Source organism: Genypterus blacodes, unplaced genomic scaffold (genome assembly GCF_046128005.1).
Source record: "Genypterus blacodes isolate CSIRO-AG114 ecotype Tasmania unplaced genomic scaffold, CSIRO-AGI_Gbla_v1 ptg000017l_1, whole genome shotgun sequence".
Taxonomy (NCBI): Eukaryota; Metazoa; Chordata; class Actinopteri; order Ophidiiformes; family Ophidiidae; genus Genypterus; species Genypterus blacodes.
Window position 1 is genome coordinate 3,649,169 of NW_027466831.1, and position 60,948 is coordinate 3,710,116.

The 60,948-nt window shown below is 46.4% G+C and overlaps 2 protein-coding genes across 4 annotated transcripts; one reads left to right on the forward strand and one right to left on the reverse strand.

Moving 5' to 3' along the window:
• Nucleotides 1–2,669: 2,669 nt before the first annotated feature.
• On the reverse strand, nt 2,670–21,358 carry snta1 (syntrophin, alpha 1). Its single transcript, XM_076141375.1, has 8 exons — nt 20,936–21,358; nt 16,307–16,492; nt 6,506–6,701; nt 6,103–6,292; nt 5,840–5,970; nt 5,275–5,471; nt 4,339–4,526; nt 2,670–4,047 (listed from the first exon to the last, which is right to left on the reverse strand). Exons 1-8 carry the CDS (start codon nt 21,216–21,218, stop codon nt 3,955–3,957), a joined length of 1,464 nt encoding a protein of 487 aa, XP_075997490.1. The 5' UTR covers nt 21,219–21,358; the 3' UTR covers nt 2,670–3,954.
• A 7,440-nt stretch (nt 21,359–28,798) lies between these two features.
• cbfa2t2 (CBFA2/RUNX1 partner transcriptional co-repressor 2) lies at nt 28,799–59,912 on the forward strand. 3 transcript variants are annotated; one of them, XM_076141433.1, is made up of 11 exons: nt 28,799–28,970; nt 50,829–50,987; nt 51,078–51,319; nt 51,419–51,508; nt 53,578–53,762; nt 53,884–54,137; nt 55,872–55,957; nt 56,215–56,407; nt 57,401–57,469; nt 57,625–57,812; nt 58,200–59,912. In XM_076141433.1, the coding sequence occupies exons 1-11, from the start codon at nt 28,943–28,945 to the stop codon at nt 58,542–58,544; spliced, it is 1,839 nt and encodes a 612-aa protein (XP_075997548.1). In that variant the 5' UTR covers nt 28,799–28,942; the 3' UTR covers nt 58,545–59,912. The 3 variants fall into 3 exon arrangements, with proteins under 3 accessions (XP_075997548.1, XP_075997546.1, XP_075997549.1); XM_076141431.1 differs by having other exon boundaries at nt 28,804–28,970; nt 57,622–57,812; XM_076141434.1 differs by lacking the exon at nt 28,799–28,970 and adding an exon at nt 40,783–41,266 and having other exon boundaries at nt 57,622–57,812.
• The last annotated feature ends 1,036 nt before the right edge of the window (nt 59,913–60,948 follow it).

The window sequence follows — 60,948 nt, forward strand, 5'->3', positions numbered from 1 at the left end:
GTATTAATCTCTTGCCCTCTTTTTTCCTCTCACTAGTCCTTTTGTGTAAAGATGGAGCGAGACAGAGAGAGAGAAAGAGAGAGAGAGAGAGAGAGAGAGAGAGAGAGAGAGAGAGAGAGAGAGAGAAAGAGAAAGAGAGAGAGAATAAGTACAAGAAATAGAGAGCAGCTTTTTGTCTCTGTTTTGTTTGGGATTTTCATGTCACTCTTGTTATTAATATTGTGGGGTGTCCTGTTCTGAATTGGGTCAGTCCCAATCAAAGCGCTCTCTCTCTCTCTCTCTCTCCCTCCTTCCCTCTCTCTCTCTCTCTCTCTCTCTCTCTGTAGAGGGACAGAGACCCCTGCTGTCTCTCACAGTACATCAGGTCCTGTGAGGCCTGAGGTTCTGGCTCTTCCTTCTGTGCTCTACTGCCATCTGTCTGCTGAGGGACGCAACGCAGCGTCTAACAGGAAGCAGGAGGCTTTTGTGAAGTTGTGTGCACCATGTGGGCCAACTACAACTTTAACGCCTACAACACACACTCACTGCACAAGTATACACGCAGACACAATGTTGCAGCCTGGATGTTTGGATGGTTTTGGTGTATTTTGAAATGTTTTTAATATTAAGCAGTGATGCTGTTTAGGCCACACAGTATTTGTGACATCAACCTTTACTCCTATATTCTGCATTTTTGGTTTATATTATGTTATAGTTTGAGGCTGGTCAATAGGAACAGGAAGTCTGCAGTCTGCTACAACAAAGAAAACACATTTTGCCAAAACACTTCATATAAAAGCAGACATGTTGTTCATACTTACATAAAGAATGTTTCACATCACTGCAAGGTCACTCACTTAACTCATGAAACACAATGGAAACAAATGGCTGCGAGGACGATGAAGGCAAAACACTGTGGTATCAAAAGAATAAAAGAATATAAATGATGAAGTAATTTGGCAAAAATAAATAAATGTGGATATTTTGGAGTGAACACTCTTGTCATCTGGTCACATCTACATTGACACAACATTTCCCCTCCTATGCAGAATGTTTTGGTGCCTCCCAGTCTTATCCAGAGTCAATATTGCTTCTTTTTTCCCCCCATCAAATAATGTTTGCTTTTCCAGGCTGCGACAAAATGAGTTGTGCAACATTCCCTCTCAGCCCCTTCCCTCACTAACATGGCGTTGGTTTTGTGACTCTTCCCCTCCTCTTCCCCTCCTCTGCCCCTCCTGCCTAAGTGCCCTTCCATTTCTGTTAATCAAAATATATTCATACAATCGCCTCCCTCTCCTCCAGCGGACTGGAGTGGCTGATTGGCAATTTCGGCGGCAACACCACAGTTTTTTTTTTTTGTGGGGGGAGGATGGACATGGACCAATCTGTGCGCTCCCTGCTGTTACCATGGAAACATCTCAACAAGGGCTATGGAGAGGTGAAGGGGAGGATGAAGAAGACGGAGAGGCAAAGTGAGAGGGAGAAAGACGACTTGAACAAATGGGAACGCTCCTCTCTGATTTGACAGTCTGATATCCATTTCCCAGCTTTCCATTCCGGGCACTTTCTCCATTTGTTGTTCAGCATGCACACACACACACACACACACACACACACACACACACACACACACACACATTCACACACATTCACATTCACATTCACACACGCACACAAAAACGCACACACACACACACAAACGCAGTGTATAAAACATTTCACACGCGCGCACACACACTCGCACACATTTTATACTGTAACAAGCAGCATCTGCGCCTTGCTGATAACAGACTCTCTCCTTGCGCAATGTGGACAGCAGGCTTTAAACGCCGCCGTCGTGCACCCCGCCGACATAAGCATCTCATCACCATCATCATCTTCGCTGCATCCATTCAGGAGCTCTGTCTGGACTTAACAAAGCTGTCAGACCACCAGCTGGGCCTGTTAAATAAGGGCAGCATGGGGCTGGAGCTGCTGTCTGGAGCGGCTCGGTGTGTGAAACAGATAGTCACGAGACAGCGGGATGTGATGCTAAACGTTTACACTCACTCAACAACTCAACTCAACTTTATTCATATAGCGCCAAATCACAACAAACGCTAACTCCGGGCACTTTACATGCATTTTTAAGTTTGATGCATCTGTTTAAGAGGGAACCATTCGCCTTTAGGCCTCTTTTAGTAACGCTCACTGGATCCCCTGCTGGCCCAGATTGCACTATTTTTGTGTTCATGTTCATTTCTTCAAAGTAAAATCTGTATGAACATGAATTGACTGATAAGAACACGTTTTTTATGGAAAAAACATGAAAACATAAACAACCACCTAGCAGCTAATCATTCCCTGTCCCTGTATGTGGCTAGGTAGCTTAGCTTAGGTTTCCTAGCTAATGTTAGCTAACAAATGTTAGGTTTTCTATTGTTAGGTTCTTTTTTCATGTAATATAACCACATAATATAGGTTTTTCTTCCTTAGACACGTTCACAAACCTCACCTACTCATTTCACTATTAAATTTATGCGATGAATTTGAAGAAGGAAACGGTCTGTGTTGGTTTCAGAGTTTCAGGTCTGGTTGTAGATCGTTGGGAGTCAAACTTACTGTAGGACATCAGTGAAACAAACTACAGTGACAATACCACAATAACAAACACACATTAAAGTATAACAATAAAAGTTAACAAAGTTTATTACATGTTTATATACAAACAACCCTGCAAGGCACACCTTTGTTTAAATAAGAATATACAATACATTTTATTCTTGAAAGCAAACAAGTTTTATGTTCGAAATATATATTAATATAAGTCTGTTTAAAGTTGGACAAAGAGAAGGCCTCGCTTTAGTTACATGAACGACTCAACAACGTTTTGTGGCGTTAAAAGTGACATATTTAACATAGAGCCAATGAACTACAGACAAAAACCATAAAGTAATTCATTAAAGAGCTTATTTTATTGAAACTGTGGCGTAGAAACAGCTTAGCAGGATCAGTAGTGATCTCAGTGGATATCTCTCACTAAATTATTATAAGGGCTCTACTGTACGCCCGAGGCCAACGTAGGTCTCGTTCATTTGTTAGAAAACATTCTTCTCTAATTCTGTGGTTAAGGTAAAACACAATTGAAAACATTTATAATAAACTTTTAGTCTGTTTTACTTTGTTAGGTCATAGATCGAAGTACAATGAAGAAGCGACAGAAGAATGAAAATCTGTTGATGCTGCATTGAATTCGGATTAAATGTGTATTTTTGGAGGTTATGTGAAACCAAAAGGATGAAGCTTCTTATGTGACCGCTGAGGGTGAAAGCAGACGGGGAACAGCCGAATAAAACACCAAACGGTCTGCGGTACATTGTGCAGCACAGACCATTACTCATGTAGTGATTGGTGCGTGTCATTTTGTCACTCCACTGAAAGCTGCCTTAGTAACAAATGTTTGTCCAACATCAATCAGAACATTTGTGAGAAAGAAAATAAAAACCCTTTTGTTACGCCTGCTCGGAACACATAAAGAAAAGATTGAAAGATGAAAGGACACTCATGACAAAGGCCTGCCACGAGTCATGAAACACAACGGAACCAAACAATGGGACAAAAACAGCCACTGGGCGGGGATCTGAAGCTTACACACATTAAGTTACGGGGCTGTAATCATAAAGCGTTGTGACCTACCATGACAGTTTTGACACTACGTCAAATCCCTTATGTGACCGCCGGCTTACGCCCCCCTGTAAACCTCCCTTAACCCTACAACTACAAGTTCAACAAAGGTCCGTCATTATCGCAGCGTGTTCCTCCAGAGAAACCAGGAGGCGCCTCGGCACAGATCATGGTTTCTACAGTCATACAGAGACTGTGAAGAAGGGACGAGTCGGCATCTTGTCGCGGCCTCGGTCCTCCGGTGTCTCTCCTGGGCCGTGTGGTTCTAGTAAAAACTCCTGCTGTTGGCGCTCTGGGGACGAGTCGCCGTCATCACGCGAGGAGGCCGAGCCGCTTGACCTTGGCGGACAGAAAAGAGTGGATGATGAAGACCATGGTCTTCGGGCAACAATGGAGGTCCAGTTGCTGTGAGAAAATGAGAGAGAGAGAGAGAGAGAGAGCGTTGTGTAAATCAGAAATAGAAGAATGGCAACCATTCATGAAGTGTAAATCTTGACATTTCTGTGTTTGGCTGAGTGTGTGTGAAAAATAGATCTTGTGACAGTCCAGTGTGGAATTCTCTGTAGGTGTGGAGGTGTGGAAGAATTTTCTAGAGCCACGGGTGTTTGCTTTTTTTTAAGAGCTGTGCAATCAAACTAACCATTAGGTGTTGGTTGATATACGTATATTAAATCACCATCGCTATAACAAACTTACAATCTCCGCCTCTGGGCCTCCAAAGTCGAGGAACATCATGCGTACTCCATCGTCAGAGGACATTCTTAGACGCTCAAAGGGCTGCTGGAGCAGGATGCTTTTCCTGACGCCCATCTCGTCTGTGAATAGCGTGAAGCCCTCGTCGATGTGCACTCCCAGGGTGCACTCCTTACCGTTCCAACTGCAGGCTGCAAGGGTAGAGAAAAGCATCACAGAGGCTTAGACAGTGCCAAGATGGAGTTGCCAAACAAATGGATCTGGATTAGGGTTACGTCTCTTTTGTGTCATTGTGTTAGGAGCTCAGTGTTACACAGCCAGAGTGTTTCTTTGGCAGCATGGTGTGAATGTGATAGCTCAGGTTATTGTTGATGTGATGAGGATGTGTCTAAAGGTTCACACAATCTCATTCTTTACTAACTAATACTTGATTTTCGCAGCTCCTCCACTTGCAGAAAATCATTGCAGCACCACATGCTACCATTAGGGGGCAATGTTGCTAAGTTACGTGGGGACTAAATGTATCTGTATGACAGGGACAGAAATGCAAAGAGGTTCGTCTGGTTGCAGGTTTGAACATTTAGTTTTTGCATTTATAAGCTCACTTCAATAAGATGTATTTGAAGAACAAAAACTGGGACAACCAATGATTTGGTCCATAACATTCTGACAGTTTGACTCATTATTTTTGCACGCTGGTAAAGGTTTGCATGTTTGCTTAGACATAGCAGTGAAATGTGTTCCTAATTTCATCTCTGATCAGTTTGGTACTTGTTCTCGCTGCAACTGTCAGCACTATGAATCTTGACTTGCAGCCATTTGTTTGTGCTGCCTGAATGTTAAGAACAGAATTAGAATCGTCTCCTCGTAGGTGGAGGAGCGATGCAGCAGGCATCAGAGGAAAGTCGTGGGAGTGTTTCACAAAGGCTGAATCTGTACCCGTGGTGACCTCCTTGATGAGCTCGGCGGCGTTGTGGCAGCCTTCCACCAGCAGGTGAGTCCACGTGGACAGGTCCTTGGCGGAATCCACCCGGAACACCTGAGTCTCCACACCTTGCTTGGTTCCCGAGCGCAGGCCAAAGGAGAGCTCAGAGTCCAGGAGGGGAGAGGTTTTCCCTGGGCCGGAGTGGACCAGTCTGAAAGAGGAGGAGGAGGAGGAGGAGGAGGGGGTTGGGGGAGAATGGAATGATGAAAAAGGTGAAGGATGGACACCAAGAAAACCAATAAAGGTGTGTGTGCGTGTGTAACAGATAGAAAGCATTGTAGAAATGGAGAGAAAGCTGGAAAGGTGAAAGCAGTGAGTGAGACACGGAGCGCAGGGAAGGAAAGAAAAACACATGACTCATAGCTTCTGAACCAACTAATAATTTCCAAATGAAAAAATAATGTTGCTTCCACTTATGGAAAGAGTGAGCGCCTGTTCTTCTACCGGGCCAAAAACAACATAGAAAGAGCTATTGATTCAAAACTGTGTGTGTGTGTGTGTGTGTGTGTGTGTGTGAACCTTGTAGTAATGAGCGGGTGACTCTTAGTGGGCGTGCTCAGGCTGTCTTTGCTTTCGGGCAGGGATTGATACAGCAGCAGGTCTTTATCAGTCAGCACAGCCAGGACTGGCCTCTCTGGTCCCTGAGCAACCTGCACAAACACACACACGCACACACACACACACGTGCACATTTAGAAGTCACTCAAACTCTCTGCATCTGCACTCTTTACCTTTAAGTGCATGTAATTGTATCCTTTCGTATCGGTGTGACCCATGCATACCTGCTCTATAATCCAGCCCAGGTGTTTGACCTCCATGCCAGGCTGCATGCACTTCATCTCCTCCTTCACCCGTGGTGCGAGGTTGATGACTCCAGCTTGGATGGCGTTATACCAAGACTGGGCCATGGCGGGGTCCTTCGCTCGCAGGAACACTGAGTTCTTTCTGCTGGATGAAATCACCTCGAAATACCTGCCAAAGGACGGGAGAGAGGGGAGGAGAGGAGAGGAGAGGAGAAGAGAGGAGGGGAGAGGAGAGGAGTTAGAGAGGTAATAGATAAATGGTAGAAGAAGAACAGCTTGAGGTGAAGAGGTGATAACAGACAGTTAACAAAGAGAATATGTGAATGAGGGGTTTTAAATATTCTATCTGTGCCATTTTCTTTCAGTTTTCAGTATGCAGTACCTGTTTTCTGTGTCCGGGGGGCACTGTCTCCGTGATACCTGGCACATCTTGAGCGGGATGGTGCGGGGCTCCTTCACGTCGCCGAGGGAAAGCTCAGCTCCTCTTTGAGGTGTTGAGGGGGGGGACTCCCAGGGAGGAGTGGCCCCCGGGGACCCCACGCTTTTAAAGAAGGCCGACATCTCCTTGATGTACTTCACTGAGCGGGAGCGAGCGAGACAGAGAGAGAGAGAGGGAGGGGGGGCACAGAATGAGATAAAATAGAAGAGAGAATAAATTACCAAAGAATGAATGAATATGAAGCCTCTAGCTAAGAGGGACTGAATCTGAGAGGAGTCGGAGATGGATGATCGCTAAACTCCTGGTTGTCATTGACGATCCTTACAACTCCACTACATCCTGACACAGCAGAAAAGCACCTGGAGAAACAATACATTCACCATGATCAGGCAAAGCCCTCAAGAAATTGTTCTTGTTTGGTTTCCCTACAATACAGAAATCCAAATTTTGCTAATATTTCCCCATGTCACCCTTTTCCCCTACACACACAAACACATACGCAGACACACACATGGCCTCAGCCCCACTACAGGAGGCTGTGGTATGGGTCTGGCACGACTGGTCACCGCGGGGGTAAAAATAGCCCAAAGGACATGGCAAGGCATGAGGCAGAGGGCTGAAGGCAGAGCTCTGGTTTCACTGGGGAAGTGTGAGGCACCGGCAAGTCACGGTGCAGGACGGACGGGAGGGAGCGAGGGGACGGGGGGGACGGGGGGAGGACTACAAATGGTGCACCGGCAAAAGTAGAAGTTTATTCCTTCAATTCTCTTATCCGGCTGATTACACAAAATCCATCTGCTCACACAACGTTGCCAAGGACATGGGAATGACCTGAATTCCTAAAAATAAAAAGATCTCCGCCTCATTCCTAAATATGAGAGCTCAACATTTGTTGCCACTCAAGCTTCTTGTATCCACTAACTATTGAGAGATCAAACACACACACACACACACACACACACACACACACACACACACACACACACAAACTCAAATATTCACACAAGCTTGATCAAACAGGAACTGACTGCTGTGTGGTTTGACATGTGGGTGAAAAATGTGTGAAACAACGCCCTCTAGTGACTGCTTTGATTATAATGTCCAGTTTTAACAATTTCTTAAATGAGTCATACACACACGTACACACGCACACTCGTGATACATTTACAGACTTCCTGATAAATGATACATTGACTGATAAATATTCCAGTGTTACAAAGGTTATAACCATCAAAACCAATGAAATCCAGTTAAATGATATATCCTGACACATTAGCCGACAAGAGTGTGAATAATAATCCCTAAAAATGTGTCTGCGGACAAAACTAAAAGGATTGGGTGTGTGCAGACTAGGATCTGACCCGTAAGCAGGACTACAGGACTACAGAACTACAGGACTACAGAACTACAGAACTACAGAACTACAGGACTACAGGACTACAGGACTACAGGACTACAGAACTACAGGACTACAGGACTACAGGACTACAGGACTACAGGACTACAGAACTACAGGACTACAGGACTACAGGACTACAGGACTACAGAACTACAGGACTACAGGACTGCAGGACTACAGGCCTACTGTACCAGCTACATCGCTGTAGTAGCTGTCAGCCTGCATACATAGTGTTTTATGCAAATGAGCTTCTGTCCATTTGTTTGCGTGCCAACCAATTGATGTGTGCACCGCGGGGTGGCCAACTGCTCCCTTGTTGCTGGACCCAGGCCATTTTAAATTGATGTGGTCAATCTTAATATGGCAGCCGGGGGGGCCGCAGGTCTGGGAATGGAAATCTCCTCTCCTACATTGCTGCCTGTGGAGAAGTGGAGAGCACCGCAGAAAGAACTCCTGCAACTGTCCCGGATTAGCCATGAGGAATGTTTCAGGAAACCCCTCTTGTGGTCGGTGGCACAGTGGCGGCAAGGGAGTGCGAGGCAGTGAAGTCATCGTGATTCATTCAACCACTGCACCACAGCTTCACAGTTTCCCCTTGGTGCAGCTTGAGGGTGAGAAGGAGGAATCACAGCTGTGTGCGTGCTCGGGTCGTCCCTCGATTACTGAACTAATTATTTGAATCTTAACCAAATAATCGCTATATGTACGTGTATACTGTATGTGTATACTCTGAGAATATGTGTGTCCATCAGAGTCTGTTTCTTACTGTAAGAGAGATGAGAGGGAGATGTTTCAATACTACTGTCAATAATAAATCATTATAATTTGGCCAATTTGATAAGGATGAGTTAAAATGATCAATTACGATAAAGAAAGTGTGAGCTGTGATGTTCGGAGCGAGACCCTTGACCTTCATCCTATTCTTCTTTGTTGTTTAATGTCTGGCAAGCAAACTTTATGGCACATTAGTGTGGGTTAGTAATGCTGAATAATCGATTCCATGCATTTTTAATCGATTAGTCAATTCTCTATGGTACAAACTGTGACAAGTGTTCAAACCCCTTTAGATTAGATTAGAACTGTCATACGGACACAACAGAGACAGCTTTCACACGGAGAAGTAAATGAAAAGGAACAGAGAGAAGCAAGAGAGAGAGAAAGGGGAAGAAAATGAAGGCCGGGGACAAGAAGGAGAAGCAGAAAGGATGAGTAAGGCAATCCACAGAGACGGAACATACAGCTAAGCTCAATTCAGCCAGAAATGTTGCCATGAATACCAGTGGCGGCACATTCAATACAGAGCTAAAATTAGCTGAGATGGCACTGTTATTACTTTAGCTTATCTGGCAGCCAGTGAAACTACTTTTGTACTGTGTGTGTGTGTGAGGGAGAGAGGGAGAGAGGGAGAGAGAGAGGGAGAGAGAGGGAGAGTTTCTTTGCCTCTGCTGCAGATTCCACCACTAAGCTCACAAATCCTGCCTGGACATTTCCAGCCAGCTCAGTTTTGATACAATTCACTTAACTGTGATTTGTAAAGCTTCTCCAGTCTGGTATCCGGGACATGACGCCATGTTGCAAAAGCACAACTTGGACTCTACAGTGCATCGTACCTCTTGCAATCAACTAGGAGCCATTCTGGGCCATAAACTCTAATTTATGAACCATTTTCGCCCAGAATGACTCAGGACAAAAGACAGTGCAGAGAAAAACAAATCTGACAAAATTCAACATTCAGCACCCGTGTGCGCGCGTGTGTGTGTGCGTGTGTGTGTGTTTAATGGATGCTATTCTGCGACACTGACCAGGAAAGACTCAGCAGTGACTTAAATGGAAGGGCAGCAGTGGGCCCTCAGGTAGATGAAGTGACACAGCAGTTCTGACCTCACTCGCTCTAATATCCATAAACTCTGCACAGTTAAAGTTACAAAGCGTATGATTTCATCCAGAGGCACCTTAGATTACTTCACATTCTTATGCAGCAGCACTGCACTAAAGCACACACACACACAAACACACATGCAGAGAGAGTTAAGGTTTCCCAGAGTGCCACTCTCGCAATCTTCAGGCACTCAGGGCCTCATATAAAAACAGCATGGCCATGTGGATTGCAGTCATTAACTATGTTTAGTGTCAAAAAGTGGCATTGCCTGATTAAAGACAAAACAACACTCTAAAGTCACCCCCCCGCCCCCCGCCCCCCCGTGACCGGTTGCCGTGGGAGCAGCAGGAATTTCACAGGCCAGTCAGTGACCTCAGAAACATGCTGTTGGCTCTGTAAAACATGTCAGGCCAAGAATGCCCCAGCGTCACACCAGCAACCCAGGAAAAATGTCTTGGGCCAAAACAGCGTCATAAACAATCGTGCCAAACAAGGAACACAAGCCGGCTTCACTCGGAGGTCAACCAAGGTAAAGAGAAAAATCCATTATTGCTCAATTCCCCCTTATTAAATATGTTAGCTATGAATACGATTGTGCGGGAAAAGAAAAGAGAACTAGAGTGTGTAAAAAGGGAATTTCACTTCCAGAAAGTACAGTAAAGACACCAGCAGGCCTCTCCTTCTGCTCTCACACACACACACGGAGTGAAGGTTACCTAACCTATCATTGAATATGTGTGTGTGTGCTTGTGTGTGTGTGTGTGTGTGTCTTCCTGGCAGCGGGGCTCGTCCCGTGAAGTCTTTCCCTGTTTCGCGAGCGATTTAAATTAGGAGTCCGTCGTTCCCAGAGTCCATCTCATTACAATCCTGGATCGATGCCATGGGTGTGTAAGGGTGTGAGGATGAATATGAGAGAGAGAGAGAGAGAGAGAGGAGGCAGAGGAGGCAGAGGGGGAGAGGGAGAGGGGAGGTAATACCAATAAAACTGTCAGAGCAAAGATTTGATAATAGAGCTTCAGAAGGGTTAATTATGCAAATTCAGCAAAGGCCGGAAACGCAAGAACCTCCATCTATAATAACGATAAATCAAAACTTGTCAAAATTACAATCTAAATTTAGTTTTTAGCTGAATTGAGGCCGTGGTTGATGAGATTTAAAATGATATGAACTGATATAAACTGCTGCTTCTCCATTTGAAGTAGCTGTCAGCTGTGAAGGGGAGTAAGGTTTGAAGGTCACTGGGAAGAAGTTACACTGCGTAACCCAGAATGGATGTATTGTTGAGCCCTCGCCGTGCAAGTACGGAAGCCAAAGAGCGGCACAGTGACTGAACCCACACTTTAGCTGGGGCCCTCTGATCAGGGCGGCGGGGTTCAGAGAAGGGGGAGGAGGGGCCTGTTCGGCAAACGTGACGCCACGGCAACAGAGCGCAACCCAGGCGCGGTGTGATTTAATAAAGCCATGTTATTTTGGTGGGTTAATCCGCTCCATGCTGAGTCTGAGCGTGATGTCCTCACGGGCCAGAGAGTCTGAAGGAGAGGGAACCCGGCTTTGTGTCCGCAGGGTCAGAGGTTACACAGCAGGGACGTATACGGGGGAGAGACGTGGAAAAGTTTGATCTCTGCATGAAGTAATAGTAAAAGTATAACTCAACAACAAGCTACCAGAACTGGACAAAGCCCTCCCTATAGCTGGATCACTGCCCTGAGAGTCTGATCTTTCTGTCTCTCTTCCCTCCTTATCTGTTCACGCTTAAAATAAGTCAGCGGAGAAGAATTAATCTTACATCCAGACTATCTGAGTAGAACAGAGGGGGAGAAGAAAAGGGAAAGGACGGAAGTGTGGAGCAGAAAGTGCAGGAGGAAGCAGGAGAAGTGTGGGATGGAGTTGGGCTACGGGGGAAAGGTTTATTTTCAAAGTGATAATTACGCTGTCACGAGAGCGTTTTAATGAGGTGATCAAGCACACACACAAACACACACACACACGGCTTTGGCAACACTACACACAAGAGCAGGCAGTTTGGACATAGAAAGAGCAACGCTACAAACCAAACACACCTGGATCCATCCTGCAAACACAGTTGCGACATCCACATCAGCCGTGTTTGGGTCCGTGTGATGAACAGTCAGACATATTTGAAGACCAGGAGGAGGAGGAGGGGATGGAATTTTCCAAACACGACCACACACAAGAGACGGTGGCTGAGGAGGCGACAGAGTTTGAGATAAAGACTCTTTGAGACAGACTGAGCAGACTTGCAGATTAGCGGGGAGGGACACTCGAACCGCTGGACCGCAGTGCTGCCGCCCACCACAAGGGAAGATTAGAACACACTGAAACAGCAACCACGACGACAACAACAACAACAACGCTCAGGGGTCGGCCAAAGGACACACAGCTGCAAATTAGCAGAAAGAAATTGTAAATGAAGAAAATCTCACTTTCCTCCAAAACGAAAAACTCCCAGGGGCTCATGTGTGTTACTGTGTGTGTGTGTGTGTGTGTGTGTGTCACGGTATTACTTGGCTTTGTTCATGAAAATATCCATTTTGTGGCATAGAACTCATTTCGTAAACAATATTCAGCGTTACACCTGGCACCTCACATTGTGTGTGTGTGTGTGTGTGTGTGTGTGTGTGTGTGTGTGTGTGTGTGTGTGTGTGTGTGTGTGTGTGTGTGTGTGTGTGAGTGTGTGTGTGTCAGTTCCAAGTGACAGACCGAGATTGCGCAGCTGCAAATTGATTTACTGGAGCGTGTAATTGATGCGTGCTCTTATAGGAGCGAGCCTCCTCTGCGTATATCCCCCTCACAAGCTCCGCCTCTACGCCCACGATGCCCAAAGTCCTAGGTGAAAACCTCTCCAGAGTCCTGCGTGCTGCTTCAGTTACAGGCTCCGGCACTAAGAATGCAGAATGAACTTTAGAGGCTGACAGGGGGGGAATGAAAAGTGGGAGGCAGGCTTGGCCGGAGTTTGGCAGTGTGTCTGAAGGAGAAGCTTTATAAACGCTACGGCCCAAAGTCGTGACGGTACATTCCGTTAATCACGGATTGGATTGAGTTCGTCCAGGAGGACAGGGCGGGCGTTATTCTCTGACTAAGCCTGGCTTGAAGACGCTGTAAAGAATGCTTCTGCCTCTCTCCACTTGTGTCCTTGAAGCACTCTAGACTCTAAACGCTTGTCCCTTACAGGTATTTGTCCTCGTATGAACAGCTCAGAGAATACCTTCATTAGGTCAGGATCTTCAGAGAGCACACAGGAATCCCTTACATGGCATTCACCTCTTTGTTTTGCTCCAATTTGGTCGAGTGACATAACTTCCCCTGACTGACTGAAGCCACTCCTAGACAACAGAAAGTCTGCAACCGTGCGGCTCCTGCAAACTAAGCCAACCTAATTCCTGTGTGTGTGTTTGTGTGTGTGTGTGTGACACTGAATGCCACAACCTTCCGGAAAAGGACACAGGGCATAGAAAAACAACCTAGACTCTCTCTCTTTCAAACGTGATATCCTAGGAGTTCCTTTAGAAATTCAGCTCTGATGTTAAGTGGATGAGTTAAGAAAATGGATGTAAACACGTAGGAACACGGGTCAAACCTTCAGTCGGGCCAGAACAGCAGAAGCAAATCTTTCTAACGGCTTTTAGTACGTCAAAACTGATTAAATCGTAACGTGTCCAAGTTCTTGAGCTATGTGATCCGATGGTGTTTGAACATAATGGAACATAATGTCTGCGAGCAAATCTGCATTTCATAAACTGGAGGACAAATGAGTCTGAAATTGCCTGAGCGTGCGTCTGTGTCATGTGCGGCCCGTTAGCTGGACGCTTTCTCTGATTAAGAGTGGAAGGGGCGGCGGTAGGAGAGCACGTTAGCTCGCCGTGTGATTACTGAGTTGTTCTGCGGCCAAATCGCAACCTTTTCTTTGTTAGTCGCTGTCACCACGAGACTCAGTCACATTCTTTCCCGGTGCACGCGGCGTACCGGCACTCTTAATCCTAGGATACACAGAGAACCAGCACACACACACAATATGCATATTGACATACACCTGCCCTTTCTACACAACAAACAAAGACTTGATCTGTCCTTCCACAGCCACACACACACGCCCAAATGTGAGTTCATGCGAGTGTGCATTCGGTTGCATATTTGCTCTGTTAGTTTGTGTGTGTCCCTCTCTCTCTCTCTCTCTCTCTCTCTCTCTCTCTCTCTCTTTCTGTGTTTGTGCGTGTGTGTTCCTGTCAGGCCTCGGTTGCCCAGGGAACAGCTTTACCATTCAGCCTCACACACTTTGTCAGTCCCATGGTTTCTTCATGCTATAGTAGCCCATACTGTGTCTAAGCCGGCCCGTTAGCAGGCGGGTCAGGATGATAGATTCTGTTTTCCACTGAGAGTAGAATACAAATTAAAACCGTCCCACACTATCTTTCTCATCCTCCCGAAATTTTCCAATCTCCACCCCCCGACTCACACAACCCCGAAATAACAAATTATTTGCCAAAGCTCCACTTTTGCGGTGATGGCGACCCCGTATATCAGCCCCTGACTCCATTATAAGTGTGCATCCAGGTGTGATAATAAGATGTGGGCAGTGCTGGGAAAACGCCGCGCTGACCCCTCGCACCTCTCCATCCTCCCCGCCTGCCTGCCGACGCACACACACTCACACACACGAACGCGCGGTCTGGCTGTAAATGTCGCTCAGAGGAAATGAAGGCAGCTGGGGTTTTATGGTTTCATCTGGCCTGTTATATTTATCCCAACCCTCTCAGGTGTTTACTGTTCTTCCCTCACACACACACACACATTGATTACTCTCAGTAACACAGAGGGAGGCACACTCTCTGTAAAACACACACACACACCTCCTCATTACGATTACGCTGCAATTAAGGCGACTCTAACAAACCTGGATTATAAGAATAATTCCGGCACGTAAACGTCTTAACGGGTGCATCCTCCTGCGTTCCCTCAATGGAAGGACTCTCGCTACGACTATGCCAAACCTCCCGCACACTCAGAGAACAGGCCATCGTATCGTATTGATTCCGTGCATGTATACGTATAGCTTAATCACATTTTCGCCTCAAATTGCAGTAATACTCGTGTTTCTTTGTCCAGGAAGACTGATTAACGGTGGAAAGCTTCAGGGGTTTGTTGTGGAGGTAATACACACACACACACACACACACACACACACACACACACACAGACACACACACGCTCACACCTAGGACTGGGCCTCGCCTTGTGATGTCGGCCCCTGGCGCGCCCCTCTGGGATATTAATACAACATCATTTATTAAAGGTTATATATATATATTTTCTTAATCAGCCGCAATGAAATTCCACCTGATCAATACTGCAACTGCTACAAAAGCACTGATTGAAATCTCTGCGGAACAAAAATCATTAATTAATTAGGTTGAGTTGGGGGGTCTGAGGCGCAGCTCGACATGACTTCATCACGTGTGTTGCTGCGGTAACGGCACACTGCGCTAATATACGTGAGCAGATGTCTCTTCTTCTTCAAAATAATTTTCACTTGACATCCAAAAGGAATCAAAAAGAGCTGAAAACACACTTGACGGTCCAGCTTCCGGTCGTTCCTCCTCCTGTATGGAAACAACTGAACTTTCTCACTGCACACACGCTGTCACACGCTTCTGAGATATCGGAAAAAACTCTCACACACTCACTCAAACCTTCCCCCCCCCCGCGGCGAGCCTTCAAGCTTCCTCCGTCTGTTCACTCCTCTATCGGTTTCCTCGAGAGGGAGGCGGAGGCCGTCACTCTGACATGACGGATCACAGTGCGCCGCTGGTTGAGCTGTCTGGGGGCTGAGCTGCTGGTGAGGCTGGTAAAGAATCGCCCGCTGACTGACTGTAGGTAAGAGTCTCCAGCTCGGGGAAAATGTCAGTGAGCAGCCTGTAGTTTGACCCTATGAGTGTGTTCTCTCTCTCTCTCTCTCTCTCTCTCTCTCTCTCTCTCTAACATGGACTTTGGTGCTTTGACACACAGATCATTTGTGGATCAATAAGGAAAAGAGAAACCGCAGCGAGGGTGTGGAGATCCCAAGGACTCGGCCTTCCTTCTTTACCGTTCGCAGCTCAACAAGTATTTCTGTTTGGAGAAGCTCAATTTTCATGATGCAACCGGTTGGCAAGACGACAATTTGCTTTTAATCCCCTCGTCGTCCTCGCGGCTCAAAATCTCATTGCATCACAGCTGAACTCCTGCTGGGATTGATTGATGCTTTTAGACAAACACGCAGAAACACACACACGGGTACGCACAAGCACACAAAAGGCAGAGATGAGAGAGCAAGGAACACCTGCTGACTGCACTTCACCCTGTGCTCATCATATATCACCCTTGAGGAAAACAAAGAAGATGAAAGCAGACCTACCCAGGTGCATAACAAACATACAGAGTGTGTGAGTGTGTGTCTCTGTCCTCTTACCTTCCAGGATGACCTCCTTGCCCGTCTTCTTCAGCGCTTGCACCGCCTCGTCGTGCGTGGCCTCACGCAGGTCGTAGCCGTTGACGGACAGGATGGCGTCGCCGACGTACAGCGCCTCCGTCTGGTCGGCGGCCAGGCCCTTGAAGATCTTGGAGATGAGGATGGGCATCTTGTTCTCCCTCCCGCCTGCGCGACAAGAAGGCAACGGTAACGTTACTGACAGCGAATAGAGACGAAGAAGCTGCTTCTTCTATTCCATTACTACACACGTTCACACTTCGCTCAGTGTCGCCTTCAGCCCATTGGCTCCTGTCCAGCTCCTTCTCCGCAGCAGATAGGAGTTAAGTTCTCTACTAAAGCCGGCTGCATACTTCATGCCGGTGCCTGCATGTGCTAATGCATGCGCCACATACAGTATAAGTTCTCTTTTTACATAACAAATGCCTGTACATCAGCTTCCTCTGGCCTAATCTGAGCTCGTAAACCTCTAAAGGGGGAAGCAGGGCTAATGTGACCATGGTGATTAAAAAGCAGTGATGGTGAAGGAGTGTGTGTGCTCTATACACAGCTTTAAAAATAACACACCAGGGGATAAATATACCCTTTAACAGGACTTTAAATAAAGACAGAGGGTATCATTTTGTTATTTTACCAGTGCGCCAGTTCTTTGAGAAGCAACGTCTCCTTCAGTAGCTTTTTTTAATTGGATTTCTTCATGTAGCAGGCATGACTGCATTACAGCAGGAGACACTGGTGATGAAACCAAACTTTAGGACTCCACATGGCTTTGCAGAGAGGCGAGGAGCAGCCTTTAGCGTGGTCCATTGTATTCCTGTTCCAGGAGTAGCCTGGGTGGTATAAAAGAGAATCCCCAGGGAGGTTGCTGAGGTTTGAGGATGTTGTCCACATTTTCCATTCTTAAACTAAACCTGGCAGGGAAGTGAAACCTTTTCTCCATCTCGGAGAGGAGAAAGGAGAGAGGAATAACACCCGGCAGTGCTGGATATATAAATCCTACATGTAAGGAGACAATGACGCAAAAAATACACGACACTCACGCAACTTCATCCACCTTTTGAAGCACACACAGCAGTGATTACACTCCTCTGTCTCCTTTCTTCTTCTCTGAACGTTCGCCTGCGTGCTGATGCTTCTGCCTCTTGCCCCCAGCTTCCATTTTTCATAGGAATTATTAGCATTCATATCTACTGACAGATGGCCCAGGGTCTCCATGCCACTGAGAATTTATCTGAAAGAGGATTTGATTAATTTTAAATACATCTACAGGTTGGCTCCTCTGGGTGATTCTTTGAAGTTTAATTTGTGTATCCATCTTTAAAGGCCAGAACCTCCTGATGCCCTTAATAAAGCGGCAGGGTTTGCCCGGCACGCTGCTCCATCATTACAGCGTCTTGATTATGCCCTTTGAATGTTAGAAAACCCGGGTTGACGCCGTTAACTGTACTTGTTGACTCTTTTATTCCTGATAGTGTATCTCTCCTCATCACATCATATGGTAAATAGTGTGAGTCATTTAGTTTACTATGTCTTTTGACCATCACAGCTCTAATTCCACGAAATGCCATCTCTGTCTTAGTGAGGACATCAACTGAGTGAAGCAGGAACATCTTCTACTGTTGAGCAGTTGCGCTATGGTCAAGCTCCAATGTATTGTTTATTAAAAGAAGAGCTCAAAGGTGCCACTTTTTTGCAGCTATTTTTGGAGATAATAAGTCTAAAATTCATAAACAGGTGAACCACTGGGGCTTGCAAATATTTAGATGACTTTAACTATTCAATTATTCATGAGGGGCCATGTGAGTGTGAACGTGTGTGAGGAACTATTGTGTGGAAAACAAAGGTGTGTTGAATCTGCCACACGCTCACCTGAAGCAACCTCGAGCAGGGTAAGAGGTAAGAGCAGAGCGTACACAGGGATGTGTACGTTGATTATAATGCGGAAACTATTACACAGCCAGATGTATAATTACGCTAGAACATACTCCGCTGCAAACAAAGAGATGGAACTCGCAAAAGCAGAGTCTGGGGGTTGAACGCACGTGAACTGCAAGTCAATGTGCTCTGCGGTAATGACAGTTTATAACAACCACCATACGGAACTTTGGGAAAGTGGAAAAAGTGAGTGTGGAGCCTTGTGCGCTCTGTGTGTGTGTGTGTGTGTGTGTGTCGCTCTCTTCCTCCAAACCTCCTGGATCTTCTGCAGGTTAAGCTGGTTATCAGACACCCAGCAATTACAACTATTGGCTCTCACAGCATCTCCAGTTGCCTTGCAGAGAAAGAGATGGAGGCGCTACAAAATGCCAGTTTATAAATTGGTGCCCCAAACTCGCTGTAATAGAGTGATTTCTTACCAACCGCACTCGTATCCCCCTTTACTTGATCATTTCTATCCAAGGATCTATTTAAAGTGAATGGTTGGACAAGCTGGAAAAAGCTACCCTGGTTTATTTTGGTTTATTTGAAGGAGCCAGAGGAGGAGGAGGATGATGATGACACGGTGTCAGTGATAGTGCCGATGACATTTGCGTGGTAAGGAAATCAAAATGATCCTCTTGTTACACATAGATACAGGGTGTTTGAATCTATAAGGTGGAGTTCGCGGGTGCCAAGGATGTTTCTGACCTTCACCACAAATCCTACATAATGTGTATGGGAGTGTATGCAGCCCTACACACACCCCTGGGTCATCTTTTGGAACGACATGTAAATGAATGGTGGTGGTTTGTACCTAATGAGGTCATTTTGTGCCCGCAGGGGGTTTGTTTGGATTCTGCTGTGTTCACATAATTCAGCACAGTCAGCACTTATCTTCATCAAACTTCTTCACATGCTGATGAATACTGCATCACACACTTTTGAGGCTTTTAAAAAATAATATTAGTTTTTTCTTGAAACACCGTGCCCAGCAGACCTGTCTGTAGACCCAGAGCCTCAATTCCTAGTCTCCCCCTCTTAAATTTAGCCCCTGCATGAGTAAAGGGTGTCTGCCTCCATGCTTCCCTGCACGCTGGGGTGGGCTCCCTAAAATTAACACCGGTGGAGTTCTCCACTCCCAGGCACATAGCTTTCATCTTTGGCCAATGACAACTGCCTGCTGCAGGCTCCTCGTCTCAGCTGTTCACATTGTGGTGTCAGCTAGCCCACAACTTGTGCCGTGTTCTCACAGTGATTCACCCTGTTTCCCTCTGACACGTAGAATCCTTCTCTCTCACTTTTCTTCTACCTTTTCCTGTCTTGTTAGTTGACTTGTACTCGCTCTACCTCTTCTTCTTCTTCTTCCTCTTCCCGTCCCTTTTTCTCGTCTGCTGCTCGCTCTTTGTGCCTCTTTGTGACTTTCCCTTTCGCTCTGCTACACCTTTCTTTCCTCCCTCTCCTCATCACTGCTTTTGTACAAGCAGCGTCACAACAATGTCAAGCCAGCAGGGTGCCGCTCATGGTTCTGATGTAATTGCATGCTGTCTGATTCTCATTGCCAATCATTTTATCATAAATGGACATCAAATGTATGTCATTAGGGAGCATTTATGTTGTTCTTTGGTGGTAGTAGAGGCAAATTATTATGTCACCACCATGATGGCGATCTTTGCAAAATGGTAACGGTGCAGGTCAACAAGTGTCCAACTCAAATCAACTCATTGAACTCACCACCCGATGTTACCAGCTGTCTTGATCTATGCTGACATCACAATACACCATCATAGATTCAAGAAACATAAAGAAATACTCATCAATCACCAATACAAAGATTGTGGCTCAAACTACACCATCCCTGTGTGTGTGTACGAAACATTACAGTAGTACGAATCCTTACACGTGCGTCTCACCACTCAGCCTTTATAGATGTGCAGTGAGATCGCAGCCTGTTGCTGCAGGTCGAGGAAACAGGAGAGGGAGACGTTCCTTCTCCTATCAGCCTGTACAGTGCAGACGAAGGTATGTAAACGTGGAAGACATGGAGAGGAGGTCACCACATGTTCAATGGAGCTGTGCCAGTGTATTAAACTTCACGTTAAGGTATGAATATGGGCAGAAATCAAACATTTGAAGCCCAATTGTACCTAAGTAATAGCTGGTATGAAGCGTAAACTATTATGTGTGGACATGGCTGGATAAAGCTGAATCAGAGGTAAAATTTCCAATATTAGAGTAGAATAGAATAGAATAGAATAGAGAGTCATTTACGTTCACTAAGTTACTGAAACCTTTCTATCTTAGCATTGCAGCTGTTTTATGATAAAGAATAATGGAGCCACATTGTCCAAACATACCAAACAGTAATTACCATCTCCGGTGTCTGTCTGTTGGACTCTGTGCTGCAATGGTTTCCAGTTTTGGTGAAGCAGAGTTATAATCACTGCTGCCAAACACGTAACAAGCACTAAACTTTATTTTGTTGTAAACTACAGCAAGTTTTCTCGGTAAACTCGCTTAAACACGTAGTTATTTAAAGTTTAAAGTTGAGGCGCGGCGCTCGTCGAGGGTTTGTCCGTTTTTGGGGGCAGAGAGTGAAGTCAAAGTCTCGTTGTGAAACTCACGCTGACAGACAGATAATAACTCTCACTTTATAAGTTAATAAGTTATAGTTTGGCGCCGTTTTAGTCGTCTTACCTTTAATACTAATCCCAAGTCCTCCAACATCTTGCTTGGTCACTCTCACGGTGCGTTTCACGTTGGTGATGGTTTCCGGGACCGGGGACGAGCTCAGGTTCGGGGGATCTCCGTTGACGGCACCGGCGGGGCTCGGGCTGCTTTTGACCGCTTCCTCGGCGCCCTCCCCGGGGTTTACCGTCAGGGTGTCCTCGGTCAGTGTGGCCAACACCCGGATCCAGCGGTCCACGGTCACTCGGAGTTCCAGCAGTCCCGTTTTCTGCGCCTTCATCGCGGCAGCCATGTTCAATGCATTCCTGGAATAACTCTAGACGGGCTGGCAGTCCTGTAAAGAGATAGGGGGGCGGGAGTAGGGGGCACACACACACACACACACACTCACACACTCTCTCTCGCTCACACACACACACACACACACTCACACACCCTCTCTCTCTCCCTGAGTGTGTGTATGTGTGACTCCACAGTGTTCTTAGGAATATTCGTATTTTTTGTCAGCAGGCTGCAGTAACACAAAGCACACGAGCATTATTAAAGAACTTATTTAGCCTGGTTGTATACTTTTTATATTAATAGATATTCTATTTACTGATACAAACATTATATAAACGACAGTATTATAATACAACTAAAATAGTCTAATCATATATATATATATATATATATATATATATATATATATATATATATACATTTGTTAAAGTTTCTATCATATGTACTGACATAAAGACTTTATAAAGAACATTAATGTCTGTTTCCTCTCTCTCTCTCTCTCTCTCTCTCTCTCTCTCTCTCTCTCTCCTTCTCTCCTTCTCTCCTTCTCTCCTCCCAGAAGAACTGAAGTTAATTGAGGGTGATGCGATTAGTAATGGTGTTGACACACAGACTCAAAGTTCAAAGAGTTTCCCCTGGAATCCTCTCATTAACAAACTGTGTGCGGGTGACTTTTGTGCGTGTCACACATGTGTAATTACATTTTTTTTTAGGAGAGAACTGAACCCGGATTCGCATCACAGTCCTCATTTGTAATGTGCCCAACACGCATGCAATAACTGCATTCATACATGTGGATGACATCATGAAAGCAAATGAAATCAATAGTGCTTCAATAGCCCGAGATGTTTCCACTGGATGCAACTCATACAAGGAATGCATTTTAAGCTCTGCTGACAGAAAATGTTCACAAAAAAGGCATGTGAGGCTTTAACACTGCAGCAAAACTGTTCCGAAAACTGATGAGCACCAATATTATGAAAGAAGCTTTAATTTTACCCTGTATTTCAGGACATAACAATTAAACACATTATTATTTCAGTTAATTTAGTTTAGTTCTCCAGCATTATGAGCTGGTTTTGCCTTAGGAAAAAATAACCATGAGATCAGAACAGTGAGCACACCTTGCACAAAGAATGAAAATGCTACAATGTGGGAACTGGGGACCCTACATGTAGGAAATATCAATTCCCTTGAGTAAATTACCAGCAAGAACATAATAAAAGGCAGACACAGGATGAGCAAGTATGCTATTCTCTGAAGGGTGTTGAGTCTCAATCATCTCAGTCTAAATGAGTTGGCAGAACAGAATTAGAGTGTTCACAAAGCTGAATCAATACTGGTCACTGATCAATATGGTACTGGACAGGGAATTCCATAAGGATGATAATAGAAGCCTCTAGAAACAGTCCAAGGTAAAAACGGTAAAAACTTGAATCAAAACACAACCAAATAACCTAGAAAATACCATATTTATGAATGGTGCTTAAAATAAGTGATTTATTTATGATCTGCATTGAACTGAGGCTTGAGTTCTCCCCCATTGGTCCAGCAACTGATTTGGTGACTCATTAGATGTGGTCTTACTTGCATGGACTCAATATAAAAAAACTTGCAGGAATCACTTAATCAAGCTGGTGAAACAGCAGGCTTATATTGTATCTTCAAGTAGTCTACCAGGACTTCAGCTGTGAGTGAGTGTGCATGTGTGTGTGGTTGTTTGGGGGGGGTTGCAACATCTGCTCCACAGCAGGTGAAATAGCAAAATTGCAGTATCCACTTTTAGAAAACATGGGTCTTCTGGGTGGGCTGGTGAAAGGCATTTGCTCCCTCCATGGAAGCAAGTTTAGAGCCTTGATTGCAGAGTGCAGAATGCCATATAAAAGATCTGAGGATGGTGATTTACCAACTAAAAGTCTGAAAAGTCTACAACAGTGCAGTACATTTCACTGAATATCTTACAGATTTACACTGTTCTACAGAGAGACTCCCAAATGGTTTGTTCCCAGGGCTCTGTCTCCCCCTAGTGTTTTAACTAGTTTATTACAAGACAGACATCCAGATCTAAGCATAATTATGTATTGCTGTTATTGTTGTGCTTCTTGACACATTCAGGACATCTTTCATTAATATGTACTTACTAGATAGATAGATAGATAGATAGATAGATAGATAGATAGATAGATAGATAGATAGATAGATAGATAGATAATGACAGCACAAAGAACAAGTATATGTAGTTTTTGGTAAACAAAGACCTCAGCTATAAATGATGGTGCTTGATAATATGAGGAGTGTGTCTACATAATGATGGGTACTATTATGAAAAGTGTTTGACCATCTGACCTCCAGCCTATACATCTGTCAGTCTGTGCCTTTGTGATGTGAGTGGCAGGTGGCCAGCCCAACCCCTTTCTATCCTTCAGAGTACCAAGCCTTAATATACATTCTAAGCTTCCATAAATGGAACAACAGGATTTGTAAGGATCCCTCACACACAAAGGATTGGATGTCGTCTCATAGGAAACACGTTTCTATTCTAAAGTTGATGCAGTCGTACATTATAATGCCGAGTTGCTTGTCACTTAGGAAGCTGTGTGCCGTTAGAGGACGTTACACAAATATGCTTCAGACGTTTGTATTAAATGTTTTAGTAGTGTAGGATTATGAAAAGTTATGAGCAGATCTTATACAAGTTGGGTTTGAGACAACTCTCCAAAAACACTATCATGTTGCCATAGTGATCATATCTTCTACTTTAGGTGATTTAGGTTATTGTTTATACTGATGACCCCAACATTACTGTCTGCGATAAACAGACGGTAATGTTTTTCATTCAATCTTATGTCTGACCCACCCACACACACACACACACACACACACACACACACACACACACACACGCTTACACTCATCCCCCTCACACACACGCCCATGACAACACACCCCCACTCATCCCTACACCCCCACTTCAATCAGCCACATATATGCATGTCTCAACTCCCCAAAGACAGTGGACAGTTGGGATGGCCTGCTGATTAATTTCATCTTGCCCCCACTTCTGTTTCCCCTCCTCCTCCCGTCATACTCCAGCCATCTCTGCATCCCTCCATCCCATCCCTCCCCTACTTCACTAAGGGCAACACCTCCAGAGCTCTACCATATGGGCCACTGTCTGAGCGGCTGACTGCCTGCCTCCCTGCAGCTTGCGTTTGTGTGTGAGTGTGTGTGAGTGTGTGTGTGCGTGTGTGTGCGCCAGTGCTGACTGTTAGCCTGCCCCACCTGTTCCTCTGTAACAACAGACCAGACCTCTCCTCTACAGGCTGCCCAGGACAGGCTGGCGGATGGATGGATGGATGAACAGATCACAGATAAAAAAGAAATACAGATTGATATGGAGATGTGGATAGATATGCAGATGTGACAGTAGGGCTTTGGAGAGATTTTCAATCAAAAATGACAGTTGTGAATGAATGATTGGGGAGTTTTCACTCACTTCATTTTGTTGGTAAATGACACACCTGCCATGCCATTATTATAATTACACGAAGGGAAGAAAGGTGAAAGAGATCAGCGAAGTAAAACCCGAAGAAAACGAGACAGACCAACAGATGGACGGGCATAATTTTAAAAAATATGGAATAATCCTCTCCTTTAAAGATAAGGCTGCAGTGAACAGACTGTTCTATAGCGAAACCATGCTGCTTCATAAACACCCAAGGACATGGGGTAATAATTAATGAGAATTTGGGGGTGATAATGAGAGGTCAAACCAAAGAATAGGACTCAGGCTTGTACACCTGTGGCCCACCTTCTGCCATCTAACCGCCCGGCGACCATATATTGCCTGTTCATGTTCAGTTGCTCTCATTAAAAATCTACTGAATAATGTAAAGGTATATATGCATGAGGTTTCCAAGCGGAGGAGACAGAGCGGAGGGATGGAAAGATCTACATAATAAGGCTATCTCTCACTCCATCTGGTCATGTGTGTATAATCTTCCCCTCCTCCCTACCTAATGCCAGTCTACATATCTGTTTGTCTGACCACATATGCCCCTCACCCTCTGCAATCCCCCCTCCAAACGATACACCCCCCCATTCTAATAATAGCACGCCGCCGTCTCTGCACTCGTGTGGTTCTTTGCAGTGAATGCAATCCGTGTTTCTATGCATGTGTCTCTATCTGTACGTTTCAGTGTCCATTTGTGTGAGTTGGCAGGAGCACTTTGAGGCCTCAGGAGAATTAACCAGGCGTCTGCCACCTGACCCCGTTGACTCCGACCATCCTGGGCTCAGCTGATACGCGTGCCGTGTGGCCCTGACATGAGCGAGACAAAAAAAGCAAGCATGAGGGGGGAGGAGGCAGAGGACAGAAGGACCAGCAGGCGATGAATGATTATGATGACTAGGGCCATCTTGCTGGCCTCAGCTCGCACACCCCCCACTCCAGCAGAAACACTGGCCTTGGCCCTGGCTCTGACTCCCACATGGACTCGTGATCTGGCTCAGGTCGGCGTGGGTGAAGTGTCACCACCAGGCAGGGTCTGGCCTGTCAGCTGTTGGGAGATCAAATGAGGAGAGGAGAGGAGATGAGAGAGGGAGGCACGGGAGAGAGAAAGGGATAATGTTGGACAGGGTGGCCTGAAACAATGGATAAAGGGAGCAGGTTTTGTGGAGGTGTGGTGTCTGCTGGGCCGTATGCAGCCTGCAGAGCTCATGCAGATGGCATGGCTGCTAGGGAAAGTAGGCTAAACACTCCCTCCTCACAACTCGCCCCTGTGGACTTAATACAGTGAAGCTCAGGAGCAAATCACTGGAGAAACATTTGCACACAGGGATTAAGTGTGTGTCAGGTCAGTGTGTGTACAGTTGAGAGAGTGAGTGAGCAGGGCTAGCAGAGGGGAAATGTGTGGGCTCAGCACAGTGTTGGGACGCACTGTTGGTGCTGTCAGGTTACTCCAGTGATTACTTAACTCAGCAAGCTGAACAGAGACGTGCAAGAGTGTAAAGAGTGAAATAAATGTCAAATAAAGAGGGGAAGTCAGGAAAGGTTCATGCATATTATATACTTTCCCCTAAATCTGCACAAAATATTTATCTCTAGGATGGAGAGACTGTCTTTCTCCATTGCATCGTCCTCATGAATTCTCACATTGCATTACATATGTCACCTTAACCCCATCTTGTGTCTTGGCTGGCAGAAACTTATTTGAGCTATAACTGGCAACATTCTCATTCATTAAATTCATTGGGGGGGGGGGGGTACATTCAGTCGGTCAATCAGTCAGTGCAGCAGATTTGCTAAGTAACAGTCCTTCTGGTATGATTAAAAGGGACTGTGACAAAGACGCTGAAAGGCGAGGAATGGGGGGTAGAGGGGCAGGGGGGAGGGGGGAGGGGGGGTGGCCAGCTGTCACAGAGAGAGGTCATAATGGCCACAGCAAATCCTACCACCACTGTCTGATTCCCTTTGCCTGATCTCCTTTCTGACTTTAACCTCCTGCTACTTCTACTCCTAGTCTCCACCTCCTTACAACTAGTCATCTCTTTGTTAACCTGTCACAGAGCTGGTTGACCACATAAGTTAGATACATTGGCATTAGCATTGTTTGTCGTCACGATCAACGGTTTTGTTTGGACTGATTGATTGTGCGGGTAATAGATTTAGATTAAACTGAGCGGAACGTTGGTCTGAAATGCAAACGTGTTGACTTCATGACTTGAGAGAAAGTCTGGCCTGCTTTCCCAGAGTTAATTAAATAGTTAGCGTTTAGTGACAGTATCTGACTGGTGTGTATTTGGAGTCATTCCTCTAAAACAGTTTTCTAACACTAAGCAGCCATTACAGTTTATTATTATGTTAAGGTATCACAAGCATCAATACCTTACATTCTCTCCAGCTGGTCTCTATCTCTCTGTTGTGTCTTTCGTTCTTCCGTTTACTACACACACCTGCCAAAGACTATGTGGGTGGCTGATATACGGAATGACACACAGACACACACATCCTGTCTCTCTCAGAGACAGTAAGCCTGTAATGTTATTACAGAGCAGGTTGCACATGACAGACGTTAACCGTACATTTTCTTCATATTTCAGTTTACTGTGTGGGATTTCTAAAATCTTCCTCCCACCGTTTCTCCAGGTCTAAATCATGTCTCGAGCAAATAACCATGCTCCAACCATGTAATACAAATATTAAATTAAACTAACGAAGAAATGTCAGTCAAGGTGAACAGAGAAAATCCAGCTATGTGTTCAGTCACTTCTAATCAATCCCATCATAAAGATCTTTCATTCATGACAAGGTAGTACAGTCAACTACATTGAAAACAATGAAATCAGTAGAAGACAGACATTTGGAATTGGAGTTCATTACAGTTGATCTATTCATTGCTGAAACAATGACATGTGGGTGTGCACATGCAAACGTGTTTTGGAGGGCGTTGAGTCGTAATTATAGTCAATTGTAATGTTGATGACAGACAGACAGAAAGTAAGGATCTGGTCCTCTGCACCTGGAAACATCGACTCTTCCCTGTCGTCACTTTGTCTCCCTTGATCCTCTGACTGTCTGCTCCCCACAGGAACAATCAGTGGCCCCTGGCCCCTGGATCAACACTGGGGTAAATGATACTGCCCAAGCACAGGCAGCACTGCTGATGGTGTCTTGGGCTCTTCCGTACCAGGAGCAGTAGGTAATGACTCCTGCCTGCCACAGTGGACCTTAATTTGTTATTGTAGCAGAGCAGCTGTGCAGCATGCTGCAGAGAGCAGGTGGCAGCCTGGCAGGAGTGGAGGATGGGGGGTGGAGGGAGGGGAGGGGAGGGGAAGGAACGCGTGGCATATGTGGGGGCTGTGGGGGGGTGGGGAAGCGCAGGGTGATGGTGGAGGTTGGGACACAGCACACAGCTAACTGAAGCCCAGCAAGCATGCAAATATTAGGGATCGTAAAGAAGAATAACAGGTGAGACTCTGGCTGGTGTCCAGATCCAGATCCAGATCCTGATCCAGATCCAGTCGGGCTGAGTGTGTGAGTCTGTTTGGACACGTAACACGACGCTACACAGATAATGTAGTGAATTTGAACCATATCTTGTTTATTTTTATTTCATATTTATCCCCCCGTGTGTCTAGTGAATGTATTGGTGGATAGGTTGACGTGTTTAAGGACTATTAAAGGGATAGTGCTCATTCATTATAACAACACATATTGTGCGTGTAAGATATGACAATCTGCACTTCCGTACAGACTCTATTTATAATGCTCTTTAAAAAAAATCAATACAGCAACAAGCCGAGGTGGCGCGGACTCTGCTGCGGGCTGTGGAAGTGCGTCTGTCGGGAGGATTATGTGATCACTGGTGTCCTATTGTTGCGTCAATCATTAGACACAAACTCGGCGGCTCCTGTTCCCCTGCTGTCACTGCGCCGCGTTATAGGCTTCCTGCTTTAAATGCAATTAGCCCCGCCCACCTCACTGTCCTCTACGGCGCTGTACACACACACACACACATACCTGCGCTCGATCCTCTCCCTTTGCTTGACTGCTGAGGGTGTTCTATTCACTCACAGCGTGTTTATCTATTGTTTATTATATTTATTATAATCAGCTGAGATACAAAACAAACTGACCGGAAGTGGAGGATTTGCAGATTCGCTTCAACCGCCGTTGAATCCCAAACTAAAAAGGAGCAAACTTCGCGACACACACACACACAGACAGGGAGCATGGTGGGAATGCCGAGTGCTTTCAACTGTAAGTACAATTTATATTTCAAATTAAAAACCGAGTAAATGAGTCAATAATCCTGTCTGAGTCGTTTCCCTTCACCTGAGCTCGTTCATTCTCATGTATGTTGATTGACTGACTGCATCGACTTATCTGTTAGATCATTAATGAGCATAATTTCATAGAGGGGTGTTGTCTGTGTGTGATGTAAGATTGAAAACACACACACACACACACAAAGAAAATAAATCATGTCTTTGAGTGTTTTACTTCATCTTTTAGATCTTATCAAATCCGTTTAATGACCAAAAAAAAACAGAAGCCCAGTCATCCCCTTTGTCTGCTGAGATGTTATGCTCATTAGGCTCCATTAAAGGGTGAGAATAAACTATGCATAACACAAACTCCATTCAGTGTATTATCCCTCATATCGGTCCCACTTGCCAGCCATTATGCTCCTATTTGATTTGAATAGCAGGCGGCCCTTGGTTTGTGTCTTTTCAGCGGTGGATTTGGAAGCTTAATCCTACCAGGCAAAGTTGTTTCTCTCTCTTCCACCATCTGGAGTTTAAAGCTTTTCGAGGACAAAAACACCAGGCGGAGTGAAGCTGGAGTGGAGCTGCTTGTGCGGGGTGCCAGGAGGAGGTTTTTGCCCCTCTTTGCCTGCCTCCGTATGCCTGCTTGCTTTTACACCGTGGGTTAATGGTGCGGCCCTGCAATGCAAGTGGGGTCAGGGGAAGAAGTGGGGTGGGGGGGTTTGAGTGGATGACTGTGGGCCCCCGTGTGTTTGCGACTCCCTCGGGAGCATCAATCGGCCTCCCCTTTCACGCCGCAGCAATAAATAATCCCATGACAAAGACAGGACTGTGTGATGATGAGGATGGTTGTGGAGATGATGAGGATGATGATGATGATTATGATGGTGCTACAGTGGCCACCAGGGAGCAGCAGAGCGTCTACTGTAATATGAAACTGTAAACATGATGGATTCACCGTTTTCACAGTGGCGATCCCTGTTTCTGAGGATGAAGCTCCAGCTACGACACAGAAACATTACATATGTGTGTGTGTGTGTGTGTGTGTGTGTTTTGCGGTGGTTATTGTTTTCCGCTGCTGTAATTTGATGTTGTGCACAAAGCAAAATAACCTCTGGGGGGGGGGGGCGGGGGTCTGCGAGGATGCTGAACGCACACTAGGGGAAAATGTGTTAAAGAGCATGTCGGCTCAGCATCGCTCACACTAGTCAATCATTTCCAGTCCCCCTTGATTCAATTAGAAGTACTCCAAAACATGTGGATGTTTGGAACCACCGATAATTTTCCTTTTTTTCTCCCCCCTTCTTTCTCTGGGGTGGGTTATAGAGTCAGATTCCAATCCTCTGACATTTAAAGGGGAAATAAACGACAAAGGGGCCCCTGCAGGTTTGCATTAGGGACCTAATTGGTTTTGGCTTGAGTGGGCTGTTAGTGTTGCCAGACGTGGGCTCTTTGTATTCAGCCGTGTGGGAGAATTTGCCTGTGCTGGAGGTACAGGGAGAGAGGTGCCTGTAGATCATTTCAATCACAAGCTGTGCACTTTTCTCTCCCTCTCTCTCTCTCTCTCTGTGATTGTTTGTCTGAGAATGTGTGTCCTTGCATGTATGTTGAAAATGTCGACATACTCCATGCCCCCCTGTGTCACTTCTGCATATGATACCTATATGCGCCTGTGTCTGTCTATGCATGCAGTCGGCCGTGTGTGTGTACGGCTTTGTTTGGGTATGTGTGTTTGTGCATGCTTTCACTAGTGTGTGTGATTTTGTGAAATGTGTGTGTGTGTGTTTGTATGTTTTAGGCTGTGAGCCCAGTATCCTTCTCACTCCCTCTGGTCTCTGCGTGGGTCTTTTCCACCAGCGCTACCACCTGTTAGTGTTTTACTTTGGGCCCCAGGGCTACAATGACTGGAGAACCATCCAGATTTGCTCATCAGGGCCCATCAGATCGACTCGCTTACCTCAAATCTGGCTCCCATTACCTATCACTGAACCAATCTGACTTGGAATCCCCAGTGCAATTTAGCTGAGTCAAGATGGCGTGGAGCAGAAACTGGCTGGAGCTGAAGTGCGCTTGATTAATGGCACATGAGCGATGACATTTAATTCAGTGTGTTGCACTGCTGGATCACGCTTAAGTGTTTGCTAAGTGTGGTTTCAGTGGAGAGAAAGATGTGAGTTTATGGGGTCAGTTTGTTGCCCAATGCGCCACATGTGAGAACCACAACAAAGAATCTGGCAGCTTGATTTCAGTCATAACATTTGACCAAGTGACAGTTTAAATAGGTTTTTAATTGTTTATGGCGTTATCACATAGTCACTATTGAAGAGTGCATGCTGGGAAAATTATAGTCGCATATTTAACAAGAAAATGAACCCCAATCATAAATCTGTGTCAGCTACTCAAAGGCAGGAAATGATGATAATCCATCTTTTTCAGGCGATTATCAAGTCCTCCTAAACACTGCAAACATTGCAGATCCCTTCTCACACACACACACACACACACACACACACACACACCACTGTTTGCAAACAGGGTCGTTCCATGTTTCGTGCGATCTCTTGAGCTGTCTGTCTTGTTGCCTGTTTCCAATTCCACACACTGCGCTCCCCGGTCCATGACTTCAGACTGTGTGGCAAGAGGGAGAGAGAGAGAGAGGGAGAGAGAGAGAGGGAGGGAGAGAGAGAGAGCTTAAAAAACAGTGAGAGAACGAGAGTAGAAAGGGATTAGCTGTCAGGGAGAATGTGAGGCTAATTGAAGCCAGTTTTGCACAGCTGTTTCTTGTTGCTGCGCGGCGCTGCACGGAGCGGCCGGGAGGATGGGATCCAGATGTGATCTTGCGCCAAAGGATCAGTCGCCAATAACAATCCTCAGAAATACCAGCCGTACAGGAGACGAGGGCGATTAGGGTGTCCGAGCTCGCCTGTCCCTGTCAAAACATCACTCCTCCGCCTCTGAACGATAAGCTGCCTCTGTGCTTTTCACTTCTGATTGCAGGTCTTCGCTCAGCTTCCCGACTCGCTGTTAACACTGTCATTTTGTTCTACTGCCAACCGCCGTGACCTGTGTATTCAGGTGTCGCCACCCAGCGTAAACATTGTTTTGACACATTTGACTATTCCAAAAAGGCAGCCCTGGGTGTTTGAGACGTCTTTAGCATATGTGTTGCACTCAGCCAAAAGTGGATTAAGGCCTCCTTTGTGCCTCCTCCTGTTTAAAAGTGTTTCATTCAAATCGTCATGGATCAAGCGTGTATCCTTTATCTGGCTCCCACGAGTGTGTGTGTGTAGGCATTTATTCGCTGCTCTACTTTAAGTGGAGGGACATCGCCTGGTAACAAAGGGGGCCAGTCTCTTCACAGTGAATCAGAGCGGTCAGGCAAAAGAAGCACGTGAAAGAAACTTATCACCACATTATGCTTTTTAATGCCCCCCCCACCCTCTCTCTCTGTCTCTTCTCCCTCTCTTGCCTTCCTCCCTCCATCTTTCCTCACTCGGCTCAAACAAAGAGGAGGTTGCAACGCTTCCCCCCCCCCACCCTTTCGTCACGTCGTCCACGGTTACTCCAGACGCTTTTTCTCCTCACCTCCTGTCTGTCTCACTCCCTGCTTCTTTCCATCCGTCCGCATTAGTTCACTCTCCTTCCCTTTTCTATCCTTCTCTCCTTTTGCCACTCATCTGCCCCGGCCAATTGTCCAGACTCCTAACTGCAGCTGGTCTGTCATCATCCAGAGGAAAGCTGGGATCCAGCTGTGCGTGAAGATTGGACTCTGTGTGTGTGTGTGTGTGTGTGTGTGTGTGTGTGTGTGTGTGTGTGTGTGTGTGTGTGTGTGTGTGTGTGTGTGTGTGTGTGTGTGTGTGTGTGTGTGTGTGTGTGTGAAGTCCCCACTTCATCAGACAAGATATAGACATTATTTACAATTACTACACCGGCCTGTGTTCTGCATTCTGATTGGTCAAAAGATTTGAGGGGTGTAAAAAAACAAAACAAATGACAACTTCCATGGCGACCGTGCCAGGCGGGAGATGTGGTAGTGCATCTGGGGACGACATTCCGGCTGTACATGCTGGGAATGTTTCCATCTTGTTTGATGTAATAAAGGGAAAAAGGGAGCCCATCTGTTCCAAACCCTGGATGTAAACACAGCATTTGACTACAGACCTGACAGTCTTTCCCTAATTTACACTCCTCTCACATTTGATGTTCCATATTCTTTCATTTCTTTCTCCTTTGCTGTCACTTCCCTGTGTCTGTGTTTTGCAGGAACACTCACAGACATGTTTTGCAGAATCCATGATGTTGCCAAACTTGTCATCCCTCATATAATTGCAAGTTCTGGCAGCAAGCATGCAACTAAACACATTAATCAAAGCTTTACAGCTTCAAATTGTGATCCTTAGTGATTCAGATAATGCATCGCTTTGGCCTCGGGTGACTTTGTGTTGTGCACTCACTCTCACACACACACACACACACACACACACACACACACACACACACACACACACACACACACACACACACACACACACACACACACACACACACACACACACACACACACACACACACACACACAGGAAAGGTGACGGAGCATCTGTGCCTTAGCCAGTATCACTCTAGAACTCTCTGTCCCATGTGTTCATTATGAGAGAGTTTTATGACTTTGTCAAGTTCACCTCATCTGTCTCTTGTATGAGTTCTTTCCCCCTGCTGAGCCTTTTGCTGTCGGGGAGCGGAAACGGCTCACGGCGAGACAATATTGCAGAAAAACAGCAGTTGCACCCCGTCTGTCCCATGTGTGGTAGACGTGCTGGTGTTTATGTGTCTTGTCCTCAGCTGGTATCTCTGCTTGTTGTTGTTGCCTGTTTGTCCTAGCAGAGCGTCCTAGCACGATGCCGTACCCTCGACGGGTCTATGAAGCCACAACAAAGGCAGGTGCCTCCATCGGCCCCCTGCGGTTTAGGTTGGAGTGAATGATTTGTATGAGTCTGAAAAACTGAGCAGGAACAACAGGGAAGGCAGCAGGGGGGTCGGGTTGATTTTTAAATGACAAAGTACCAGAATAAGGAAGATGGTGACCCCTCCATCACTCACACACAAACACACACACACACACACACACACACACACACACACACACACACACACACACACACACACACACACACACACACACACACACACACACTTAAATGAGGATTGCATTACAACACTGACAAGTCCAAACATCCCTGGGGCTGAACCCTCGGGAATGTCAATACATGCCTCCGCGTGTGTGTGTACGTATGAGTGTGTGTATGAGAGAGAGAGAGAGAGAGAACAGTAAAGCCAGCCATTATCTCCCCTCACTTTTAATTGAGCCCTTCAGAAATCCCAGAAACTTCTACTACTAACACACACGTACACACACGTACACACACACACACACACACTAGGAGTAAAGCCTGGAGGCTCTTATCAGTGCCTCGCCAGGTGTTCCCAGTTCTGCTGCCAGATGAACCACCTGCAGCTCACAGGTGTGGCCATCGCCAGGGAAGAGAACAACACAGCTGCTCCTCCAGCCTCAGGGAGAGAAACAGACAGGGAAGGATTTTATAGAAACACACACACACACACACACACACACACATGCACAGACAGAGACATCAGGCAAACATACACAGAAGCATGTTATATGGTAATGTTATACTGTAGGGGCTTTTGTCAGAACGCACAGCTTTCGCTTTCTTGACCTGCGGCTGGTGTGTGTGTTTTCATGTTATGGCTGCTTGTTGCACAGCTCTGTGATTGTGTGAACTTGGCTACTTTTGTCTTTGAAAACCCCTTAATTAATTGTTCCACAAAATACAAATTATAATGTGATTGTTGTTGTTGTTGATATTACTTTAACTTTATATTTTATGTTAGTGAAACTTCCTCCTGCTTTCTTTTGTTGATTTATTTATTCAGATTTTTCTCTTTTACACTGAAAATAAAACCAAGTTTCTTTTCAAGACTGGAGGGAATTATTTTGGTTATTTATCGATTTAGTGAAAAGTTATGAAAATTTCAGTTTGGCTTGTGCCATTAGTACGTTATATTGGGTCGTAATTCTTAAAAAAATCTGTAAATGTTTTCATTTGTTACCAACAGACAAAGTCACAGTGTTGCATCATACCGAGTTCGCCTGATTAATATGATGGAGAGACGTGACGCCGTTCATACTCGGGATGTTTAGTTGTACGTGTTTCATCTGTGTGTGGGCTTGAACTTAAATCCTATGTCTTAAAAAGAGGACAAACACAAACACACACACAGACTCACACACATCCCCTCCTCCCAAACATGAGAGTTGTTTATGGGAGATATTTTGTGTTTATGTGCCGACAATTGGGTGAGGTTGGCAACTCGGGGCCCGACACGGAGCGAGTTCTGATCCGTCGTATCATTTTCCAATTAGCCAAATTGCGGCATTTAAGGATTTAAGCGTGAGTGCCAGAGATGGATATGTCTGACGGCGTATCTGCTACATAGGTTAAACAAGAGACTGGGAGAAGTGGGTGGTTGTTGAATATCGTTTAAGGAGAATTATTGGTGAAAAGGGTTTGGCGTCTTTGCACTTGGCCTCCCTGCGTGGAAACTTTGGGAAGATGCAGCCAAGCAAGCGTGTGACCCACCGCTCATAAATTTTAAGCGCACATAGAAGCTCGCTCTGGTTCTCTCAGGCACACACAAACACTCCCTCTCCAGCTCATAAACACACACTCGCAGCCTTTTCCACATTTTTCACACACACACGCTCTATATATATACTGTATATATATTTACTAATCTCTATTTATCTCAGTCTTCTATTTACACTCGCATACACACACACACACACACCCAAAGAGCAGCCCTGTGTCTCCCCTCTGTGTGCCGAGTGTAATAGGAGATCTGAGGGTTTTCCGTGGGTGAGTAGGCGGGTCAGGCCTTACTTAAACTAATGGCTCCCAGCAGTGTTGAATAGCCAGACACACTGGAGCCGAGGCCTGAGGTTTTGGAATGCCACTGCCGGCTCAATGCCTGCCTTTCATCGGCACCAAGTGAAGGAGAGACAGAAAGAAAGTAAGACAGAATGTGAGAGAGAGAGAGAGAGAGCGAGAGAAAAAGCTGGAGAGAGAGAGAGAAGGGGAGGAGGAGAGAGGGAGAGAGAAATACGGGACCCATTTGTTATGGGTGATATGAGGATGCCTGAAAAGCAGCGGACAATGGTCAAGGGAATGAAGGACAGACAGGGGGCAGAGGCGGGTCGGTGGTCTTTGGGGGAGGGGGGAGGGGGGGGTAAGGGGATGGGATAGGCGTGTTCGGGGTAGTGGGGGGAAGGGGGGGGGGGGGGGTTGTCAGGAGGGGGTAAAGTACCAGTCAATGGTTGTTTTGTGTCAGAGCGTCGTGAGACCCCCTGACCAGCCTCTCATTTGGGTTTTAATGTGTTGGGGATGAGCCGTGAATGAGCCTCCAGTGAGTCCATGTAGTTTTGAATTTGAACTGCCGCCATAAAAGTGGATCATTTAGAAAGGACGTGGTCTCTCCCCGTCTTTATACGGCCCTCTGCATTTGAATATAAATGCACCTCATTCTGTGGCATCATATGTAGGTTTCCATCCACCTCATTTTATGTCCACTTTGAATTTGCACTTAAGTGGAAACGGCAGAAATAATAATAATAATGGCTCTGCAGTATCTTTAGATTTTGCTTCCAGAGCTTTAAGTGCTAAACATTACATCCTCCTCTTCAGAACTCTTACATCAGAACAGACACAAATTAAAGAATACACGGCAATAAACTAGTCTTTCCCTGATATACCAAACTTTAAATTCTGAAATCTAATTGTCACACCTTCTTATTTACATAACACTAGGTGATGTAAACACCCACTGACTCGCATTGTGTTTCGCCAATGTTTAGGACCTTTAAACTTGAAATCTGTACCATCTGACAGTCAGATTTGTGCGAACCCGACCAAAGCCGGTCTTCTGCTGTGATCGACTATATGAAAAGTTAAAATAAGTGATCACAAAAGAAGGCAGAGGACTGGGAGCTCCATCCTGACCGCCACACAGAACAGGCTGTGTCATCACCCATCACTTCTTAGCATAACCATTGTGTGGTTTGCCAACTGCCATTTAAATAAAATACAAGGAAGAAAATAGATTCCTTTGATAAACAAAGTAGTCGCCAGTCAAAACCAGAACATAAAATGAGCTTTACAATGTTTTCTGTTTTTGAGATTTGTTGTCGTTGTTGTTGCTACATCTGGTCCTGCAGAGCCAATGGAGCCTTGGTTTCTTCTTCTTCTTCTTCTTCCTCCTCTTCTTCTTCTTTTTTTCGTAAACTATTCTCCAGACATTGTTGGAAAATGATTCGTCCCCATTAGATAAATGTTCTGTAGGAGATGTAATGGAAAAGATGGCACTGCTGGATCAGACTGGGAAGTATGTGGAGAAAGGAGGGGTTGGAGGGGGGGAGGGGGCAGCGATGGTCAGACAGTTAATAATGATTGGAAATTGATTATTAACCAAACAAGACATTTTCCTGATAGCCAGACTGAGAGAGGAGAGAGAGAGAAAGAGGTAGAGAGGAGAGTAAACAGAGGCATTTAGTGTGTGTTAGGATTTCATTAGGAATCATTTGGAATATCTTGATAATGACCAAGATCCAGTCAGCAACCAAAGTATTTTGAATATTAAGTAAATACGTATTATTTGTTATGTATTTACTCTCCTGTCATTCAAATTGGACCTTTTATTTAGACATATAACTCCTCCAGTCCGGAGTTCCTTTAATTATCTACATGGGGCCTAATATCATTACATCACTCTATAAAACCATCCACAAACACCAGCTTCAAAGAGCATGACGGTGCCATTACGCCACTTTATTGGCAACATCTATCAATAAGTTGCTGTTGAAAGAGCTGTCAGGAGCGGCTACTACAAATCTGTTAGGGAGAGCCGAGAACAAAACACTCTGGCCATGTGTGAGCTGCACGTCCGTGAGGCAACACAACAAGGCTGCATGAGGTCGCTGCCAAGAAGCCCCGACTCATTCAGGATGGCCGCCGCCTTCATCTATTGAGCACGTCGCTTAAGCCGTGGAGTGTTAATTAGCCTTTAAGTAGAAATGGAGGTTATGCAGCATTCAGCTTACATGCAGACTCCCATTCCCACCACGTAAACCACATCTGTGCACCACAACAGCCTGTTTATCGCTCACATCTATTGTCATGATAACGGAACTTTCAGAAACCCTGTGTTCATCGAGCAAACATTCACATTGGACACGTGTACACACTCCTTCGCACACAACTACACTAGTGTGTACGTGTTTCATTTGTTTCGCCTCTTAACTGTATGTTAGTTACTGTAAAATGAATCTACACATACAAAGAGAGAGAGAGAGAGGGAATGAAAATATACTAAGTCTTTGTTTCGTCTTTTCAAATTCAATCAGGCTCAGATGCACACACACACATGCACACGCACACACACATGCACACATGCAGAGGATTGATGCAATTATTGTAGCAATCTTTATTTCATTTAAGCATTCACCAGGTCTTAAAATCATCCAATTCCCTCGTCTCCTCCCCCTTCTCCTCTCCGTCTAATTTTTTTCAGCTTTCCCCAAAAAAAAAGCTGTTTACTTTTTCTAAAACTGGAAGTTGAGCTTGGGAGCGTGTGAACAGAAACAGATGTTGCATATTCTCTCTCTCTCCCTCTCTCTCGCTCTCTCTCGCTCTCTCTCTCTTGATTCTCTGATTCTGATGCACACACGCACACAATGGGAAACAGCTGTGTGAGAGTGGAGCAGGCGTACAGCATGCATGCAGAAAGCGTGTTCACTTCACTCTCCGCTGTAAATAGAATGAACACAGAGCAGCGGTGTGATTGGTGGACGGCCTGAATCCTTCATTGTTGCATTGACGCTTTCTCATGAGGTCGTTTTCTCACAGCGACGTTAACGCGGCAACTTTGCTTGTTTAGTGCTTGTAATTGATTCATCACAGTTTCGTACGGCGACCTCGTTATTCCAACTTTCTACTGGCTTGCAGCGATGACGTTTTCTCTACTTTAACGCTCTTTTACTCTCGCATCAACACCGAGCCAAAGTTTACATTTGTGTTTCTGACAGGTGGTCAGGATCCAGGCCAGATCTCTACCTCTCTGTTTTCACTTTCTATTCCGCAACAGAATATCTCAGAGTCTAACCCATTGATGTCACACATTGATGTGTCACAAATGATTAATTATAATTATTATTATTTTAGATTGGATTAGACCCCCACTCCCCTCCTCACTCTCTCTCCCTCTCTCGCCCTCCCTGCCACCTGGTCCTCTCTGTGAGCCTGCTGGCTGACCAGATGCACCCTGAAAAGAGCCGGCCGACAAGGAGAGATGAGGGGAGATGGAGGTTATAACGCCTGGCTGTCATATGTGTCCAATCTCTAGTTTTTTCGAAAGACACATTGCAAAATAACAACCAACAAAGGTGTCAACAATGATCTCTCACCAGCAGCAGTCAAAACACAAGATCCGACGTTGATAGTATAGATTGACGCTCTCTTTAAACAATAGACAACAACTTAATCTAATTTGTAATCTTAATCTAATTGCTGGAGTTGCAGAAATGGTCTTAAAATCCAATATCATTGATTTTGCAAGTAATCCAATCAAGATTAAGATGGGCTTGTGTGTGCGTGATCGTGTTTACTGGCACTATGAAGGGGCAGCATCTTCTTCTAATGAACTGTTTGCATCAATCCAACAGCATTTGCTTGTTTGTTTACTCAGCCAAGTGCCTGTGTATCCTCACACGTGGATCATGCTCAATTGTCAGTTGCCTAATTAAAAACAGCTCAATAACTTATTTACCCTTGGCATAGAATGCACTTAGCGCGGCACTCTGTAGTTTCTAGAATTTAACTGATGGGAGCAATAATAGGCAGACATGAATAAAGAGTACAGCCCGCCCCCATCGCAGCCTTACGCCATTATCCCAACCTGGCATTGTCTCTGCAGCACCACTTGTGTGTGAGGCCGGGGGGCATAAATCAGACGGTGATTTAAGTTTAACTCAGTGTAGCCGTGTGGACGGGGATGGAGGATAAGAGCGCCGAAGAGGAGTGAGGAGCAATTCATTCATACTCCTCAAGTGCTCTCCCCCCCACCCTCCCTCCGCAACCCCCCAATGGATCAGCTGGCACGGCACACACAGGGATGAGCGGGGCCACATGAAGACGCAGAGACAAAAGAGGGCGTCAATGGAAGAGCCTGAAGGCGGCTGGGGGGAGGGAGGGAGGGAGGGGGGGTGTTGGTATAAAAACATTTAAAAAGAAGATACCCACTTCTATGCAACGGGAGGGTGAAAAGGGAGGGGGGGCTATTTTGCACCCCCCCCCCCCCCCCCCCCCCCCCTTTGCACTCACTCACTCATACATCCACACACTCCCATCTCTCCCTCTCTTTTGTCTCCCTTGGCACAGCTTCTTGTTTAGCCTTTAGGTGCCAAAGCAATTAGTTATGTTAATTGCAGGGTCCATTGCCGGTGAATGCAGGTTGAATAGAGCCAGTCAGCAGTGGACGATTGGCCAGGCTCCACTGGGGGCGTGTGCTGAGCCTGGGAGGGGTGGAGGGTTGTGGGACGTCACCGCAGCACCCGGCCCATGGAAACAGCAGAGAGGGGCAGTGTGTGTGTGTGTGGGAAAGTGAGGGCGGAGCTAGAACTGGAAGAGAGAGAGAGAGAGGGAGAGACAGAGAGATAGAGTGATCGGCTCAAAGCCTGAGAGAGCGAGCAGAGGAGAGGATACACGCTAAAGGAGAGAGAGAGAGAGAGAGAGAGACTAGGAGAATAGGTATCACAGCGGATGCAGCTCAGGCGACGATAGAAACAGAGGAGAGCAGAATCAAGAGAGGAGAGAGAGAGAGAGAGAGAGAGAGAGAGAGAGCGAGAGACCAAGAGCGGAGTCAGCTTGACAGAGAACAACAAAGAAAGTAAGCCCCAGAGAGAGAGAGAGAGAGAGAGAGGGGGAGAGAGAGAGTAGTAGTGCAGTGTCGGTTGTCCGTCTCCATCTGGGTGCCATCTGTGTCTCTGGCTCTGGCCTCTGCTACACTGGAGCTCACATATGTGGGAATGCAAACACATGCCTGACATATGAAGGCGTGGAGTCACAGAAAGAGACAAAAAGGAGAGGATAAGACGACCAAAGCTCACCACTGCAGCTGACTTTCTCACAGGATTCCATAGTGGACTCTGCTGGAGTGGAGGTAAGGGCAGGAGAACGAGGATCAAGGCTGTGAAATCTGGATTTCTTTCTGCGCTCTTATGCTTCTGTGTGTCGTCTTAGAGAATGTTGTGCGGTTAGTGTGTGTGTGTGTGTGTGTGTGTGTGTGTGTGTGTGTGTGCGCGCTTGTCTTCCTTCCCAGAGCTGTTCCGCACTGTACAGATGGTGCCTCATCCTCTGTTCATCCTTGTCTGCTGAGATAAGAGGGAAGCAGAGACGCAGTCATCTGGCAGCAGGGAAACTTCTTCTCCTGCTGTCCATATGGGCAGAATAGAAATTCATGTAGTAATCTCTGTAGGTCTCCTTGTCATTCCTCATTCCTCTCCTTAAACACACACACACCACCTGAAAATGCACGGGCGGTTTTCCATGTCGGGTTCATGCGGGAACAGGAGCTGCTTTTGATTTTCTCCACAGATGCAGTGGGAATTTAACAGTTCGTGACTTAGTAAGATTTCCAGGAATGTTGCATCATAACTCCAGTGGCAGCAACGCAGATGTCAATTCACATTATACATCTCCCCGCTGCTGCTTCTGCTATTTGTGGCGTGTAGTAGACGAGCCCCAATCTACCTGGAGTGGCTGCCTCCTCAAATCTCAAAGTGTCTTCATCTGTTCATCATACGCTCCATGTGCCAAGCAGTGCAGGACAAACTAGGTAAAGAGGACGTGTGCGTCTGTTGTACAGTATCCCTGACATATGGGAAGAGGAGGGGAAACGGCTGTGTCTGTCTTTCATGCTGTGCCTGCATGTTACACAACACTGGCATGGGTGGGAATGTGGATCCCAGCAGAGCTCAAACGTCAGATGTGAGCCATGCTGTTGTTTTTTACGAGCGCCAGGTTGGTTTACTGTCGAAAGTTTGCAGCGTGAAAGCGTAAGTGAGTAAGTCGTCCACTCCGGTTACAAGGTTGGAATGTTTTTAATGTTCTGTGAGATCTGGGCACTGGAGTTAGAAGAAGCCGTGGAAAGCAAAGGAAGTGTGTTTGTGTTGTGCGTGTGGATGGATGGAGGAGGAGGTGTGTGTGTGAGAGAGAGAGAGGCATATAGAGAAAAGGCAGAGCGAGAGAGAGAGACCTGGCTAACATCACAGCAGGCCAGACGGGTCCATCAGGGAGATAGGAGCGACTGCCTGTTGACTGCACAGTCTCAAACCAGAGACCTCTGTCTGCTCTGCTGGACACTGTCACGCTCCTGACAGGCAGGAGCTGTTCTGTATTGTGTGTGTGTAAGTGTGTGTTTGTGTGTGTCTCAGTATCATAACAGAAGAATTTTGCCTCAAATAATTCCTGATGAATGTTATTTGTTTGAAATGTGTGTTTTTGATTATATTCAAGTGTATGGTTGTGTCTAAGGAAGTGTGTGTTTGTGAGTGTGTGTGTACCAGGTGTCCTGTAGACATGTTGTCTGCTCATGTACAAGGCTGTGTGCTTGCTTGTCTTTGTGTTCTTTCAGTTTCTCCGCTCAAACTGTAACATTAAATAGAGAAACAGAAAACCATGACCCTTGCTCACCATGCTATTATCTAAAGAATTCACTCACAGAATACCCCCTTTTCTTGTAGGCACACACACACACACACACACACACACACCCCCCCACACACACACACACACACACAAGCACACACACAAGCACACACACACACACACACTCGCAGAAAGGAGCAGCTGCCTTAGGAGCTTGATTCAGGAAGTGCTCTATTAGTTCCAGTGGCGAGGGCTGTGATATCTTGCCCCGGGGCTTCTGTGCATGGGTGTGTGTGAGAGGGTGTGTGTGTGTGTCTCAATGTTTGCGTTCATTTCAGATTATGTGCCTGTTTGTGTGTGTGTGTAGATGATCCTTTAGTAGTCAACAGAAACTGCTCAGTCACTACAAGTAGCTCCTTGAGAGATTGTTTCACCGTGTGTGTGTGTCAAGTTTGCAGACGCATATCTGTGTCAATGAGCATTTAACCACCTGCGGTCCTTCCCATTCGTCGCCATTGACATTGTACGGGAGCCCTCCTCCTCCTCTGTGTGCTAAGTGCCCTCGTCAGGAGTCTCTCGCGGGGTCTAGTGACCCTTCGCTGGCCTGAGAGTCGCACTCGGTGACCCAAGACCAGAGGTTTATTTACTGACCTGGTGGTCTGACAGGAGAGACTACTGGCACATGCTTAACAGGCTGTAAAATGGCCCTAAATTGGTTCCCTTAGCTCAATTCATTTGTATTGGATTGCAGATGATTGAGGACGAACATGGAGACACGCGTCGCGGTTTTCGCTTCGACTTCACTCTGAGAAACTGGCCGCCGATGTAATTTGATTTCAAACGAGGCGGCCCAACACTTAAAGGGGCAGAGACAGAGAGGACATTGACGTTTTTGATTTGAAGTGGGAGGAAGTAAAACACTAGGAAGCATTTAAACTGGTCTAACTCTCCTGGAGAGAAATTTGTTTTCCCAAAGCAAAAGACGCATATCGATACTGAAGAATGTTCAGAAGCTGGACAGGGAAGAAATATTACCTCTCTCTCTCTCTCTCTCTCTCTCTCTCTCTCTCTCTCTCCATGCAGCATCTCCAGCCTCTACATGTCCACATAAAGACATGCATTGCACATAAACAAAGATTATGCTTAATCTCGTGAAAACATACACACACGCGCACGTCTCTTGCTCGCGCGTTCTCCTCCGCCACTACCCTCCTGTCTCATTCATCCCATTGTTTTGAGCACAGCTGGCCTCTTTGTTTGACTTATCTGTCTCTCTCTCTTTCTCTTCGACTGCCGAGCCCGTCTTTTATGCTGCCCGGGCAAAGCTCTCTGTTTATGGACTCAACCTGCTGCTCGGCTTTGATTCGTAGTCGACGCTGCACCCGCCAAACCTGGAGTTGACAGATTAGACTTCTACACGGTGGAGGTTTACACATTTTCTGGCGATAAACTGAAGGCTTTGGATTTGGGATCTGGCTCAAGATTTGAAATGAAGGCAAAGATGACGAATTGTTGCAACAAGTGTCCTGATCTGGGTCAGTTGGTGTTCAGTGCGGCGTTAGAAACATCTGGTTGACCTCTTTGTAGACCTGAGCCACGGCTGTTATGACCCCTCACACCTGGTCTGAAAGGGCCTCGTGTTAACACTCGTATTATGGTTTATGGGCTACTGTTACTTCTGTCTGTTTATGTGTTTTTATGTGTGTTTGTGTGTCCATTGGTTTTAAATTGAGCAACAGTGTTTTGCCTGGACATAGATCAGCTGGTTTGTCAGGTTTCTGATCCGCTCACACACACAGACACACAGACACACACATCATGTCAAGGCCATCTATAACTTTCCCCTGCGACCAGAACTCCTAATGCTCCATGACCCAGAAATGAAAAGCTGAGGGAAAAAGAAGACAAATGACAAAATAACATCATTTTAATGCTGTCATCCTGCAGCTGACTGATCTCCTCCTGGCGGCCTCCCATTTAATGAGTCACCGGGGTGGCGTAGACGCTGGGAGATTGATGGGCGGGCTAACCAATTAGTTATGGAGAGGTGAGAAGGGTTGTAACCAGATAGGCAGATAATCTCCAGGCCATGGAGTTAGAAACAGTGTGTGTGTGTGAGGGTGTGTTTGTGTGTCATGGTTTATGGTTGTGAGTGATGCTGTTGTGTCACATTTGTTGTGTACAGGGATTTGGCCCCCGGCGAGCCATTTCACAGGTGTGTGTATTTTTGAGTGACTTTGAGGATAACACTCCTCGCAGCATTCAGCCGATGACAAGTCTAACACCTGGCAAATGGGGTCAACACACGCACACGCACGAACACACACACACACACACACACACACACACACACACACACACAGACAGTATATCCACCTCCAGCTCCATTCCCATGTTGCCCAACTGTGTACTGCAGCTGCATTTGTAACACTGAACAAAGCACATTTATCTGACCCGCCGATGATGTCGCCTGTAATGAAGGAAGCACAGTCACGGATTGGCACGGACAGACAGGATCCAGAGTCACGTCTCACACACCCGTAAAAGGATCTACAAAGTGACAACGTTCAAAATCCCGTCCAGTGTGTTCTCATCTAACCTCCTCCTGTGCTTCTTCCCTTCTTCTCTCCTGCTCTCTGACACGACCTCGTGTACACGTGGACACTGTCCGTCCTGCCGTCTGTCCTCCCGCCAAGTCTCCCCTCCCCTCCCCTCCTCCGCGTCCAGCATCGCATCACGTCTCTTTTACTGCACATTCTGCGTTTTTTATGGGCGACGTCTGTCTGCCCCGCCGGCCGCTCTTTCGTTTTCTCTCTCTCCTTCTCCGGCTGCGCCACTAAGTACATTTCCATCCCTCGCTCCCTTTTTTTCACTATGTGGCGAGCTGGATGACAGCAGTGTTTTTGTAATTATTCCTCTGAGTGACAGGGGGGCTTGCGAGGGATCCTTTCACCGTCCCCTTCGTCTCGGGGAAACTTGACAAGTTAATTTCAGCTGCGGATCTGTTCCTTTGTCACACGTGTGCTTCACAAGCAGACGACACAAACAAATACACTGCGAGGTAAACCATAAACACTTTTTTGCTCCATTTCCCCCCCAAACTGCTTCTGTCTCCCCGTCTTCCTCTCCGTCGCCGCCGATGCATAGGTCTCTCTCCTGCTCTTTCTCTCTCCATTTCCCCTCACTGTCAACCTTGCCACCTCCCCATCCCTCCCTCCCCCCCGAGCAGAGGAGCGGAGTGTTGACGTTGGGTTTTGTCCAAATATGTAGTCTACGGGGCTGGAAGGTGGTAATGGGAGCCAAGAAAAACAGCCTGGCTCTGACTCTGACAGCCAGGCTTGTCTCTCTGATGAAACCGAATGAAAACAGTATTCGCTCTCTCCTTGTTATTGCCGCCTTCTCCACAACGTCCTTGTGTCCCTTTTCCACCTTTGGCATCGGCGAGGCACAGACTTATGTCTTATTCATGCTGGTGCTTTACAAACACTCCTGGTCACTATGACTGTGTTAGTGTTCATGCAGCGACGATGACAGGACTTATTGATTTATTAGGGACGTGGAGTTTTATCTCTAAGGGGACGAGGAAAGAAATCTTGATTTTTGAACTTAAATTGCCATTAAAGGACATGTTGATTTTAATATGAGCCCTCTGAATATAGCTTTCTAACGCTGCCAGACAGTTTGAAAATCAGTATGTTGCAAAATGTATCAGCCAAAGTGGGAAAAACAGAAGTGGAAAGTCTTTAGTGTGGTAACAGTTGAGGAGCTGAAAGTCCCAAGAGAGCAATAATATAAATTAAGTTCATTGGAATAAGCAAAGGTGACACGTGTCCCCTAATTTTCTGAAATTCGACACCTCCCACACACGCACTCACTCACACACTCTCACAAACAGAAGACTCTTAAATACTTAAGTCCTTGAACCTGTTGCCAGGCTGTGAGGCTCAAACAGCAATATGAGACCAAGCACAGTCAAATTATCTGTTTTATGAGTGGATGTGGTTGTGTGAGTGTGTTTGTATGTGTGTGTGTGTGTGTGTGTGGGTGGAGGTCAGCAGGGAGAGCAGGAGCAGGGGAACAGATGTGCGCTGTATTGTGGTGGTGTGCGTGGACGGACGGGGACCAGGTGCAGCCTTTGTCTTCCCGGCATTTAAGTCCACTCGCTCACATTCAGCCGCCTCGTGCCTCCCCCCTCCCCCCTCCTGCTTCCCTCCCAGGGACGGCAGATATGCGTGTGTGAATGGAGGAGGGGGGTGGGGGGGTTGCCTTGGCTTGGTGCTCCAGCAGTCCCCTCTGCACCCGCCTGCCCCTCCTCCTCCTCCCTACCCCTCCTCCTCCCCCCCTCATCTCTCACAGGTGACTGTTGGAGGTCCCAGCTGGCCAGCTCTTGGCCGATTAGATCCATATGGTACAGGAGGAGGACAAGGAGGAGGAGGAGGGGGAGGAGGGGAACTTGCCCGTCAGTCGCATGGGTGCCAAGGGGGCTGTTAGTTGATTCCTTTCTGCCTTTCTGAGATTTAGGACGACTCCTCCGATCTTCTCCTCACTTTGTTGCTCCCAATCTGCCACATTTCTCTCTTGCATAGTTTTCCTTCTTTTGTTTTTTTTTTTGCTTTTTAAACACACATGTTAACTGTTATGCGTCTTTGTCCGCTGTTTTTGCAGTTACTCATCCCGCCGTCAGGGGTTAATCTGTGTGAATGTGAAGCTCAGAACATTGGCACCGGGACAGAAGCGAGAGATTAGCTTTTTTGTTTTTAGACAGAGTGGAGGGTTGAGGTTTTCAAGTTGTAACAGTAAGCTGTGTTTGTGTGGACATGTATGGGTGCTGAACATGTGTGTGTGTGTGCTTGTGTGTGTGTGTGTGTCCAAAGAGCTGTTCCATTGCACATACCGAGGATTGTCTTGTCTTTTTGCTGTCTGATAAATTAGCAAGGCCTGTGTTCTATCCCCTCTCACCTCATCTACACTGACAGGACAGAGATAACACACTCTCACACACACACACACAAGCACACCTCACACATCTCATGACTCCCAGCTGCCAGCTTTCCTCGGAGCCTAAACAGAGCCGGAGCACAGCCTTTATTTAGACATCGCGTCAAACCTAACTTATGTTCCGATTCGATTGATCCTGAAAACGTATTATTTAGGGAAAGCTCATTTGAATTCAAACCCTTCCTCTCTCTCTCTTTCTCTCTCTCTCTCTCTCTCTCTCTCTCTCTCTCTCTCTCTCTCTCTCTCTCTCTCTCTCTCTCTCTCTCTCTCCTCTCCTCCCGCCGCGGCAATTAAAGTGCCGATTGAATGTTTTAATGCAGACGAGCGTCACCTGAAGCTGAACAAACAAGGAACACCTGGCTAGCAACAACAGCCGTCAGCACACATGCATCTCACGTCTCCATCCCGGCAACAACACCTGACTTCAAAGCAGATAATAGAGGCTAAACTACCAAAGAAGATACTGAAAGTTACAGAGTGTGTATGTCACATTTTAGACGGAAGGAAATATCAACAACGATGGCACAGAGTGGTATGATCCGCATTTTATATTTATACGTTTCACAGATAGGAATGTAGCGGAGACGCTGTACTTAAGTTCATTTTTGTTTATTTCAGTGTGTAATGGCTGTAAGTGAGTAATTGCTTCGCGCTGTTGCTTTGCATTGTGGTGTTTCCGTGTAATCCCATTGATATGTAGGGCGACGCTTTCCGTACGTTCCCTTTGTTCCTTTAGAGCCGCGATGACAGGTGGCATTTAGTCCAGACGACAAACCCACATCCTCCTCCAAGGCCCGATATTCACCTGAGATAATACCGGACCACTTTGTTGCATGTGTGTGTGTGTGTCTGTGTGTGTGTTTGTGTGTGTTTGTGTGTGTTTTCTGGCTGACAGCTGCCTCCCCTGACACTTGTGTAACTATATACGGTGGTCTCAGGTGCTGACAAGCCAGATGAAGTCATCCAGCTATGTATGCCGCCTAATTGACAGGCAGAGGCAAATCTCTATGGGCTCTCAGCCCCGCATACACACACACACACACACACACACCTGATGTCTCCTGCTTTGGCCATTATGACTAACAACAGACTGTGCTATATCTTAAGATTGCAAGAACACAGCTGCAACCCAGTTTTTTCGGTAGCATGCCAAAATGGAGCGCAGAAGAGGACATGTGGACCATATGTGTCTGTTGTACGTTTATATATTCTAAGCTATTGCTCTATTAGGATACGCCTGTCAAATGTAATATAAGTATGGGAGAAAAGTGACTGCATTGAATTCAGCTCTGGATCGCCTATGCAGATCTGTTTGTGATCATTCTTGATGTTTTGGCCTCAGCCCTCAAATCAGAAGAGGCTTGTAAATGTGGCCCAAGCTTCAAACGGCAGCTCTTTGTATATGTACAATTGCGTACATTGTAACAGTATTGACACTAAGGCCACGTTCCCTGTTGATTCTGTTATTGAGACGTCAGTCTAATTTCCTGGCCATACGGACGGAGTGTGCGGAGCTTTGGAAGCGACGTTGTGTGCTGCAGGCTGCTTCCTGCGGCGCCCTGGCAGAGAGCGCGTGTGAGTGTGTGTGACTGTCCAAGTGTCTGCGTTGATCCCTCCTTCCTGCCCCCTGTGTTGGCGAACAGGTGGAGCGATGGCAGGCAGGCCACAGGGGCTGAGAGGGAGAGAGGCAGAAGGACGGGGAGAGAGAGGGAGAGTGGAGACGACTGCGAAACAGAAGGAAGAAGAGTCAAAGCTGCATAATGAGTTGCAGACTTGACAGATGAGTTGCAGAGGGCAGATTGAGAAAGTGTGCAGAGTCACTGTAAGGAGGGCAAAGTGAGAGGGTTGGCAGAGTTTGATGTAGTGGTATTTTCCGTACTTAGCTTATATATAATTGAACTTGCTCTTCACTCTATTAAGTGTTTCCTATGGTTTTTACAAATTTGCAGTCACAAAATCCAGATTGTCTCTTGTTTTTGTAACAGGCGTAATTCCCCTTTTTTTACGCTCTCCCCAGTTACGTACTGAAGGCTTAAACCTTCCATCTGAAGCCTTTATAACGTGAGGGCCTCGCAGCTCAAGGCCACGCAGAGTTCATAGCTGTGAAAAAGATATAGAGGGTGCCATTGAAGCCAAAGCTCTAAAACCATGAAACCACATTTAAAAAGCTGCTCTCTGCTGACCCATGACCTGCCAGACCTTGCTTGTCTATTAATCGTTCATTCTTAAAGCAGTTAGAAAAGTCTGATCCACTCTAAATGGAGACGGGACCCGGCCTTCATGGATCTCCAGCAGACAAAGGCGGCTTCTGATCCCACATCTCCGCACCGCCACCCCGTCGCACTCCCCCCCCCTTACGCCTAATCTGGTGGTCTCATTCAGCGGCGATAGCATATTGAGAAGTTGCGTTTAACATTCAAAAGCTTCAGCGATCTTGTTAGTAAAGCGTGAAATAGCCCCGTCCCTTTTCCCCCCTCGCCCTTTTCTTTCTTTGCCCTCTTCTTTACTGGGGCGCTCAATGAGGGGGCATTCTTCTCCCACACAATGGCCTTCTTCAGCATTTCTTCTGTTATTGATCTGAATGGTTTGGGAGCGACAGGCTAAACCTTAGACATCTGGTTCTTTGATGGGGGCAGGGTGGTTGATGCCCAGGGAGTATGTGCTGTATATGTGGAGTGGCTTGGGGGTGGGGGGCGGGGGGGCATTCTTGTTTCCATCTGTGACAAAGGCTATAGACCTAAACTTTCTGCATTAATTGAAGCTATTGAGCTGATAAGGGAAACTTGGAGAGGGTTTCTCTTCTCGCTCTTTTTTTCCGCTCTTATTTCAGTGAACCACCTGCTGAATGTTTGTGTGCGATTCCGCCCTTCATTTCTTATACGTTACTGTTTGGAACTTGCGTTGTCTTTTGCATGGATGTTCACCTTCACCACTATGTGCATTCTGTCCTAAGCCCTGGTTTCAATTCCAGTCCAATGACAAAGTTTTCCCAAAATGCTTTACAGTTGTTGACCCACCATTGACCTCTCGCTCTCTCTCTCTCTCTCTCTCTCTCTCTCTCCTCTCTCGCTCCACAGACAGTAGAGAGAAGAAGAGCCCTGCCATGCCCGGTTCTCCTGTGGATGCTAAGACTCATTTCAGATCAGCCCCAAGCAGCAGTGCGAGCTCCACCATGCCACCTCTGCCCTCCGTCAACCCCAGTGGCCCTCGCCCAGCCTCCTTCTCCACCACAGCCTGTACGTTCACACAGCAGCTATCAACATGTCCGGGATCATTTCTATTCCTTCTGTTTCTCATTGTATTCCTCATATTGCGTTCCTTCTCAGTGACAAACGGGAATCATCACTCCCCACCCACCTTGAATGCAGTGCCATCCCCGCCACATCGTTACAGCAACGGGCCGTCCTCTTCCTCTTCCTCGTCGCTGGCTAACCAGCAGCTGCCAGCCACCTGCGGGGCGCGCCAGCTGAGCAAGCTGAAACGTTTCCTGACCACACTGCAGCAGTTTGGCAACGACATCTCCCCTGAGATTGGAGACAGTGTCCGAAGTCTAGTCCTGGCCCTTGTGGTAAGTCTCAACTGCGGTGTTAAAGAGTGGAAAGCTATTATTTTCTTTTTTAACAATATTGTTAAACTGGACTTTCCCTTTTTTTTCCCCTCCCACCAGAATTCAACAGTTACCATTGAGGAGTTCCACTCGAGGCTTCAGGAGGCCACCAATTTCCCGTTACGACCCTTTGTTATTCCGTTTCTCAAGGTAAACACATCTTCATCCTCCTAGCCGTCTTTCTTTATTTCTTTTATATTCTTCCCCAGAACCGCTTCCCTTTTTCTGGCCGTACTATTTTCCTTCCCCTCTCCCGTCTCAGTAAGTTTTAAACCATACAGCCAACGCTCACGACGTGGCCTCTCCAAAGTCCTCCAGCTCCTGTGATGACAGCATTACCTCCTCTTCGCTCTCGCATCTCTCAGCCGATGTAGTCAGCCACAGCACATTAGCAACCGCAGAATAATAATAAGCGCTTGAGCGAAAAGGTTCTTGTCGTCAACCTTCTGCAGTCTAATTCAAGCTTTATCCCGACAACGTGTGGGTAATTTTACGACGCGGTGCCATTCACGGTAGCGGCGACGGAGAACAATAAATGAATTACACGTGTTGTCTTCCGTAAACAGACTTCTGTGCAGGTTTTGTGCCTCCTCGACAGATGAAAGTGACAATTACATTTTGCGTGTTGACTTGAGAAGTAACAGCCGAGTGTTTAAGTTTAACAGCCTCTTGAGCTCCTTTGTAACCAGGGAAGTCTGCAAGAGTATACTTTTTAATAGCTCCCCGCAGGAAAGCAGCACATAAATTACTCTGTAGTCAGTTGGGGCTGCTGTGACTCCAAACGGCAGAAATCTGCTCTTTCCACACTTCCACACTTACCTCTTACTCACCTTTGGAGCCCCTCCATCTGTCTGTCTGACGCCGTCGAGACAAGAAACCTCTGTTCCCCTCCTTCCACTAATTTATGGTGGGGGGGTTGGGGGGTGAAGGGGGCGTCCCCATAACTTTAATCCAACTTCTAGAGAGAGAGAGAGAGAGAGAGAGACTCGGAAGTGTGAAACATGCCTATAAAGTGTTCCCTTCCCTTTTTACGGGCTCCAGCGCGCCATATGGAGCCGCTGTCCTGTTAAAAAGAGCATTCAGCTGCCAAGGCGCCGCCGATCTAGCATCCGCCCGGCTGAACCCCGGAGAGAGAGAGGGAGAGGGAGAGGGAGAGAGAGACCCGTGTTTCAACTGACACACTGCACATGTGTCTGCTGGCTGGGGCCCCAGGGAAACAAGGGAGGCAGAGGAGCATGGGAAAAGAGAAGCCACTGGGATACGATGAGAGAGAATATTGGAGCTAGAAAAGACGAAGAAGAAGGAAAGCACCAGAGATTGTTTATCAGTTAGCGGCGAGCGAGCTCAAACGTTTTGAAGCACAGAGCATATCTGGAAAAGGATCTAAAGGTCTGAAGAATCTGATCTGTGGTTGGTTGCAGGAGCCATGTGGGTAAAGAAGATCACAATGACAGAATGAAAGGCTACGGTTCTTTGGTGGAGCGAGGGGGAGGGAGGAAGTGGGGTAATTGCAAACACACCGAGGTCTGGTCCTCATTACGGAAACGCAGGAGGACTTAAGACAGATAGAAAGATACGAGACGGTCACAGATAAACGGTACAAAAGAGGACGGAATGGACAAAATGGAGGCTGTGTAGTGTAACGTTGTTGTTTTTGTTTCCCTGCTCTGACCTCGGCGTGGCTGAGCAGCACGTCTTTATATGGCAGAGAAATGCACCCAGTTAGGAACCAATTTCAGCAGTGGCTTAAAAAAAAAAAAGTAGTCGCTTTCAGCCATAACAACCATGGCTGTGGCCGCAGACCCACACCCAGACCCGGATTGAGCCTTACAGACCTCAAACAGCCAAAACACACACACGCAAACACACACACACACACACACACACACACACACACACACCCCTCCTCCTCCTCACCCCCCCTTAGCCAGACGTCTTCCCCAGGAGGCAGATCTGCTCTGCATCTTTGCTCTTTGTCGGGCTCCGTCTCTCCCTGCGTTACAGTAAAGTGGCGGTGGTCTGTTGAGGACAGTTGTGGTCTGTTTGCTCTCTTTGCTCCTGGTGTGTCTCACTCTCTTGTCTCTTCTCGCTTTGCCACACTCGCATTCATGACTTGTTTTTTATGTTTTAAAAAGCTTCCCGGTCTGAGCTGTTTAAAAACCTGACCCGGCCTCACCACTTCAAGTCCGCAATTTGATGTCTTCTTATGTTTTATTTAGGCCAACCTGCCATTACTTCAGCGGGAGTTGCTCCACTGTGCACGAGCGGCCAAGCAGACCCCGGCCCAGTACCTCTCCCAGCACGAGCACCTCCTGTTGAGCACCACCCTGGCTTCCTCCCCAGACTCCTCAGAGCTGCTGATGGAGCCAGGCGACGCCGGGACTAAGAGACACAGCCCCAACAGGTCAGACAAATGCACGAGCACAGCGGTAGAACACATGTAGAAGTGTATGAAGAGGCAATGCACACACACACTGCCTTCCTCCCTGATTTGATGACAACATGCTGCCTTCTTCCCCCTGCAGAGGTAAAGAGAATGGTTTCCACGAACGTCCGCCTGTTGCCATGGAGCCCGCCGCCAAGAGGATTTGCACCATCAGCCCCGCTCCCCGACACAGCCCTGCCCACCCGCTGCCCCTAAGCGCCCAGCTTCACCCGACCCCTCCGCCGCTGCAGCACTACGCCCTCGACGACATCGCAGCACCGCACATTCTACACCGCGAGCACAGCCAACGCATGCTGGAGATCCGCGATCTCAAAGACCGACCCCGGCTCCCTGGTACGTTCAAATTCAGCGCCGTGTTTTGAATGTACACATGCCAGACAGATCACAGAATGTACTCTTATACACGCGCAGCAGCTTACTCCTTAATTCATCCTTCTATAAATCAAAACCATGTAAACGTGGGTAAGTGCAAAATCCGGATTAGAGAGATTCATGTAGAAATCCATAATCAAAATATCACAGTAACATGCACACACACACACGCGCACACACAAACACACACATTTCACTCTTTGACCAATATCTGCAGGCTAACGGGTGGTCTGTGTGTTTGTGTAGCCATAAGAGTGACAGCCTCGTATATCTAAGAAGTCCACATGTGTGTATAAACAGAGCCATACTGTCCAGGCAGGGAGGGTTTGGATCTACTCTGGTGTATATCTACCCTCCATTTGGGGCTTGTCAGCACACAGTGGAAACAGCAGTAGCTCACGCACGCACGCACGCACGCACGCGCGCACACACACACACACACACACACACACACACAAACATGCGCGTGCACACACACCTTGATATAGTCATGGTAGAGGTGCTGTGTTTATGAGGCCTTGGTCCCTTGTCTGACAGCCTCCCGCCCGCCTGCCGCCACTTAACTCATAGGCACACACACACACAAACACAGACAAAGACACACACACACACACACACACACACACACACACACACACACACAGACATACACACGTGGCTTTGAACTGATGAACACTGATGAGAACCAGGAGTAGATGAGGGGTCGAGGAGAAGGCTAGTGTGTATGTGTGTGTGTGTGTGTGTGTGTGCTAGTGTGTGTGTGTGTGTGAGCGTGTGTGTGTGTGTGTGTGTGTGTGTGTGTGTGTGTTTATCTCTTCAGTAGGGCCAGTATGCATGTGGCCTCTCCGTGGCTGCTTGCTTCTCTTTTAAGAGATTGTGGTTTTCTGTGTCTTTGTAGTGAATGTGTGTGTCTCCAGGTTGTGTTTGTGTCGTTGACACGTGTCAGGACTTTTTATGGTCTGGATACGAGCACAGCCATGTGTGTGTAACGTGTTATTGCTCCTAAATTTACAATTAGGTACTGCTTAAGCATAGCTTTGTGTAATTGAATTGGAATCAGTCGTTGTTGTTGTTTTTGTTGTTGTTGTTAGGGTGTGTGTGTGTGTGTGTGTGTGTGTGTGCGTGCGTGCGTTTCTTTGTGTGTTTGAGTGTGTGTTTGTAATGGTCCTCAGTGAGTGTCAGGCCGGCTGGTTGTGTTTAGGAGTGGAGCCACTCCACTCAGCCTGAGTGTCTCCCTACTGGAATGCTGTGAGCTCCAGGAGGGGAGGTGCCGAGGGAAAGGAGGGTGTGTGTGTGCGTGTGTGTGTGTGGGGCTGACAGCTGACTTCCAGATGTGAGCAGACTCCGGGTGTCTGTTCTGCATCACAGACTTCTCTTTCACTCCACCTTTCTTGCTCTCTTTTCCTCTGTCGCTCTTATATCTTTAGTTTCTCCTTTTTTCACCTCCTTCTGCTCCACTAGTGTCACTCTCATGTTTTCATATAAGGAGGTTGTTGCCTTTGATAAGTTAAGTGGAGTCCAGTCTGGTACGTGAGAGAAAATGGTTGATTTTTAAGCCCTGCGACATTATGAAACTAACAGTGCTACAGATCCAACACACACCAAACACTCCCTGACTTTCACTTATGACTTCTGTAATATTAAAAAGCATTTTAATCACTTTGGCCTGCGGTCTGTCTTGTGTGTTTTAATCAGGCACTAATGGGGGCTACCGCGAGGAACCAGTGGACCACAGACTGACAGACCGAGAGTGGGCTGATGAATGGAGGCATCTGGACCACGTAAGTCTGGAGACTATTACTAATGACTCTGACTGTAGAAACAAAGTAAGCGTAAGTTCTCTAACAGCTTTTAAGTGATAAAGCATCTAGAGAACATCTGGACAAAACAATGCATTGCAGGATGCAGGAGTCATAATAGGCTTCTTTCCCATGCTACATATTTACAGACAGAAGCTGCTAAGAAGGAAATGCAGTTAACAGAAAGAACAGAAAGAACCCTGTATTTATTTTTAATACATGCTTTTCTTCCCTTTCAGGTGTTGAACTGCATTGTGGACATGGTGGAGAAGACGCGGCGGTCGGTGAGCGTGCTGAGACGATGCCAGGAGTCCGACCGCGAGGAGCTTAACTACTGGAGACGTCGTCCAAGCGAGCAGGAGGACCCACGCAAAGGAGGCTCAGGCTCCACTCCTTTCTCCAAGACACACAGTCCTCACTCTGCAGAGTCAGGTGGGTGCATGTGCAATCAGTCTTTATGTTGGCCTCCTTCAGAAAACTGTAAATGTTCCTTTCTGATGAATTCTCATCAGAGTAGATCCGGGGATGAAGCCAAACTAATGGCTATTAGTTTTAAAACTTAGTTAAATATAATTATACATCAACAGATGCTTGTTGATACTTGGTTCTTACAGATCTTACAATCTCACCAGAACACATAGAGGACATATCTTGAGTTTATTAAAGGTCTGAGTCTTTTTCGTCCTCCTCTCACCCTCTAGTGGCCAGTGGCAGCATTGCAGTAATCATTTACTGAGTCACATGTCGGTGTGCTCGCGAGCTCCTCAGCAGTTAGTCCCTCAGTCTGCTGTGTACTGGCAGTGTTCTCTCTGAATGCCAGCCTCGCTGTGTTCCTGCTGGTCCATAGCCACAGACAGGTGCCAGGAAGGGCCTGAGCCATATCGGCCACAGAAGGGCCGTCCTGCCGTCCTGCAGGCTCGGAGACCCAGAGATGGCTGACTCGCCAGAGCACCATCTGGGCTCCCAGCCGGGAAGCCCGCCTGCCTGGGCACGGACTGAGGAAGACTGTAGTGGGTGTGGGATGGTGGTCGGGAGAGAGTGCGTGCAGGCTTGGTTATGAAGCGATGAGAAACGAGGAAGCAGTTGTGAGGAAGAGAATATATAGAACCGATGAGGCAAGAGACGCTGTCAGAAGGAGAAGCTCAGGGGACAAAACAGACAGTCTTTGTTCCACCATCTCCAAGCCAAACATTCTAATTCTAACACAGTTCAAATGCTTCCGGACGCATTTTCATTAGTTTATGTAGCCTAGATATGTAGATTGACGTGGTTAGATGACACAATACCTTCTGTTTAAGCACCTACAAACCTCCACTTAGCTGTTATCACATACATTTAGAAATTCATCCATTATTTTCATAACTAATCACTTCTATTAGCTGCTGCAGGTACTTATGATGCCTCCTGTGTCTGATTTCCCCACAGACTCCCAGCGCGACTTTGCCCAGCGGCCAGGATCAGCGTACGTTACAGACGAGATTTGGAGGAAGGCCGGTAAGAACACCAGAATGAACCTTGTTGTAGAAAAAAAAACATGTAGCAATAATCAAGTCACAATTACACAAGCATTATGAGGAATCCCAGACTGCCTAGTAGTCTTAGAAGCTAAGCTCAGGAGCTAAACACTCATCTCTCTTGCCACATAGAAGAGGCCGTGAATGAAGTGAAGCGCCAGGCCATGGATGAGGTTCAAAAGGCAGTGGCAGAGGCTGAGCAGAAGGCTTGTGAGATGATCGCTTCGGAGAGAGCAAAGATGGAAAAGACTCTGGCTGATGCAAAGAAGAAGGCCAAAGACGATGCAATCATGGTCATCAATGAACAGGAGGATTCCAGTGAGGTGAGCAAAGACGGAGTTGTGCACATTTTTCTACTTTATATAAAGCAGTGTAAAGCAAAGTTACTGTTTGTATCTGTCATTTATAAATGTGGAGGAATGCAGAGAAACTTCCTTGTGTACACGGTTTCTGTCATGCATTGTTCTTTGTTGGCATAATGCCCTTCTAGAACATTAAGGGATAAAAAGGCTTATGTTGCAGTTTCCTACTTTACGTTATTGTTAACATTGTTTGTGCAAATATCTTTATTCAATTACATCCATTATTTCAAACTGACCCTACAGAGAAATGCATACCTCACTCAGATGTAGATGTCTGTGATCACCTTCTTTCCCTACCATATGTTCTCCTGAAAACCTAAACAAGTTTCTCCCTCCGTGCCTCCTCAGTGCTGTTGGAATTGTGGTCGTAAGGCGAGCGAGACGTGCAGCGGCTGTAACGCCGCTCGTTACTGTGGCTCCTTCTGCCAGCACAAGGACTGGGAGCGGCATCACCTCATCTGCAGTCCCGGGCTCCAGGCCCAGCCCAAACCAATCTCTGCCATCACAGCAAGCAGGGTAGCCACCGTTGCCACAGCAGCAGCCGCTGGTGTCCCGCCCGTCGGCCTGACTGGGGTCAAAGGCCCCGACAGCATGCCTTCAGTCTCCAGCCCCGGCGGAGAGAAGGCTTCAGTGGCTTCTCGCTCCTCCACTCCATCGACCCCGGCCTCGGCCACGGAGACCAATGGACACTAGGTGGATAAGGACTACATCCTCTCCTTTGCTTTTCCAGACGGGGGAAAGCCGAATGGAGGTCACAATCGAGAACAAACTATTTGTGCATAATGTTAGGATAACAGATTTTTCATCATACTCTTTGGCAGATAAGAAGGACAGATTATGGATGACTGAGTGATATTTCAACTGGGACTCTGGCTTTGGCAAAGAACAGAAGGACTCGTCTTGAATGCATCCATTGGATGAACAGATCTCCCTAACAGATGGAAACGCGTGTGCGTTCGTCCAAAACCTCAAATCTTGGATCGGTAAGGGAGGGAAGAAACTAACTATTGATCTCAATTTATGTCTGACTGAGGGGAGGAAGTTATGAAAGGGAGGCATATGAGGGATGATTAAAGAGCAAGATAAGACAAATATTTCAGTTTGTGTATGCAGTTAAGATAGGGAGGTGGTGGTAGATGTTAAGACATGTATAGTACCAGCCAGAAAGCATCTGTCTTTGTCCAATAGGAAAGATCCAAGAGTAGCTGCAGCTCTCCTGTACAAATAAATATTTGCTCGCCAAGGTCTTGTGACTTTTCCATGTGTGAATGCGTGTGTCAGTCGTGCCGTCGGTGAATATTGTTAAGCATATGATTACCTTTGTCAGAGCAATATTAAAATGAAGTGTTCAGGTATCTTGAGCCGTTTCTGCATCACCAAAGTTTTCAGTCACTAAAGAGAGTAATTGTTATAACCTTTCATTGTTCCGTCATTGTGAGCAATTCACTGCTAATTCTCACATTATATCTACTTCCTAACCTAACTAAGAACATCATGACATCATACAGCAAAGGGGAAAGTGATGGTGATAGGATCAAGCTGAGCATGGAAGGTTTCAGTTTGGGTTGCAATTTTATTTTGGCACTTGTTCACATCACCAGTAGTATTTGGCAGAGTCAAGTCTTGCACCATGGCAATGTTTACATCAAAGGACATGGGAAGTTGACAGGTTAGTGTCTAACAGAAAGAGATCTATCTGACCTAAGATCATTGGTTACATTGCTGTGGTGCAGTTTAACAGCAGCGACTCTTTCCCATAAAGAATCTCAGGAGTTTAACTGTATTTGTATGTACATATAATCGAGTTCTTCTTCTTTATTCACAGTTAGGTTAAAGTTAGATTTAATGAACTTTGATTTATCATACTCTGCTGTTACAGTTGAGACATTCTTGTTTTGTTCATTGTATAATGACTTTGTAAAGAATATTATGAGAGAATGCCTTTATTTTGTGAGCCACATTTCTTCCTTTGTTAAACACATGTTCTTTTGTTATGAGGCAAACTTCATATGAAAAAGATATCTTGACACGGAAATATGAAATAAAGAAATATAATTACTGCTCAAGCAGTACATTTTCTTATGTTCTGTGATTTGCATTACATTTGGATGACCTGAATAATAGAATGAATTAAAATTCAACAATGTATTTGATGAAAAGACAAAATCATGAGTGATCCCAACACAGCAATCAATGGAGAACATTCAAATGGCGTTTACTCATCAGACACTGTCATTTACATTTGGACTGTGCTGAAGCGCCCCCTGTTGGACATTCGAAGTAAAAGCTGTGTTAAATTCACCAAAATCAGGGAGACAAAAAATATTATCACTTTCACTTTTTCACTTTTTAAACTGCTACGTTTTCAGGTAGATAATGTTAGGAAACAAAATTAAATTCAGATCAGAATTAAGGACAACATTTCAAACACGTCAGAATAATGCTTTTACTGGAATGCAATTCTGATGGTAGGAAAAAGAAAGTATGAACTTTTTTTTTTAAATGTTTTGGTAGATTATTACTTGGGCATCAACCAGCGGAACGCCGGGAACACCCTGATAAAGTTCATCCCGTAGATGTAAAAACGGGAAACTGCTCGGCCGGTGATGCCGAGACTTGCGCCAACGAGCACGCCGGCGAACCCCGCAGACAGGTAGTGATGCCACCGGCTGTGATCCGCAACTGGCGCCATGCTGTGCGCTCGGTACTGGAACTCCTCGGCATGTCTTCCACGGTCCTCATTCGATTGGTGGATGGATCCCATGTCCGCAGTCTCTGCCGCGGATGCTTTGCCTCCCACAACGTCCTCGACCGACTCTCGATCAGGCTTCATTTGGGTTTCTGGTGTCATTATGTCGTCCATAACCCATAACGCAACGTCCTCAACTTCCATCTTGGTGAACAAGTTGATTTGTTGTTGTCTATGCAGATATTTGCCCTGCCGCTGCAAAGTGTTGGATATCATTTAGCGTCTGTTTAGTGTTCTTATAGACTCACTGTAGTGGCGTCATTGGGTCATGGCGTCATCTAGCAATGGCGTCATAGGGCTCTGAGACAGCTGTCTGACAATGAACGTGGGAAGACTCAAATCCAAGAT

What these genes read in the sequence shown, in the direction of transcription:
- snta1 (XM_076141375.1), bottom strand. Translation starts at nt 21,218, where the DNA reads ATGGCTGCCGCGATGAAGGCGCAGAAAACGGGACTGCTGGAACTCCGA. An exon ending in CACCCGCTCATTACTACAAG is followed by an intron (nt 5,472 to 5,839) that starts GTTCACACACAC and finishes CTCCTCTTTCAG; the next exon opens with ACTGGTCCACTCCGGCCCAG. An exon ending in CATCAAGGAGGTCACCACGG is followed by an intron (nt 4,527 to 5,274) that starts GTACAGATTCAG and finishes CTACCCTTGCAG; the next exon opens with CCTGCAGTTGGAACGGTAAG.
- cbfa2t2 (XM_076141431.1), top strand. Translation starts at nt 28,943, where the DNA reads ATGGTGGGAATGCCGAGTGCTTTCAACT. An exon ending in TTGTTATTCCGTTTCTCAAG is followed by an intron (nt 51,509 to 53,577) that starts GTAAACACATCT and finishes TGTTTTATTTAG; the next exon opens with GCCAACCTGCCATTACTTCA. An exon ending in AGACCGACCCCGGCTCCCTG is followed by an intron (nt 54,138 to 55,871) that starts GTACGTTCAAAT and finishes TGTTTTAATCAG; the next exon opens with GCACTAATGGGGGCTACCGC.